We start from the raw sequence: 72,089 nt of genomic DNA on the forward strand, positions 1-72,089 counted from the left end.
TCCATATATTTGTTATGGCTTTCCTTCTGTAAACTATTGGTACATTTCACGTATTTGCTTCTCTTCTCCTAGGTGTTCAATTGCTTCCAATTTTTTTCTTTTCTAGTGCTCTTTTCTTCTTTCTGCATATGCTCTTAGCTACTTGGTGCTTCTCATTATATTCATTCAGATTTGCTCTAGTTCTTCTCTGCAATAATTTCATTTGTACTATGTTACACTCCTCAACTTTTCTCATACATTCTTCATCAAACCAATATGCCTTCCTTCGAGCTCATACATGTCCCAAAACCTCCACAGCTGCCTTGAGGATTGCACTCTTACATTGTTTTCACATTATTTCTGTATGTTCATCTGATGTGTTGGTATTGTTCTGTTTTCATCTGATATGCTCTCCATATTTCTTCTGACTTTAGTTTCTTAATGTCAAAACTCTTCTGTTTGTGACCTTTTTGTTTACACAATAGCAAGATCCTTTGCCTGTACTTAATTCCCACTAGATGATGGTCTGGACTGCAGCCAATATGAAAAGGAGGTTGTTGTTGTATAGAGATTCTTACAGACTTCAGAAAGCTGATATGGCTAAACAAAGGTACTCAAGAGCACAAAAGGAATATCACTATGCTTTAAATGAGGCCAAAAAACAACATAGCCTAGTCAGCATTGAATCATCAAAAAATAAACGCAAAAAAGCATGGACTATAATAAATTCAGCGGCCAAAAGCAAACAGAAACCTGAGGTAGAAATTTCAGCAGATGAATTTAATAACTACTGTATAAAATCTGTTAACCAAATTAGGGAAATCATTGGGAGACCGCAAGAAACTGTAGCTGATCTCATTAAATATCATAATGTAGACTACACCCTGAAAGACAGATTCCTTTTAACAGAGGTCACACCAGATGTTGTTTTAACTATTGTAAATAATTTTAGGCCCTCTTATAGTGAAGATATATATGGTATTTCTTGTAGTGTGTTAAAAAAGATAATTGGGCACATAGTACATCCTCTTACTAAATGTATAAACAGATGTCTAATTGAAGGAGTATTCCCAGATGTGTTAAAATTATCCAGAGTAGTGCCCCTTTACAAGAAAGGAGACAAAAATTGCCCATCTAGCTATCGCCCAATATCTCTGATACCTATTTTATCTAAAGTTTTGGAATCCATCATCAACTCCCAGTTGTGTGATTATTTGACATGTAATAACTTTATTACTGCGGTACAATTTGGCTTTAGGAAGGGCAAATCCACAGTTCATGCCATTGACTCCCTGATTAAAAAAGTGCTTAATGCTTATGAAGGAAAAAATTTTGCTCAGGCTACCTTTTGTGATCTTAGCAAAGCCTTCAATTGTGTGGAGCAATTTCACTCCTCAACAAACTAGTTTATTGTGGAATCTTTCCTCAGCAACTGTAAACAAATTGTTTGTATTGGTAAACAGAGATCACAGCTAGCTGAAGTTAAATGCGGTGTGCCACAAGGCTCAGTATTAGGACCTCTGCTATTTATCCTAATGACAAATGATCTACCATCTTATATAAATACTCACTCCATTCTCTATGCTGATGATACCACTTTTTTCAATGTCAGCCCAGACATGGATATGTTCCAAACTATGGCAAATGACACAATATCACATGCATCAGTCCGGTTTCGAGCTAATGGTTTCCTGCTTAATGAGAGTAAAATTCAAAAGATTTAGTTTAAGAGATCTGCCAGTAGCAGACTTCGTGGATAGCGGTAAGTTCTTAGCTATTGTTATAGATAGTAAATTGACTTGGGAGCCACATATTAAATACATTAGTGCTAGGCTGTCTAGAGTGGTGTGTTTGTTAAGGACTTTAAAAAGCCATGTACCTGCGGCCTATGTAAGATCGGCCTACTTTGCTTTTTTTCAAAGCATTATATCTTATGGGCTTTTAATATGGGGCAATAGCTTACACCTTCAGGACATTTTGGTACTTCAGAAGAAAGTAATTCAAATTATCACAAACACTGATAAACTGGCCCATTGCAAACCACTATTTATCACCTAAAAATATTAACTGTTATAAACTCGTATATTTACACTGCCCTACTGCATATAAAGAGCAACTTATCAGAATATCAGCATAGAAGAGATGTACACTCTCATGGAATCAGAAATAGTAGCCATCGTGACATACCTTCCTACATATTATCCAAGTCACTGAACAGCTACGAAGTGGTGGGTGTGAAGATGTTTAACAAACTGTCGCTAGAATGGGTAGAAGCTCCATTTGATTTATTTAAAGACAAATTATTCAGTTGGTTAGCTGCAAATCCTTGCTAATCACTTCAGGAATTTTATGACTGTAAAATATCATAGTGGTACCAGTTTGGAGAGTACAGCATAATTTCTTTAACTGAGTAATTTATGATGCAATGTTTTCATATTATTTGATTTTAAATATTGTATTTTATGGAAAACCAATAGTGACATAATGATCTTCATGCATATATGCTGTATAACTTGTATATATGTAACTTGACTTTGTCAATTGCTGTAATAGCTAAACGACAATAAAATTTCATTCAATTCAATTCACTTCAATTCAGTCAGCTCCACATTGACTCCTAACATCTCGTTATGTCTCAGCGATGCCTCCAGTCAATCAATATATTGTCTATCTGATTTCTAGTTTGTCCATCTGGTGACATCCATGTTTCTTTGTGTATCTTTTTGTGTGGAAAACGTGTACTGCTGACAGTCATGCTTTTACTTACAGCAAAATCTACAACCCTAATTCCATTGACATTTGATATTTCATGGAAGCTATGTCTTCCTATAGTTAGCTGATAAGCCTCTTCTTTTCCTATTTTTTCATTCAAGTCTCCTACTAAGATCTTAACATCATGTTTAGGAGCCTGGTCATACAGCTGTTCTACCCTCCTTTAAAACTCATCCTCTTGTTGTTCATCTGCCTCCTCTGTGAGTGCATGTACATTTATAATTGTTATGTTGAAAAATATTCCCCTTAATCTTAATATGGACATCCATTCATTGAGTGGTTCGAAGCGCATTACAGCGTGTTTCAGTCCTTTAGCGATCACAAAACCTGTACCAAAGGTATTCATCCTCCTGCCACTATAGAAGATTCTGAAATTTTCTGAGTCCCCTATGTCACTTCCCTTCCACCTAATTTCCTGGAGAGCCAATAGTTTATACCATATTGGTTACTTGTGTTAGCAGCTGCTGTAGGGCTCCAGCTTGGTATAGGCTCCACACATTCCATATTCCTGTACATATCTCTTATCCTTTTTTTGTTAGCTGGGGTCTTCATCAAAATATTTGTCCAGCTTATTCCTTTGTTAGCAATTGCAACAAGTAATATTTACAGGGAAAGACTGTTAATCTTCCACCAAACCATGTGAGGTGCTGCCCTTACAGCTCACCAGTTAGCTGGTTCCATTTTCAGGAGAACATCCTTAGCTTTTATAGATCACTCTATTGACTGCAAGGCAGCAGTTGACAGTTGGGGGCTCCTCTGCCTTTCTTCCAAGCCATTGGCTCTCATACCTGCTGGTTTTGGTCCACCCCAGGTATTTTATTTCCCTGGAACCCTCCATATCTGGAGGACGTTCCCCTATCAGCCACTTGGCGAAGTGCCTGATGGAGGACCAGCAACCCCACACGTAGTTGTTTGAACCTACTTGTAACAAATTTAGCTTCAATGTCTTCCTTCAGTGCGACCTGGTGCAGATCCCAAACACTTGAACAGTACTCAAGAATAGATTACACCAGCATCCTATATGCAATCTTCTTTACAGATGAACCACTCTTCCTCAAAATTCTCCCAATAAACCACAGTTCTCACAAGCTTGTTCCATTTCATATTGCATTGCAATGTTACACCCAGATATTTAAACAACTTGACTGTGTTAAGCAGGCCACTAATAATACTGTACCCAAACATTACAAGTTCGTTCTTCTATTCATCAATATTAGCTTACATTTTTTCCACATTTAGAGCTAGCTGCCATTCATCACACCAACTAAAAATTTTGTCTTGCATCTTCCTACAGTCACTCAACTTTGACATCTTACTGTACACCACAGCGTCATCAGCAACCAACAGCAGATTAGTGCCCACCCTGTCAGCCAAATCATTGATGTACATAGAGATCAGCAGCAGTCCTATAACACATCCCTGGGGCAGTCCTGAAGATACTGTACTGTTGTCTCTGATGACCACTCACTGTCAAGGGCAACATACTGCGTTCTATTACGGAAGAAGTCTTATTGCCACTCACATATCTATGAGCTTGTCCCACATGCTTGTACCTTCATTAACAGTCTGCAATGGGGCACCGTGTCAATTGCTTTCCAGAAATCTAGAAATATGGAATCTGTCTGTTGCCTTTCATCCATAGTACACAGTTTACCATGTGAGAAAAGAGCAATTTGAGTTTCGCATGATCGATGCTTTCTAAAATCATACTTATTCATGGACATAGGCTTCTCAGTCTCAAGAAAGTTTAATGTACTCATATTGAGAATATGTTCAAGGATTCATCAGAAAACCCAGGTTAGGAATATTGGTCTGTAATTTTGCAAGTCCATTCTTTTACCCTTCTTATATACTGGAGTCACCTGCTCTTTATTCCTGTAACTTAGGACTTTGTGCTGGGCGAGAGATTCACAATAAATGCAAGCTAGGTCAGGGACCAATGCTCTACAGTCCAAGATATATTATGCTTGTCTAGAGCACATAGGCAGTCATTAGTGTTCATGCAAGGCAAACTTGTAATCTGCATGTGCAACAGGGGGTTAAGGATATGGCGAACCTAACACATGGTCAATCCTCTTAAGATAACACAATGATTGCACTTACCCTGTGCTACATAGTGTCAGCTGAGCATCCCATTTCACTGCAAGTGTTCACTGCCCAGGCTGCAAGAGAGCATGAGCTGCTTGTGTTCACCTAAAAGCTTCCTGAACAGGCCTGATTTAGAGCTTCGCTGATGTCACTCAAAACAGGTAGTTCTGAGTTAAAAATCTCACTGGCATCAGGTGTATTCCTAGTGTTGACTTATGCCCATGTGTGTATGCTGAGACTTTTTGAAGAGGGAGCAAGATTCGAACCTAGTCATTTTTCATATAACTGTTTTGGTGAATTATGAAATGTGTCCTGCCCCAAAAACCAAATTTGGCAAGGACACAAAACTTACTCTATTTCAAAACATTGATGGAATGAGTGAGAAAATCCTGCCGGAGATAAACAAAAATGGCACAGTAATAGCCCTCTAAGTGGAGAAACAGGGAATAAACTCTTAATAAGACTTATTGAACTTTGGTGCTTTCAATACCACTTTGTTTGCTTGAAAAACTTCCTATCTATTCAAGTTAATAGATTGATTTGCATTACTTTTAGGATTTCTATTTTTTGATGTTGATTGGATTCACATTTTATTGGTTAGTTAGGTAAAGGGACAGTATATGAGAAGATGATTTCCCCTTCCTTGCAACACCCGCCACCCCCCCCCCCCCCCCCCCCCCCCCCGCCCCCCTCAAAAAAAAGAAAAAAATCCTCTCATTTGCCAGTAAAATCAACATTTGGTGGGCTAGGAGTGCACCAACTTAATCCTCGTCCGTCCAATATGTCACATTACTGTATAATTGTGCAATATGCCAATTGGAATGCGAAATTAGCAATATATGAAGATAGTAGGCCTAACTGTTCTTGAAAGAACAGATACCATTGATGACTGTGCCGCTTCTCTAGAATAAATGATAATTAATTGAAATCCTCTGCTACCAACAGGTGTTGTTGATATACCTCGATGGGGACAGCTGAAAATCGAGGTATATCAACAACACCTGTCGGCAGCTGAGGGTTTCAATTAATTAGCAAAATTAGCAGCTCTGCAACTGCACGCACAGACTTTGTAAGTTACCAATCCTGGGGAACACATTTCTTCGACCCATAAAGTTCGAGCTTTTTTTCTCACTCTCTTCTAGTGTAGAAAATGGTATTTTGTTCCTTTTGCTGATGATTTGGGTTTAAATGTAGATGTAAACACCAACAATGCGGCATGGCTGTGTTTGTCTGAATGTACTGCAACAGCTCTGTCCTGTAAAACTGAATGCAGAGTCAGCAATCCATCATGCATTTTCTTTTTCCACAGACAAATGGTAGAATAATGTTGTGCATTACAAGGAGAGGGCTTCATGAGAATTGGGGATGCATGATTGGTATGTACACTGCTGCAGTGTTTATGTGTTGAAAATCCATTACGAAATCCGCTGAGGAGAGAGAGTGGCTCTTTTCTTCAGCTCTGTAAAGATTTTGTGAGGAAGTGATAGAAGAAGATGGGGGACATTATTTTGACATGGCTTTGCAAAGGTTTGCAGCCATCTTGATTGCAGATCAGCGCTGAAACGGTAACTGCACTGAGGAATTCGCATAATTTTTCCATGAACAGAGTGGCAACTAAGAAAACCCAAGCTGTATTGGGCTAATAAAGCTACAGTATTTTTGGTCTCAGTCGGCAATGTTATATTTGCAGTTTTGTGCTAGTCACCGATGATTGCTGCTAGAAATTCGAGAAAATTCTGCAATGAATACTACACCACTACCCAGATTGCGGTAGGGAACACATATCCCCTCTAGCAGACGTCTACAGTCGTGCCTTGACTATGCAAGCTCAGTACCGTATGCAAAAATATATATGCACCGTAAACTGCGGAACTCAAGAACTTTATGTTTAGTAACCTCTAAGTGATATCTGTAACCTAAATTAATGAGCATTATAACTAAACTGTGTTGTGATCAACAAGAGGTGTGGAAGGTTATTTGCAACGAATGTTGGATGTGGTGAAACTAATAATAGACTAAATTAAATGAACTACCAGTACCGAAGTGTATACCTTTCTAATAAATTACTGTAGGACAGTGCTAAGTACAAATTGTAACGTTTTAGTGTACATGTGAAATGTGCCTTTGTGCCGCAATACAACAATTAACTATGGTACACCATTGTAGTTGTAGGGGCTGTCCTGCTGTGTGCACTTATTTTTTCTTTTGTGTCTGGTTCAGTGGGATGCTGGCGATGCATGCACAGTGGTTGGCGACTAGAGAGTGTGTATAGGTTACAACAACCAAACTCGTTGGGCTACAAGCTGACGAACGCAGCACTGCTGTGCAGCCTGTGCTTTGCCAGTTTTCAGTCAGCAAAGACGACAAAAAATGAATTGTTTGTGGTGCAATCTCGAATGAAATTTGTTTCCACGAATTCCTGAAAATGATTTTAGCTTATGCAGTACACTCGGTGTGAGATGATTCTGCATAGTTTTTCTAAGCCCGGTTATTCATTTCATTTCTTTGATGTTTTGTTTCAAATCAAAGATTGTACCAGCGAGGAAGTTCACAAATTGCTTGAAGAAGGTGATGATAAAGTCTATCCAGACTTTTCAGACTTGGAGGAAAGTAAAGGAGATTTGAGTCATGAAAACACTGAATAGGACCATGGCAGTGAATCTGAACTTGAAGGTGAGGATGGCGATGATCCCAAAGACGCAGCAGATGTACTAGGGTTCTTTATTGAAAAGGCAAAGCTTCACGTTGGTGTAAAAGTGAGTGTGCTAAAACATAAAATACCAACAGAAAAAAAAAAAATTGTACAAATTTCAACAGATCCGAAGAGAATAGTGATTTGTATAACTGATGAAATAAGTGCTTTTTTGAAGGTAATTGACCTTGACTATATTGATGAAATCAATAAAGCGACGAAATAATGCTTGTGTTCTTTTTTTATTTTTTTTTATTATTTTATTTTAAAAAGGAACAAAATGCCATCATGTTAATATACTGGAACTCTGGGAACCAGATGAAGATGAACAGGAATCTACTGCTTAGGACTCCAATGAGTTACAGTAGGTTTCTATGTATTCTAAGCTGTGTGCGGTTTAGACAATACTGGGTATCTAATGCTCCTGAGGGCAGTAAAAAGATATTTGGTGCCTTTAGAAAATTTTAACAGGAACCTTACAACTGATAACTGGTACACAAGCTACCTCCTTTCTGAATATTTACTGGAGAAGACTATCACTTTCATTGATACAATGACGAAAAACAGACATGAAATTCTTACAGAATTTCTCCCAAACAAAACAAAAGAAATTGGAAGTGCAATGTTTGGATTTCAGTGGGATAAGACCTTAATTTCATATGCTCCTTGTAAAAACTATGCTATCACACTTCTGTCTACTGTGCATGGCATGGTGACAGTGAATGAAGAAACACACAAACCTGATAGCATAATTGAGTACACCATGACAAAAGCTGGAGTTGACGTTGTAGCTAAAATGTGTGCCTGATACTCCATTTCAAAGAAATGCAAGCAGATGACCATTGCCTACTTTTTCATTTTTATGAACATTGGTGGAACTAATTTGCAAACAAATTGTCTGTGAAAGGTGTTACAAAAGTAAACACATGTCAGAAAAACTGACTAAAGTGTTATTTAAAGAACTAAAATAGCAAAACCTTTTGTTATAAATGTTCAAGATAGTGACTATAAATTGCTCTCTTCAATAAGTATAATAGTTTATTTAAGACAAGTTTGTTTTTACTGACAAAGGATCATGTTGTAAAGTTTACAATTAAATCACCTATGTAACCTAGATATTTTGCCACCAGAACTTTTCCTTCATGTTTAAAAATAGCAAAAGTAAAGCCATTGTACAGGAAAGGAAACAAAGACAATATTTACAACTACAGGCCACTGGCACTTCTGTCTGTTTTCTCAAAAATATTAGAAAGGCTCTTCAATAAGAGACTAACAGACTTCTAAGAGGATAATGGAATTCTGTCAGAATATCAACATGGATTTAGAGCCCACTGTTCAACCAAATTAGCAGTTCACTCCTTTCAACTAGAGGCGCTGATACCATTAGACAACAAAAAAACTTACCATATGCATATTTTTAGATTTGTCAAAGGCATCTGACACCATAAATCTTGACAAATTGCTACACAAGCTAGAAAATCTTGGCATTAGGGGAACAGCTAACTGGCTCAACTCTTAAGAACAGGGAACAATATGTGGAAATAGATCAGGAAAGGGATAATGTCATTAGGAAATATGATTCCAAGCTACTGACTGTTAAACATGGTGTGCCACAAGGATCAGTAATGGGTCCTGTTCTGTTCTTACTCTATGTAAATGACCTAAACATAAGCATTGACAGCAGTAAAATATTTCAGTTTGTTGATGATACAAGCTTTCTAATTACAGGACACTCAGAAGAAACGCTTGTAAAAAACATGAGATAAGCAACTGACAGGCTACCATGTTACTTTCATAATGACGACTTAATAATAAACACTGGAAAAACTGTAGCTATGGGTATACACACAGCACAAACAAAAAAATCTGGTATCGCCCAATCTAGAGCTACATGGACAGACAATTACCAGAACAGCCTGTACCAAATTTCTTGGACTTCATCTACAAGACAACTTGAAATGGAAAGCACATATTGAGCAAATGAACAAAAAATTAAGTACTACTTGTTTTGCATTGTGTACATTAAAAAATTAAACAAGCTACAACCCTCTTCAGTGTGTATATTATGCAGTCGTGCAATCTCACCTGCAGTATAGGATTATGTTCTGGGGAAATTCTTGAGATGCCATTAAAAATATAATGTATTTAAAGCAAAACTTACATTTAAAAAGACCACTCAGGTGACTCACTTGACTCCATCACCCTCCTGACCCCACCGACACCCCGCACCCCTACCTTCTACCTTCTTCCTAAAATTGACAAACCCAATCATCCCGGCCGCCCCATTGTAGCTGGTTACCAAGCCCCCACAGAACGTATCTCTGCCTACGTAGATCAACCCCTTCAACCCATTACATGCAGTCTCCCATCCTTCATCAAAGACACCAACCACTTTCTCGAACGCCTGGAATCCTTACCCAATCCGTTATCCCCGGAAACCATCCTTGTAACCATTGATGCCACTTCCTTATACACAAATATTCCTTATACACAAATATCCCGCACGTCCAGGGCCTCGCTACGATGGAGCACTTCCTTTCACGCCGATCACCTGCCACCCTACCTAAAACCTCTTTCCTCATTACCTTAGCCAGCTTCATCCTGACCCACAACTTCTTCACTTTTGAAGACCAGACATACCAACAATTAAAGGGAACAGCCATGGGTACCAGGATGGCCCCTTCGTACGCCAACCTATTCATGGGTCGCTTAGAGGAAGCCTTCTTGGTTACCCAGGTCTGCCAACCAAAAGTTTGGTACAGATTTATTGATGACATCTTCATGAACTGGACTCACAGTGAAGAAGAACTCCAGAATTTCCTCTCCAACCTCAACTCCTTTGGTTCCATCAGATTCACCTGGTCCTACTCCAAATCCCATGCCACTTTCCTTGATGTTGACCTCCACCTGTCCAATGGCCAGCTTCACACGTCCGTCCACATCAAACCCACCAACAAGCAACAGTACCTCCATTATGACAGCTGCCACCCATTCCACATCAAACGGTCCCTTCCCTACAGCCTAGGTCTTCATGGCAAACGAATCTGCTCCAGTCCGGAATCCCTGAACCATTACACCAACAACCTGAAAACAGCTTTCGCATCCTGCAACTACCCTCCCGACCTGGTACAGAAGCAAATAACCAGAGCCACTTCCTCATCCTCTCAAACCCAGAACCTCCCACAGAAGAACCACAAAAGTGCCCCACTTGTGACAGGATACTTTCCGGGACTGGATCAGACTCTGAATATGGCTCTCCAGCAGGGATACGACTTCCTCAAATCCTGCCCTGAAATGAGATCCATCCTTCATGAAATCCTCCCCACTCCACCAAGAGTGTCTTTCCGCCGTCCACCTAACCTTCGTAACCTCTTAGTTCATCCCTATGAAATCCCCAAACCACCTTCCCTACCCTCTGGCTCCTACCCTTGTAACCACCCCCGGTGTAAAACCTGTCCCATGCACCCTCCCACCACCACCTACTCCAGTCCTGCAACCCGGAAGGTGTACACGATCAAAGGCAGAGACACGTGTGAAAGCACCCACGTGATCTACCAACTGACCTGCCTACACTGTGACGCATTCTATGGGGGAATGACCAGCAACAAACTGTCCATTCGCATGAATGGACACAGGCAGACAGTGTTTGTTGGTAATGAGGATCACCCTGTGGCTAAACATGCCTTGGTGCACGGCCAGCACATCTTGGGACAGTGTTACACTGTCCGGGTTATCTGGATACTTCCCGCTAACACCAACCTATCCGAACTCCAGAGATGGGAACTTGCTCTTCAATATATCCTCTCTTCCCGTTATCCACCAGTCCTCAATCTCCGCTAATTTCAAGTTGCCGCCACTCATACCTCACCTGTCATTCAACAACATCTTTGCCACTGTACTTCCGCCTCGACTGACATCTCTGCCCAAACTCTTTGCCTCTGTATATGTCTGCTTGTGGCTATATATGTGTGGATGGATATGTGTGTGTGTGTGCAAGTGTATACCCGTCCTTTTTTCCCCCTAAGGTAAGTCTTTCCGCTCCCGGGATTGGAATGACTCCTTACCCTCTCCCTTAAAACCCAAATCCTTTCGTCTTTCCCTCTCCTTCCCTCTTTCCTGACGAGGCAACCGTTGGTTGCGAAAGCTAGAATTTTGTGTGTATGTTTGTGTTTGTTTGTGTGTCTATCGACGTGCCAGCGCTTTCGTTTGGTAAGTCACATCATTTTTGTTTTTAGATATATTTTTTCCCCACATGTAATGTTTCCTTCTATTATATTCATATCATTAATTTGAACCCAACAATTGCGTTTGTTATTGTCACTGTTGCATTTCGAAATCTTTTCTGTCGTCGTATTTTCTCTTTTTGTTTTTGCCAGTAGTTTCACTTTGTATTCACCTTCTCCTTTTTACCACACATATACAGGCACAAGCAGACATATATGTCTGCTTGTGTCTGTATATGTGTGGATGGATATATGTGTGTGTGCGAGTGTATACCCGTCCTTTTTTCCCCCTAAGGTAAGTCTTTCCGCTCCCGGGATTGGAATGACTCCTTACCCTCTCCCTTAAAACCCACATCCTTTCGTCTTTCCCTCTCCTTCCCTCTTTCCTGACGAAGCAACCGGTGGTTGCGAAAGCTAGAATTTTGTGTGTATGTTTGTGTTTGTCTGTGTGTCTATCGACCTGCCAGGGCTTTCGTTTGGTGAGTCACATCATATATATATATATATATATACTTGAAAATATAATGTATTTAAAGCAAAATTTACAGATAAAAGGACCACTCATCATTCAGAATCACCCAATACACAATTATGATACAAAACAAGAATTGGATGTACATGTTCAAAGAGCCAACACAAAGTTATTTCAAAACAATATTATCCATCCTAGTATCAAATTATACAATGCCTTACTTGATACCATTAAACACATACAAAACATTGGTCACTTCAAATCTAAATTGAAGTCGTAGTTGGTTGATCACTGCTTTTACAAAGTAGGCCCAGTTGCCTCTAGGGTTAAGTTGATTCGACTACAGCAGTGTCTTAGTAGTAAAGAATAAATGTTTTAAAACTTCATGCATGAGGTGACATTTTTTCACACATCTCAAGTGTTTTTGACTTTATATCTCTTGAACTACATCTTGTACAGTTGTGTATATGTTTAGGTAGATTCAGAGGCATATGTAGATATTGTTCGAGAAATATGTTGCGTGTAGAGTTAGTAGCAAAGAGGTAATAAATTCAAATGTCGTGCATGATGCGGCATTTTCTCACGCATCTCAGTGTTTATGACATATCTCGTGATCTGTAGGTCTGATCTATAGCTCATAGTGTGATATAATTTTGTAGATACTTTCAGTAGTATTTATGCATACTGTCTGCAAAATATGTTGCGAATAAAGTTAGTAGCATACAAGTAACAAATTTAAACCTCTTACATCACGGGCAGTTTTTTCATGCACCTCATTATGACGACATGGCATGGGTGGAAGGCTCTTACCCACACAGTGATTGTTGCTGGACAATAAGGGTGTATGTACAATGATTGAAGGAAATTGGTCCAGAGGTTTCGGAGGAGATGTGGAACACACACACACAAATCCATTTTTATAATATGTATGGGTTCCGTGACAGTGCGAATTTAATGTTTACTCGTGCGCGCTTTTTCTGAAATTTTAAAAAGAATTGCTATACCACTTGGCGAAACTGAGCAGTTTTTACAGTGAAATATTGTGGAAATACAGTTACAAAATCCTTCGTGAGCGCTAGGACCCTATGTGAGACTATTGCCGCAGGTAAGGTTTATGAAACATATTATTAATATTTATTTTACGATTTGCCCCACAACAAATTTCAGTGCATTCTTCCACTTATTGCGCATGTATTTTTGTTCCTGAGCGTCTGCGATTGCGCACGAGCAAAGGGGCATCATTGTGTATAACAGCTGGAAGAATAGAATGGGTCAATAGGAGTTTATTGTATAAAATTTCAATCCATTTATTTAATGTGCGGAGACTTATCGAAACACAACACTGGTTTACCGTTTTTCTTCTATGATTGACATAATACACTGTACTGGATACGTAATTGATATGTTTTTAATAATAAACTTAAATCCTGCTAGCCTTGAAGCTCAAAGGGCGACACCACATTAAACACGCAGATTGTGGCAGCACTGAGACGTTGCCATAGGAACGTAAACAAAATTGCATTATTTGATTGGTTGTGGTAGACTATAGGTAGGCAGTGACAGTACTGAATGTTTCGCATATTTTTGCCGAAGATGCGTTACCGGTTAACTCTATGTAGAGAGCTCTCTGTTCTATATCGAATAATATAATTAGCTTAGTTCATAGAGTATAGGTATACATACTCAATGGCGAAGTAGTTTACGTCGTATCGTTATCTGTATTTACTGAAGTGCCGCCTTTGTGGTTTTTATACAATTTTTTTTTCGTATTATTTTTTTCGTATTATTGCGAAGTATGGGAGAGAGAGTCACAGAAATGATACAGGATTTGGGCTGGAAATCATTAAAAGAAAGGAGTTTTTCGTTGCGACGGAATCTTCTCACGAAATTCCAATCACCAACTTTCTCCTCCTAATGCGAAAATATTTTGTCGACACCAACCTACATATGGCTGAATGATCACCACGATAAAATAAGGGAAACCAGAGCTCGAACGACAAGATACAGGTGTTCATTCTTTCTGCGCTATACGAGATTGGAATAATACAGAATTGTGAAGATGGTTCGATGAACCCTCTGCCAGGCACTTAAATGTGATTTGCAGAGTATCCATGTAGATGTAGAAAACCACAAAGGCGGCAAATCAGTAAATACAGATTTTTAAGTGATGCTGCTATTGAAACATATTTTTATTTTATGAAGCATTACAGGTAACTCATGCTTGGTATGATTTGTTGCTATATAACGAGACATATAACGTAGTTTGTAAATTATCTGCATCCCTTGGTCATCGTTGCCAACTTTTCCTGCCTAAGAAGGGCTATTTCAATAAATTAATATTTAGCAACAGTCATAACCACAACCTTCAACCATCACAGCCTGCAACAGTACACTTTTTATGAAAAACATTTTTAGTACTTGTACTTGACAGCTCTTCAATAATTTCCACTAATCAAACAATCCATAAAGAAGACACCGTTGTGTTTAGTATAGCAAACGCTACTGGAGCCCTCACAGTGCTTAAGTAATATTTTAGCAACGAAAAGGCGCCTCAGAAATCTTGATTCACTGACCTTTGTTAATAAAATATCTTAAGCAGAATGATTCAACCTGGTACACTGTAGTTACTGTCTTTTTTTTTTTTTTTTTTTTTTTTTTTTTTTTTTTTTTTTTTTTTTTAAGAATAACTAATAATGGAAAATTTTAAGATCACTGCAAACAAGTAAATAAAAAAAAGTCGAGATTCTGTGGGTCAGTGACTTGGTAAATTTTGTGATGCCATGAGTGTGAATACAGCTACAGATGACTTTAGTGCTTGATTAGAAAGCTGAATACTATTCAACCTTCTCAAGGGAGTGATAGATGGGTACTGGTAGGCTTTCAGTCTGGTGGAAAGTGTAGAAATAAGTGGATTGCGTTGGAGAATGTGGGTTCATATATATGGACAACACTGCAAGGTCAGAAGCGTTCTGACTGTACACTCCATGTGCTACAACGCTGAAGGTACACAGGATGTGACTAAGAAAACAGTGGAAGTTTAATAGCTGCATTGTGGTCTAAACTGATTGCATGTCTCCACAATGTCACCTGTGATTTAAAGCAATAAAGATGTGAGCGTTTGCTGCCATGTCTGTGATGTCAGAGACTGACAGATATGTGGTATGTAATGATTTATGGGTCAAGCAACAATTTGGGCTGCAACCTGAATTACATAGTTGAGGATGTGGCATCAGATATCACTTAGAATGCTCCTCGTAATACAATAAAAATCTTGCCATTAAGCTGTTCAGTGAACCAGTTCTGTAGAATATTCGAATGCAGAGAACAGAAAGCTAACTGTGAGTTAGGGATGTTCACATGTGGCTTGACGGATGCATCATCCTCTTGTTCAGTAGTATCATTCACACCATGAAGCAATTTATTCAGGTGCTTCATATTTGTGTTGCCACAGCAGTTGATATTGAAAGTAAATACAAATCTCGACTGTTGTGTAGAGGACAGATATTATGATTTTCTCTAACAGTTGCTTCATCTGAGATCATCAAATGACATGCATCTGGGACCTCATGAAGTGCTTCTCCATACATCAAAACAGTTTCAGGGCCATGTAATATTTTACTGAATAGTGATAGCTACATTTATTAATGTATAACATTGTTGTGATGTACTGAAATTTGTCTAATGAGGATCAATTAAGACAACAGGCAGTGAAAATTAAAGTAAGTTTCAAACAGAACTGAAGTAGTGATTTCTATATGCCTTAGAATTCGTTGCATGGTCGGTATCTGATTGCTCCTGGTTAAGACCTGTTTACATGATGCCTAAAGCACACAGTGCGACAGACATACTATCCAGCCAGTCTCGATGATTTCCAGTGCTTTTTCTGGCTGTTTTTAATTCTAAATTCCTCAAAAATGTTAAGCTGCAGAGTAAGTATAGTTACATTTAAAACTCCTGTGCACTGAAAATTGGATAAAAATGTGTATATGAAAGGACACAGGTCCTAGTTTTCTATGAAAACTTTATAATCCCCCCACCCCCTGTGGTCTAATTTATCTATAGAAAAGAAAGTTTTCTTCACACCAATGATATATAAAAACCACAAGTTATTGAGTTGTCAAGCAATAATAGTTCCAATATACAAATTACCGAGTAAAATTGAATTGTCAATCTGTAATAGTTCCAATTTGTTTGTAGTAAACTTGTTAATATTTTTTGCCTACAACACCCATTCTACAGTCATAATTTTATGACTGTAGAATTCACCTGTTTCTGTACTGGATTTGTGTAGTCAAATGTGCTAGATCATATAAAAAATTATTTGAATGTATCATGTGCTGTGAATATTTGAATGGGTGGAAGATGGTATTCTCAGTAAGAAGGCTGCTCTAGAAACCAAATTATGATTGATATAGAATATATTTTCTCAACAATGATCAGTCAATATTCATTGTATTACCTTGCCGTGATATGGACTGACAGACTTGCACCAGGCCAGTGAGACACACTAAATTATTATTAATCATTAATAATTGTTTAAAACTTGCAAAATATAAAATCATTTTTGAGTGCAAAAATTTTGATCAAAGTCTATTCTATATTCTACAATTTCTATACATTTTTATACATTGTGAATATGTTATATCTCATTATTAACAGCTGTCACTTACCGCTATGTTGTAAATGGTGCTAATTATGTAGGCCACTTAAATCTTCCTGGAAAAACGCCTTGTAAAAGTGATTCAAAGTGTGATTTAGTATAACACCCACACGAGGAAACAGTTTTTTAATATCAGTGCCTTGCTTTAAGTGTTGTGCACGTTTTTATTTCTTAGATATGATTTTGTTCTTGATTTCCCACAAAATTGTTGGATTACAGCAAAACCAAGAAAACATGGGGTACTGCTTTTTGTGCCTACTAATTTGTTTCTTTAGCTGAAGTAAGTGCAACAGTGTCAAGAAAATTATTTTAAAAAGTGTTTGCTATGTACATGCCATTAGATATCCTTTGGTTGTTTTATGTAGCCACTCATATTTGTTTTTCAGTCGTTGATCATGTATGTGACATATATTTTTTCTGATACTTAGGCCCTACACATATTAAGTAGCCTTAAATACATTTATACATACATAAGTGACTAGGATACTTAATATATAAAACAATGAACAATATTAATAACTGAATACAGAAATTAAGAAAGTAATAGTAATGTTGCATAATATATTCATGATCTATGGAACAAGGATTAATGTATGCATGTAATGAACTAAAAAAGTTGTCACTACATTAATTTTGAATATTGGTGCTAATTGATACCTTTGTTACACTACATTTAAATAATCATTAAACTGTTTAACAATTTTTTTGAGGAATTAAGCTTCAGTGGTTTATGAATCTATCCATTTCAGATATTTCTTTAATGTCTTGAGATAATTTGTTGCATGGTTTTAAACTCTGTTTTGCATTCTCAGTCTGTGTTTTCTCACTAGGTACAGGCATTCACTGGCTTATGTGTTGTGTTTGTATTTAGAGTTGTTTATGGGGTAGTGATGTATATTTGTACTGATATAAAGTATTGTTTGGAAAATATATTCACAGGGGTCAGTCAAGATTCCTGGCTCTTTAAATAACTTTAGGGAGTAAGCCTGCTTATTCTTTTCCGTTATTATTTTAAGAGCACTTTTGCAATTTGAAAATTTTTCTAAGTTCTGTCTGTTTGAACACCAGAAAATTATGCTGTGTATAGTAACTGAGTGAACATCGGCATTATAGGTCACTTTGAGGCAATTACTATTGCACACTGATGCTAGATAGTACCCTGCATCCAGATGAAATTCTTTTTACTGTGTTTTTTGTTTGTGCTCCCCACTTCAGTTTGTCTCTAAATTTTGTGTTAGTTACAAGCTTACTAAGTCACCATTCAAATTTAATTGAATAATGTTATTCTTTTTGTTTGTGTAGCAATTCATAATGTTCGTCTTCTTTGTGTTAAGTTACTTTATTTACCTTGGAACATTTGTGTACATCTATTAGCATGTCTTCAGCTTTGCATGGCAGTAGCTCTAGTGTCTTTATTTGTGATTATTGTGTTATTACTGTCATTGACAAACAGAATTTTGCCTCCCTGCATGACACTTTCTGGGAAGTCATTAACATATATCCAAAAGAGGACTGCCCCCCCCCCCCCCCCCCCCCCCCATGGGACTTCTATATTGGTATGTTTAGCATCTGGTGACTGTTTCTCTTTGCCATTGATTTGTCTATTGGTCTGTGCAATTTTTACTTTGTGCACTCTTTGTAACAGGTATTGCTGAAACCACCCATTTACTACACCCTAGCACCTCTAGTTTGTGGAAGACTGTTTTATGATATACCATGTCAAATGTGCTGGACATATCTGGATTTTGATTTTATTAGCAACTTTTATTTATTAAGGTCTATATCTTTCATGATCATTTATACTATCTTCAGAAAAGAAAATTATAGTACTACCGCTCTATAGTTGTGTATGATCACCCTTTTTGTGTACTGGTAACACTCTGGCTTTGCTTTTAAGTACTCACGAAAGGTACCTGAACTGAATGATTCCATTTATAGTGTCTGTTAGGGACCCGGTTATACTATGTGTGAATTTCATGAGCTCAAACATTGGAACTTCATCTAAGCCTTAGGATATTTAATTTTTTAGCCTGTGAACTATGGGGGTAGTAACACCATGGAGTTTTAAATATCTTCTGATATGCAGTGTGTAAGATTCTGGAATGTTTTGCTGCAGTTTCGTTGCAAGTGGCTGTTTATCAAATTGACCCATTTTCTTAGGTTACAGACTAAAACACATATATCTCTTATTTAGAATTTATGCCCCTCTGATTTCTTTTTCCCTTCTTCCTTTCTTACAACTGTCCAAATTGCTTTGATTTCATTGGCCAAATTGCATATGATAATGTTATTCATGGCTTGCTTTGCTGCTAGCAACATTTTCCTGTGTATTCTTTTGTGGCAATCTACACTCCTGGAAATTGAAATAAGAACACCGTGAATTCATTGTCCCAGGAAGGGGAAACTTTATTGACACATTCCTGGGGTCAGATACATCACATGATCACACTGACAGAACCACAGGCACATAGACACAGGTGACAGAGCATGCACAATGTCGGCACTAGTACAGTGTATATCCACCTTTCGCAGCAATGCAGGCTGCTATTCTCCCATGGAGACGATCGTAGAGATGCTGGATGTAGTCCTGTGGAACGGCTTGCCATGCCATTTCCACCTGGCGCCTCAGTTGGACCAGCGTTCGTGCTGGACGTGCAGACCGCGTGAGACGACGCTTCATCCAGTCCCAAACATGCTCAATGGGGGACAGATCCGGAGATCTTGCTGGCCAGGGTAGTTGACTTACACCTTCTAGAGCACGTTGGGTGGCACGGGATACATGCGAACGTGCATTGTCCTGTTGGAACAGCAAGTTCCCTTGCCGGTCTAGGAATGGTAGAACGATGGGTTCGATGACGGTTTGGATGTACCGTGCACTATTCAGTGTCCCCTCGACGGTCACCAGTGGTGTACGGCCAGTGTAGGAGATCGCTCCCCACACCATGATGCCGGGTGTTGGCCTTGTGTGCCTCGGTCGTATGCAGTCCTGATTGTGGCGCTCACCTGCACGGCGCCAAACACGCATACGACCATCATTGGCACCAAGGCAGAAGCGACTCTCATCGCTGAAGACGACACGTCTCCATTCGTCCCTCCATTCACGCCTGTCGCGACACCACTGGAGGCGGGCTGCACGATGTTGGGGCGTGAGCGGAAGACGGCCTAACGGTGTGCGGGACCGTAGGCCAGCTTCATGGAGACGGTTGCGAATGGTCCTCGCCGATACCCCAGGAGCAACAGTGTCCCTAATTTGCTGGGAAGTGGCGGTGCAGTCCCCTACGGCACTGCGTAGGATCCTACGGTCTTGGCGTGCATCCGTGCGTCGCTGCGGTCCGGTCCCAGGTCGACGGGCACGTGCACCTTCCGCCGACCACTGGCGACAACATCGATGTACTGTGGAGACCTCACGCCCCACGTGTTGAGCAATTCGGCGGTACGTCCACCCGGCCTCCCGCATGCCCACTATACGCCCTCGCTCAAAGTCCATCAACTGCACATACGGTTCACGTCCACGCTGTCGCGGCATGCTACCAGTGTTAAAGACTGCGATGGAGCTCCGTATGCCACGGCAAACTGGCTTACACTGACGGCGGCGGTGCACAAATGCTGCGCAGCTAGCGCCATTCGACGGCCAACACCACGGTTCCTGGTGTGTCCGCTGTGCCGTGCGTGTGATCATTGCTTGTACAGCCCTCTCGCAGTGTCCGGAGCAAGTATGGTGGGTCTGACACACCGGTGTCAATGTGTTCTTTTTTCCATTTCCAGGAGTGTATAAACGCTGGGCTACTTTGATTTCTTTTTAGCAAGCTAAGGTGATCCATTTATGACTGTTGGTACACCTAGTGGAACATAACACTTCTATAGCCTAAATGTTTCCTCAGAGTTTAGTGTAACCACCGATGAAAATTTACAATACATAGCCTCTACATTTCCTCCTGTTTCTGGTAATTAGTTGCTTTACAAAGTCATATATTCTTGATCTGGGGGGGAAAACCTTTTCTACTCTTGCTTCCTGTGATATTTTTCTGTTCTTGAATAAAGGTTATACTTGATGGAAATGGACAAAAAGCTCTGGATCTTTTACGATTATGTCATACTTGATTTTATCAGTATCAGTTATTACGTGATGTAATGTTGATCCTGTGGTTTTGCAGTATTGACTAATAATAGAGTACCAAACATAAGCAAAATGTTCAGGAATGTGTTTCTAAATTCATTGTTGATACTTGTCAGTATTCATATGAACACATACAAAAACATTATCCTTAAGTCATAGGCCATTTCCAGGGCTTCTGTTGATTTACTGAAGAAGACATCCAAACTGCCACTAGGTGAACTATACACATATAGTATGTTTAATTTTTTTTCTGTCCTGTCAGTTCTATTCCGTGTAAGTTATTCTACTGCATGATAGAATTCCCCATTTCCTTTTGAGTGTTCCCCCACCCTCCTCATGTTTTAATTTTGCATTAGTAATCCTGAAAATTTTGTGGTGTTTTAGTAACTTTTTTGTAAAATGTTAGTGTGCAGTTTGTAATATCAGGTCTCACATCTGTCTTGTGGGATGTGAAAAAATGTTTCCTGTTGATAACTCAAAAATGCAAGAGGTTTTTGAAAATTTTTATTTGGGCTTATTTCCTTGTTTTTGTTTGAGGCTTTTACTGCCTAATCATAGTTTAGATACTTCTAATTCTCCATATTAGGATAAATTGAGTCACAGAATTGAGGAGGCAATAAGAAGCAGAGAGGTCTAACCTATCATGCCTTAACCACTCCCTTTTCTTGAAGCATGATATTTTAATTCCTTTAATTAATCATAGCTTCTCTGATGTATTATTAACAGTTCATTTCTGCAACCCACTTCCTCCTCTCTCTTTCATCTCCTGTTCATTTCCATTCTTGTGTCTGCTAGTTACTGTCCTTCATGTGTTGCTAATTCAACTCCCATTCCCAACAAATTTCACCAGTTTGCCCCTGACGACAGTGTCAAACGTCTACTACATTTCTATATCCTGTATATTGTTTGTTGAGATTCCTTCTTCTGTCTTCATCTGTAAATGACAGCCACTTCATCTATATGTATCTGTTTCCCCCATGTGTACATTCTTTCCCAACACCCTGACTGCTGTAACTACCAATTTTGTGTGTGCACCATTTTGTAGTTCACGCATGAAGTTTGTGGTTGATTCCATGCAGCCTGCTAATACGACAACAGTTCTGTGCACAGCCTGCCTGCTGTACCTTGGCTTCATGTGTGTGTACTGTTTGAGTGATGAATTACAGTGTTCTTGGGTTAAAACAGTTTGTTTGTAAGCTATTTGACAAAAAATTTTGTCTTGAAGCTCAGTTGCTTATCAGCCTTTTGTACAGTCCTTTCTCCTTGATACAGTGATTAGCAATTTATTGTCGTGAAGGGTGTTAGAATTATTTGAACTATCATTAGGGAGTAAAACCCCAAAAGAAAAAAACAATGAAATAAGCCCATACAAACACATTTTTAAAAAGTCCTTCATTTTAGAGTTACCAATGAAAAAACATTTTTTCACAATCCACTAGTCAATATTGAATGATTTTGCATTCTTTCATGAAACTCTGATGATGCGACTCAATGTAAACAGATAATAATACAAAGAAATACATTTTGGTCTCTGGACACGCACCAAGCATAAAACACATGCTTCCTCATGTTTTCAAGGTCACATCCTTTACTAAGTCTGGAAAAGTGTTCTTAGTAAATCACACATTCAGAGTTGATATATTAATCATAAAACGTTGCTGGTGCATAAACTGAAACACACAATGTAGATTACTTCACTACAGGAGATACCCGGCAGTGAGGACTTGAAATGGAAGATTTAGAGGGGCGTGAGCTGCATCAGAGTGGACGTAATGCCAGTGAAGGCAAACCTGATCAATTGGGACCCTATTGATAAACATGACAACAGATGTGATTGTCACGAATATCTGGATATGAAACATCTCCTGACCTGTACTAACTGTCCAGTAAATGTACACTCAGTGAATTATGACAAGGAAGCAAAGAAACATTGAACTCATCCCAGTTTGGGGCTGAAAAACTTTGACCTCTAGATTCAAAAAAGTAAAGTGAAGTAAAGTATATGTTGCAATGGAGACAGATATTTCATGTTTGTGTACATTGGAGATTTGTCCGTCATTAACACATGTGGTAGTAGTAAATTCTGTTTAAAAATAGCTGGGCAATAATTTCTTGATTTATTTATTTTTTCAAGGTTTGGAAAAACCATTTGACCAAAAGTGTAGAGCAAAAAGATAGCATCAAATGAAGGAATTTCAGTATAGCAACTAGGAGTTGCAGTTATTTTTACGTGCTATGCCAGTGTGAAAATGGTGGTTAGTTTGAACATTTTCTGTGACATACTTATGTTAATAAAGTGGTGGCTAGTCTGTGTGCAAGAGCATACTCATTTTTCATTTATGCTGACCATTTTATGAGATACTGAAACATGAAAAATGGACAAGTGATAGTTTCAGACATGTGATAGTAGAAGAGCTGTGTGATAACCCAGCTAAGTTCGATACATATGTATGTGATGATTTAAGTCTGTTTTGTTTTACAACCAAGTGAATTCCATCTATTTAAACAAGAAAGGAGACCTCGCAGGATAGATGATCACCTCGGAAGAATTTTTAAATTTTTTTCTGTGCTATGATTTGTTTTTGATATATGCATGCTTTGAAGTGGCAGACACTTATTAAAATAAAAAGAAAATAATAATACATTAAAAAAAGGTTGTACCTTGGAACATGCCATAATTTACATATACCATTCTCTATAACACCCATTCATCACTGATGCTGACTGGATTATGATATATATTCTCTCTGACATGTAAATAACTCAGGAATTTACCTTAACAGAACTTATGAAGGCTATCAAGAACACTCATGGTCACCCATGATTCATCACCTATATTAGACAAAATACACTATTCAATACTTAAAATGTTATCGAACAATGTCTTGTGGATGATATTTACAGTACTTGACAAAGTTTGTTTATTGGGACATTGATTATGATAGGAAATGCAGTTTTAAAAATGAGGATAAACGTCTGCTGTATTGTTGTACAGACCAATTGTCTTGTCCTGCACAGGTAAAATTCTTGAGTGCATAATTAAAGCAGGACTGAAAGGTTAGTTAGGTAACAACTGTCCTGTGTGATCAACTTCCTTATTTAGTGTTTTATGACTAATAGTTAGATGGAATTCACAAAGTTCTTTTATTTATTATGTAATTATTTTTATTCAAAATGTAGAATCTTAAGTTCATTTATTGAGAAGATTTTAATTATTTGGGGTGTTAATACACAAGTGGTTTCATGTACTGCATCAGTATCTTGATTTCTTAGTTTTGAGTTAGAAAAAAGTAAATTTGGATTGATAGTGGCGCATTCTGCCAAATACTATTCAATGGGTGTTAGGTGGAAGCAAAGTTACATTCATTGTATTTCCTGGTATCTCGTAGCTTATGACCATGCTTCCATTTTTTTACTATTTAAGAAATGCAGATTTATTTATTTATTCTGTATCCTCCTGTGTGAAAAGGCAGCATATGTGCATGCAGGAAACTCATTAATTGTACCACATCTTTGACAGGTTTTGTTATTAGGCCACTGTTATATACAATCTGTACTTCTGACAGTGTATTAGTTTTGCCAGTGAAGACTTTTCCCTCATAAAATCTTCTTGGGTCAACAGCCGAGTCAATGTGTCATTCTCTGGCAATGTTTCAGCAAGTTTCTTACTTGCCATCTTCAGGCAAAGTGTTGGGTTCATGTCTTGTCCAGGTCTTTATAGCCGTTGGACCACAGGCTCCTCTGCATCCTCGGCACCGGTTGGACTGATAAGGTGTGATTGGAGGGGTCGCGGGGGATGGGTCATGGTGTCTCGTCTCAGTGTGGCCTGTTTATTCCATCAGCTGCCACCGCCCCGCCTCCGTCGGTGCACTCTCGTCATATTCTTGCTATTGTTGTGTTCCGCGCAGTGCTAAGTTGGAAGCCGATCCTTGTTGACCATTTTATCATTGGCTCATATCTCCACTGCCGGTTTTTCCAACGTCCTGCAAATAATTCATGTCAGTATTCTACAACTGTGATGTATTAAATTGGTGATTCACTAGTATTCACACCTGTCGGCACCTGCCTTCTGTGTAATTGAAATTCTTGAACCTTAATAGTATTTTCCTTGTGTCATATGTATTGCACACCAGGTGGAAATTTTTTTTGTGATTACTGGGTCTTCGAAGGATCTCACTAATTCTGAGGGAATGTTGTCTATTCCAGGCTCTTTTTTTCCACTTATGTCTTTTAAAGTTGTCTGTCAAATTATTCTTGCAGTACATCTCATCTTCACCTACTTCATCTCCTCTTTCTATAATATTGTTCTCAAGTTTTTTTCCCGTATACAGACCTTCTATATAATTGTTCCACCTTCTGGCTTTCCCTTCTTTGCTTAGCAGTGGCTTGCTGCCTGAGCTCTCCATATTCATACAGCTGTTTCTTTTACCACCAAAGGTCTCGTAAGTTTTCTATCTTTCTCCTAGTCATGCATGATTGTGCAGCCTTGCATTTATTCTCTAGCCATTCCTGCTTAATCATCTTGCATTTCCTGCCAGTGTCATGTTTTTATACATATGTATTCTCTTTTACTTCCTTCCTTCATTGCACTTTGCTATTTTTTCCTTTTGTCAATTAAATTCAGTATCTTGTGTGTTATCCAAGAATTTTTACTAAGACTTGGCCTATGTGATCCTCTGCTGCATTCACTATTCCATCTCTCAAAGCTATCCATTTGTCTTCCATCATATTCCTTTCCCCAGTCCAAAGTTGCCTAATACTCTGTCTGAAACACTTGTCCAGGTCCCATCACTTTTAATTCATACCTTTTTGCAATTTCTTCATATTTAATCTTAAGATCACAACCAATAAATTATGGCCAGAGTCTACATCTGTCCCTGGAAACATCCCACAATTTGAAATCTCTGTCTTTCCAGTACATATTATGAGGTGCATTCAAGTTCTAAGGCCTCCGATTTTTTTTCTAATTAACTACTCACCCGAAATCGATGAAACTGGCGTTACTTCTCGACGTAATCGCCCTGCAGACGTACACATTTTTCACAACGCTGACGCCATGATTCCATGGCAACAGCGAAGGCTTCTTTAGGAGTCTGTTTTGACCACTGGAAAGTCGCTGAGGCAATAGCAGCACGGCTGCCATGGAGAGTGTCTTTCATTGTTGGAAAAAGCCAAAAGTCACTAGGAGCCATGTCAGGTGAGTAGGGAGCATGAGGAATCACTTCAAAAGTTGCGTAACATTAGCTCGATGTGCAAGTGCATTGTCTTGGTGAGACAGCACACGCGCAGCCCTTCCCGGACGTTTTTGTTGCAGTGCAGGAAGGAATTTGTTCTTCAGAACATTTTTGTAGGATGCACCTGTTACCGTAGTGCCCTTTGGAACCAAATGGGTAAGGATTACGCCCTCGCTGTCCCAGAACATGGACACCATCATTTTTTCAGCACTGGCGGTTACCCGAAATTTTTTTGGTGGCGGTGAATCTGTGTGCTTCCATTGAGCTGACTGGCGCTTTGTTTCTGGATTGAAAAATGGCATCCACGTCTCATCCATTGTCACAACCGACGAAAAGAAAGTCCCATTCATGCTGTCGTTGCGCGTCAACATTGCTTGGCAACATGCCACACAGGCACCCATGTTGTCGTCTGTCAGCGTTCGTGGCACCCACCTGGATGACACTTTTCGCATTTTCAGGTCGTCATGCAGGATTGTGTGCACAGAACCCACAGAAATGCCAACTCTGGAGGCGATCTGTTCAACAGTCATTCGGCGATCCCCCAAAACAATTTTCTCCACATTCTCGATCATGTCGTCAGACCGGCTTGTGCGAGCCCGAGGTTGTTTTGGTTTGTGGTCACACGATGTTCTGCCTTCGTTAAACTGTCACACCCACGAACGCACTTTCGACACATCTATAACTCCATCACCACATGTCTCCTTCAACTGTCGATGAATTTCAATTGGTTTCACACCACGCAAATTCAGAAAACGAATGATTGCGCGCTGTTCAAGTAAGGGAAACATCGCCATTTTAAGTATTTAAAACAGTTCTCATTCTCGCCGCTGGCGGTAAAATTCCATCTGCCATACGGTGCTGCCATCTCTGGGACGTATTGACAATGAACGCGGCCTCATTTTAAAACAATGCGCATGTTTCTATCTCTTTCCAGTCCGGAGAAAAAAAATCGGAGGCCTTAGAACTTGAATGCACCTCGTAAGTCTGAAATAACCCAGTGCCCCAGGTCTTTTTCCCATATACAGTCTTATTTCATGGTTTTTAAGTCAGGTGCAGCGATTAAATTATAGCTGTTGCAGAATTTATTCTCCCCTCCACAGTTCATGTACTCCTAGTTCTTCCTGCTGTTCCTACTATTGAACTCCACCACCCATTACAATTACTTTTTTGTCTTGCTTAGTTATCAGAATAATTATCTTTGCCTCACCATATAACCTTTCATTCTGTTCATTGTCTGTAACCGAGTGACGTGGCACACTGTTCAGCACACTGGGCTTGCATTTGGGACAACATCAGTTCAATACCCATTCTCTGTTTCAGGTTTGGGTTTTCTATGATTTCTCGTGGCGTGGCTGATGTCCTTCCCCACCCTTCCTTAATTTGAGCTTGTGCTCTGTCAATAATGCTCCCCCGGGGGCTTACATCTCTTTTGTGAGCATGTGCTTGGTCACCACTGTGCCCCAGCCTTTGCAGCACTTCATCTACGTGGATACTCTGCAAAACACATTTAAGTGCCTGGCAAAGGGTTCATCGAGCCACCATCACAATTCTCTATTATTCCAATCCCGTATCGCACACGGAAAGAATGAACACATATCTTTCTGTACAAGGTCCGATTTCCCTTACTTTATCGTGGTGATCATTTCTTCCTATGTAGGTCAGCGTCAACAAAATATTTTCGCATTCGAAGGAGAAAGTTGGTGAATGGAATTTCATGAGAAGATTCCTCCACAACGAAAAAGCCTTTGTTTTAATGATGTGCATCCCAAATCCTGTATCATTTCAGTGACACTCTCCCCCGTTTTTCGCGACAATACAAAACATGCTGCCCTTCTTTTAACTTTTCGATGTACTCTGTTAATCCTGTCTGGTAAGGATCCCACAGCGCGCAGCAGTATTCTAAAAGAGGACGGACAAGTGTATTATAAACAGTCTCCTTAGTAGATCTGTTATATTTTCTAAGTGCCCTGCCAATGAAACGCAGTCTTTGGTTAGCCTTCCCCACAACATTTTCTATGTGTTTCTTCCAATTTAAGTGGTTCACAATTGTAATTCATAGATATTTAGTTGAATATAATAATTTAGATGTGACTGATTTATCATGTAAACGAAGTTTAACAGATTCCTTTTAGCACTCATGTGGATGACATCACATTTTTCATTATTTAGGGTTAATTGCCAATTTTCGCACCACACAGATATTTTTTCTAAGTTGTTTTCCAATTTGTTTTGATCTTCTGATGACTTTACTAGTCGATAAATGGCAGCGTCATCTGTAAACAACCTAAGCCGACTGCTCAGATTGTCTCCCAAATTGTTTATATAGATAAGGAACAGCAGATGGCCTATAACATTACCTTGGGGAATGCCAGAAATCACTTCTGTTTTACTTGATGACTTTCTGACACTTACTATGAACTGTGTCCTCTCTGACGAGAAATCATGAATCTCTTTCCGTGCTGCAAGTCTGTCATCCTGCTATTCTTTTTTCCCTCTCTGCCTGTCTTTTGGGTGGTCTTCTTGGTGCTGATTGTACTCGGATCTGGTTTGTGTTTTGGACACTCATTTTCCTACCTTATGGCCTTCTGCAACTTTCGATAATTAGTTAGACAGTGTCTTAGTTGACTCTGACTTGCCACTTCTTTTCTAAATTTTACAGAAGTGTGGATGGTGCAGGGAAGGTCAACCAGTGCAACATATATTCCACCTTCATGCTTCTTTACCTTTTCATCCTTCTTTGTTGCAGTGGTACTATGCCCAAAAACCAGCACGGTAGCCATTCCATTATGGGGGCAGGGGTGAGGGTTGTCGGGTACCTGCATCACGGTGGTGCCCTGACCACGCAGAGACCACACTGTTGGTGCCTTAGCTGGAAACTCCCTACGCAAGCCGAGGAGTGGCTGCCAATCGTGGCTGGGGCACGGGGACTCCAACCAATGGTTTACTGACCAGGTAACTATTGCCGTGATTGGGTGGTGGCCTTAGGGAGAGCCCCTGTTCAAGAGTCGGTGATGCCAGGCAGAAGATCACACATAAAGTGAATTAAACTGTCTTCTGCTGGTGGCAGTCTCTTCTGAATCTGCTAAATTACAGTGCAGATAGGTGTGATCCCAAAATGTCCCCTTCCTTGCGTATGCCATTGGAGGAACCTATGGCTCAGAGATAAGGCAAGGAATATTCCCCCCCCCCCCCCCCTCCTCCCTCCCCCCTCCCCAAATGTGATATTTTCTTGGTTGGACAGGGATTCTTATTTTACTACAATGTCATTCTTTGTTGAAAATCTCGAGGGCAGGTTTGGGGAAGTTGCAGTGATTTAAAAAGTGAAAAGTGACTCCGTTCTGTTTAAAACAGTCTGACCTGCTCAGTCACGAGCACAGCTCTCACCGGCGACGAAGGGGGTGATATTCCTGTCAGTATAAATTCGCACATAAAAGTTTGAATTTGGTACAGGGTATCATTTTCCATGAAGACCTCTTTTTACAGGCTGATGACGAGTTGGTGCTAATTGGTATCGATGAGTGGTGCATTTTATGCATTGTTTCCATTGGCAGCCAAAAGACGACAGAGTGAATACTGGAGCTTTAGTCTTGGCCTTTGAAGGTGACTCGTTACCTGAGAAGGGCAAGCCATATACTCCTCCTCCCATGGCGGTGCTACAAAGGTTTACGATTTGGATACATGTCTTCGCATTGCAACGATGGCCCTCTGTAGGCATTGTGGTTATTTAGTTGCACATGAATGCTCCACTGCTCCTTCCTTCATCTGTGTCAACTGTTTGGAACACCATTCCCCCTGTTCACCAGACTGCACTGTTTTCCAGTGTGAAAAGAACATTCCAGAATACAAGAGCCTTGACCATCTCACATATCATGTGGCCAAGAAGAAATATGATCTCCTATATTCCATGCATATGGCGATGACATTTTCCACCCTCACAACGATGACATCCTTTTTAGTGACTACGCCATTGCCCTCCCTGTCTTCTACATCTGGCCCTCGGGACCGGCCGAGTACGCCAGCTCCCCTGATGGTTTTTCAAGTCCTCCTCCTTCTGATTTCCCCTGTAGCGCTCTTTTTGGAACATCGACTCCCTGTCTGCCAGGAACGTCAGTTCCCAACAACCAGCTGGAGAAGCATGTTCTCCTCTGGCACCCTGTACCAGAAAATAGTCCCTTAAAACATTCCCTTCCCAAGTCTCTGCTGACCTGCAAGCAGATGCCAGCTGGTGGCTGAAAGAGCTATAGGTTGAGCTCCTTGGACTTCACATCCCTCCTCTGTCCCAGAATCTGGGGCAGACATTCCTTCACAGATGTCTAAATCATCTAAGGACAAGAAGAAGTCCTCCAAGGAGAGGGAGATTCTGATGGCCCCTGTGCTGCCAGACTTTGTTTGTTCTACCTTTGTATTGAGAGCAGTGTTTCTGGTAGCCCATAAGGCTGCAGGCATCCTCCCACCCTCCCACCACACACCCTGATTCTGAACAGATGTGTATTGATGGTATCTTCTAAGTGAGTGGCACCAGGCAACACTGAGGCATCATCTATCTCCTTGGTTCTTTCACGCCCCTACAGGATACTGATGGCAAGACCCTCCAGTGAAACGGTAGCAGTTTTTTCTACCACCTGGCTGAGCTATGATATCTTTTGTGTGCTTCCCCCATTATTTTTTTCATTGTCCTCCAGAAAAAAAAGAGCATCAGGTGGTGTTTGCGTATATGTTCTGGACTCTTTCTACAACAGACATATGCCACTAAACATGACTCTGGTGGCCATGGCTGTTCATATCAAGACATCTATGGAATTTACCATCTGCCATATGTATCTCCCTCCCCAACAATGAAGTGTCATCACTCGCATGAGCGTCCACCCAGATGGGCTCTCTCCAAAGCTGATTGGGATGCTTTCACAACTGCCATCGCCCCTTTGGCCCCTGCCACATGGAGGTATTGATGTGGTTGTCCACAGCACAAGGGCAGCCATTCTGCCTGCAGCTGACTCGGCAATCTCCTTTCCTTGGGATACCCCTGTTGGAAGACACTACTTGGGTACCCCCACCCCCCCTCAGCCCCCATCCCCTCTTCCCCCGAAATCACTGTGGCCATTAGAGATCACAGGCGGGTTCTCTAATGTCATAATGGCATCCTTCAATGAAGAACCTCATTGCTTTGAATGGCTCCATGCCCAGGTCCACCACCTTATAAAATGACAGAAATGATAATTCTGGGAGCAGTATGTTGCTACCATTGGGCAAAGATTTGATGCCTCTGTGGACACCAGTACCCCATGGGTGTACCTGGTATCTTTGTGAATGGTGATGTCTATCCAGACATTGTTCCTAAACATTTTCCTTTTCATTATGTCATTATGCATGAGCTTATGCAACTGAGAATAATCAGCTTGCATTTTGCATCCTCAAACTCCAGATAGAGTGACTTTGTTTACCATTCGTACACATCTTCTAGAACCTTATAACGCTATGTTCAGTGATTGGATATTCCTCAGTGTCCTAGCCTTTGCCCTGATGTGACTGCATCCACAGCCAAATGCTCAAATGCTTACCAGTGGATTGCCAACATTACATCCTTGCCATGTATCTAGAGCATGGGTGAGTTCTAGTCTCAGTGATGAAAAAGCATGATTGTCCTAGTACTGAAACCGGGTAAACACTCACTTTAGAGGGACAACTGTCTCCCTATTACCCTCGCCAATGTTCTCTGCAAGTTGCTCAAACCTATGATGAGCGGGTGGCTGTGTTGGTACCTTTATTCTCGAAGTCTTTTGGCTCCGTCGTAGGGCAGTATCACCAAAGCCATTCTATTTCTTACAGATTGATCTGCCTGGAGTCTAAATTCAGACAGCTTCTGCCTGAAGTCAATATCTTATTTCTGTCATCATTCACGTGCGTAGGGCTTATGAGAACACACAGTTTTACCACATGCTCTCTGCCGTCCGCATGTGGGGCCGCTGGGGCCAACTCCTGATTTTTCTCCGGAACTTCTTGTCTCACCATACTTTCCAGGTTCAGGTTGGTGCTTCCTGTAGTATTCTCCATTACCAGAAAATAGATTTCCACAGGGCTCTGTATGGTTGTGCCCCTTTTTCTAGTGTCTCCAAATCAACCAACTGCAACTGTGAGGGTCTACAGTGCCACCCTTCCTGTTTGCTGACGACCTTTTTTTTTTTTTTTTTTTTTCTTCTTTTTTGCTCAAATGTGGGTGTTGCTGAAAGCCAACTGCAGGGTGCCAGGGTGCTATACAAAAGGTGCAGTTGTGGTTTCTCACCCATGGCCTCCAGTTTGTGCCGCAAAGACATGTCATGCACTTCTGTTGCTGTCATATTGTCTGTCCCCGACCAGAACTCTACCTCGAGGAGCAAATGCTCCATGTAGTGGAGTCTTATTGTTTTTTGGGATTAGTCTGCTTATGTGGCTTCCCCAGCTTCGCCAGCTTAAGAAAATGTGCTGGTCACACCTTAATGATGTTTACTGTGTCAGTAACACCAGTTGAGCTGCAGACCTCTCTACTCTTTTGCATCTCTACACAGCTCTGATCCCATCATGTCATGATTATGCAAGCCTGATGTATGGCTCAGCTTTTCCTGTGGATGCTGGACTCAATACACCATTGTGGGGTCCAGCTTCCGACAGGTGTCTTTCAGGCCAGTGCTGTGAACAATCTATTCACGAAGGCTAGTGTGCCTCCCTTATATCAGGCGTCATCCACTGCTGCTCAGCTACGCAATACACATTCGCTGTTCCCCAGAGTATCCAAACTGACATGTCCTTTTTGCTGGTAGGGAGATCTACTTCCCACAACAGAGGCCAATATCTGGGGTGACGATCGCAGTTCACATACAGAGTCTCTGCTCTGTACTCCACCTTTCCTCACTGTTGCCTCTTGTCAGGTAGAAATTACATGCGCCCCCATGGTGTGTACCCCCCTCCTCGGATTCACCTTGACCACTCCTTTGGACCGAAAGACTCAATAGACCTAATTGCTTTTCACCGTCTGTCCCTAGACATCCTTGATGAATTTCCAAGCTCATATGTGGTCTACGCTGTTGGTTCTATGGTTGGCAGGTGAACCAGTTTTGCCTGCATATGCAGGATGCAGTGAACTGTCCTCCCTGGTGAACAGATGCAGTGTATTAATTGCTGAATTGGTGGCCATTGCTCAAGCCCTCGACCACCTTCATTTTTGCACTGGCAAGTTTGTTCTTAATCAACAGTGACTCCTTGTGTAGTCTTCAGACTGTCAATCAGTGCCACCCTCGATATCCATTGAGTTTGACTATCCAGGATCTCCTGTATGACCTCCTCCCCGCTGGATGGTCAGTTGTCTTTGTAAGGACTCCTCCTCACTTTGGGATCCCAGGGAATGAACATGATGACCAGATGTTCAAGTAGGCTACCAGGATGCCGACTTCAGAGATGGGTACTGGAACCAGACCTTCAGTTGGCTCTAAGCCGAAAATTGTTGATGGCTTGGAATGCAGATTGATGTGCCCTGGCTTCTCTGAATAAACTGTGAACCGTAACTATGTGGCAGTCTAAACTTCGATCTTCTCCCAGGGAATGTATTGTTACCAGGATACAGGTTGGCTGGCAGCTTTTCTAGGAGCTCTTTGCGGTGTGGGGGAGTAGCCATGTATGTGAAAAACGGTATCCCATTTGAGTCAATTGATGTTTCAAAGTACTGCACTGAAAAGGTGTTTGAATGTTGTGCAGGTGTGGTTAAATTTAGTGGAGCTAAACTTCTTACTGTTGTTATTTATAGATCCCCAGACTCCGATTTCACAACATTTTTGCTAAAGCTAGAGGAGGTTCTTGGTTCACTTTATAGGAAATACAAAAAGTTAGTTATATGTGGTGACTTCAATATTAATTGTATAAGTGATTGTGCAAGGAAAAGGATGCTGGTAGACCTCCTTAATTCATATAATCTTATGCAAACCGTATTCTTTCCAACGAGAGTGCAAGGGAACAGTAGAACAACCATAGACAATATTTTTGTTCATTCGTCATTATTAGAAGGGCATTCTGTTAGCAAAAAGGTGAATGGCCTTTCAGATCATGATGCACAAATTTTAAGTCTAAAAGATTTTTGTGCTTCAACACATGTTAAATATAGTTACCAACTTTTTAGGAAAGCTGATCCAGTTGCTGTACAGACTTTTGTAAACCTTATCAAGGAACAAGATTGGCAAGATGTTTATAGTGCTGATACAGTAGACGATAAATATAATGCTTTCCTCAAGACTTTTCTCGTGCTCTTTGAAAGTTGCTTTCCGTTAGAACGTTTAAAACAGGGTACTAGCACAAACAGGCAGCCTGGGTGGCTGACTAAAGGGATAAGAATATCTTGTAGAACAAAGTGGCAATTATATCAAAACGTTAGAAACAGTCAAAATCTAAATGCAGCAGCCCATTACAAACAGTATTGTAAGGTGCTTAAAAAAGTTATTAGGAAGGCAAAAAGTATGTGGTATGCAGATAGAATAGCTAAGTCTCAGGATAAAATTAAAACCATATGGTCAGTCGTAAAGGAAGTGGCTGGTCTGCAGAGACAGGTCGAGGATATAGAATCAGTGCGTAGTGGGGATGTCCGTGTTGCTGATAAGTCGCATATATGTACAGTACTTAATAATCACTTTCTGAATATAGCAGGTGAACTTAATAGAAACCTAGTCCCAACAGGGAATCATATAGCGCTCTTAGAAAAAAGTGTTCCGAGACTGTTACCTGAAATGCTCCTCCATGATACTGACAAGAGGGAGATTGAGTTAATAATTAAATCACTAAAGACCAAGAACTCTCATGGATATGACGGGGTATCTAGCAGAATACTGAAGTATTGTTCCACGTATATTAGCTCAGTACTTAGCCATATCTGTAACTTTTCCTTTAGCAGTGGTCGGTTTCCTGACCGATTAAAGTACTCGGTAGTGAAGCCACTTTATAAAAAGGGAGACAGGGATAATGTTGACAATTATAGACCTATTTCTATGCCATCGGTGTTTGCTAAAGTTATCGAGAGGCTTGTATATACAAGGTTACTGCAGCATTTAAATTCACATAATTTGCTGTCAAATGTACAGTTTGGTTTTAGAAATGGCTTAACAACTGAAAATGCTATATTCTCTTTTCTCTGTGAGGTTTTGGACGGATTAAATAAAAGGTTGAGAACGTTAGGTGTTTTCTTTGATTTAACGAAGGCTTTTGACTGTGTTGACCACAAAATATTACTGCAGAAGTTGGAACATTATGGAGTAAGGGGAGTAGCTTACAATTGGTTCGCCTCCTACTTTAAGAACAGAAAGCAGAAGGTAATCCTCCGCAATATTGAGAGTGGTAATGATGTTCAGTCCCAATGGGGCACTGTTAAATGGGGCGTTCCCCAAGGGTCGGTGCTGGGGCCACTGCTGTTCCTTATTTATGTAAATGATATGCCTTCTAGTATTACAGGTGATTCAAAAATATTTCTGTTTGCTGATGACACCACCTTGGTAGTGAAGGATCTTGTGTGTAATATTGAAACATTATCAAATAATGTAGTTCATGAAGTAAGTTCGTGGCTTGTGGAAAATAATTTGATGCTAAATCACAGTAAGACTCAGTTTTTACAGTTTCTAACCCACAATTCAACAAGAACTGACATTTTAATCAGACAGAATGGGCATGTTATAAGCGAGACGGAACAGTTCAAGTTCCTAGGCGTACGGATAGATAGTAAGCTGTTGTGGAAAGCCCATGTTCAGGATCTTGTTCAGAAACTAAATGCCACTTTATTTACCATTAGAACAGTATCTGAAGTAAGTGACATTTCAACACGAAAAGTAGTATACTTCGCATATTTTCATACGCTTATGTCATATGGTATTATTTTTTGGGGTAATTCTTCTGATTCAAAAAGGGTATTTTTGGCTCAAAAACGGGCTGTTCGAGCTATGTATGGTGTAAGTTCGAAAACCTCTTGTCGACCCCTATTCAATAGTCTGGGAATTTTGACATTGCCCTCACAGTATGTATTTTCTTTAATGTCGTTTGTTGTTAGCAATATTAGCTTATTCCCAAGAGTTAGCAGCTTTCACTCAGTTAATACTAGGCAGAAATCAAATCTGCATGTGGAATGCACTTCCTTGACTCTTGTGCAGAAAGGAGTGCAGTATTCTGCTGCATCCATTTTCAATAAGCTACCACAAGAACTCAAAAATCTTAGCAGTAGCCCAAACACTTTTAAGTCTAAACTGAAGAGTTTCCTCATGGCTCACTCCTTCTATTCTGTCGAGGAGCTCCTGGAAGAGATAAAAAATTAAGCAAATTCCAGTGTTACATTCTTGATTTTCTTTATTTAAACTAACGACTTGTTTCATTTTATGTGTTTCTACAATCGTGTTATAATTTCATGTATTGACTCGTTCCATGACCATGGAGACTTCTCCTAAATGTGGTCCCACGGAACAATAAATAAATAAATAAATAAATCTGTCAGCTGTGCAGTGCCCACACATGGCTGACCCACGGCCACATCCTCCTGTGTGAGGATTCTTTCCACTGTCGGTGTGCAGCCTGTCTGATGATGGTACAATCCTGCTGGACTGCCCTAATTTGCCCACCTTACAGTGAAAACTTTTTAAACTGCTTACATGTTACCTCTTAATTCTGTTGCTAGAAGACAATGCCAAAGCAACTGATTTGGTTTTATTTTGTACCCATGAAAGTAATTTTTACTAATCTCTGTGACGTGGGGCAGATTAGCCTCATCAGTCACTTGAGGGATTGGAGGAGTGCCTCCTAGAGTGCTGCAACCTGAGGGGCTCGTTGGTCTCGCCTGGCTCCTGCCCTTCCCATGTTTTTAAATCTTCTTCATTCACATCTGTTGTTGGTTGACAATCTTGTCATCATTGTTGTCTATCCTGAGATTTTATTTTGTCTGTGTAGTTAGTTCTTTTATGGTAATGGAGAGTGTGGAAGCACCGGCCGTATGCAGAGGGTGTGTGTCCAGCTGCATAACGTGTGTAAGGGGTAAGGGGCCTCCAGCTGCTTTCTAGGTGGGGCATCTCTCCCACCTTAATCTTTTACCCCCCCCCCCCCCCCCCCCCTCTCACTCTTCTACTTACTTCTTCTATCTCTTGAGTTCCATGATTCAAGGGTACAATTGAGTCCATTGGGGTTTGTCTTCTGTGTCCTTCCTCTCTAGGAACTAAAAGGATTAAGGGATCGATGACCTCATATTTTGGTTCCTTGAACGTCATCAGTCCATCCGTCTGTCTCTAATGACATCATTGTCAACAGAAGTTTTAACTTCTTTCCTTTTACATCACCTGTTGAGGTAGTTGGCACATAAACCTGTGTTACAGTGATGGGTGTTGGCTATGTATCTATCTTGGGCATGATAATACATTGACTATGCCATATTCATATTTTCTTACTCGGTATTACAGAATTTATATTTCTTTATAAGTCAACAACAGAATTTAAGTTATGAAATAATTACTGATTTCCCCCTATAACAAAAGATATTAACTAGGTGTAGTCAAAATAAATTAGGAAATTGATGACATACATAAAACTAAGCACAAAACTATATCTGGTGTTATATTCTTTAAAACTGAGGGCCAACATTTCTCTCATATGAAAATTCAGATTATACCCATGTATGTTAATGATAATTAGTCAAAAATGAAAAAAAAAATGAATTTAAGGAGTCAGATGGCAAAACAAGAGAGGAAGTAAAAATATCCTTGCTTGCTTTGTCGCATCACCTCCTCATTGGATTGACCAGGTAGATACTGCAAATAGCTAATTGGCAATTCAATTACTACAAGTGAAGCTAGAAACTGGGTTTAACAATCTACACACAAAAATATTACATAAGAAATCTTACCAAAAACAACTGTACATACGTTTTTCCAAATTTAAACTTACATGAACTGGCCATACGAAAATCCCCATACAAAATATTACCACACAGTGTATGTGGTGTTTGTAAATTAATATCGGGGTTTTAACGCTTTGTAATATTTATTACATTAAACTTACAGTTATAAATGATACATCAAATGAAAGAGAAACTCAAACAGTTGTGTTTGGCACCAGTGCACATGCGCAGCGCATAATGTTTCCACCACAATTTGCTAGGTTGGTTGAACTTCACTGTACCCAAGTACCGAATAGGCCGCAAGGGGCCCAATGACAGGACTTGCTTTGCATGGCCTCCATGTTCACCCGACCTAACACCGTGTGATTTTTTCTTTTGGGGCTTCATCGAGGATCGTCTGTACGAGCCTCCGCTACTAGCAGACCTACCTGAATTAAGAAACAGGATTGAAGCAGCTGTTACTACAATCACTGAAGACACACTTATCAACATTTGGGAAGAACTCGGCTATGGACTTGATGTGTGCCTTGTGACAAATGATGCGGTCATTGAACATTTGTAAGGTTCTTGGTAAAACTGTTTGAGTTGCTCTTTCACGTGACATATCATTTATAACTGTAAGTTTAATGTAATAAATATTATAAAGTGTTAAAACCCCAATATTCATTTATAAGCACCCTGTATTGTACAATGTCACAAAATATCAACAAGGTATACTTTTAATAAAATTTAGGCACCTTCATTGTAAATTGTGTCCTTTTTGGGTAACCAAGGATTACATTCTAAGAAACATATCACTTTATACAAGTCCTATTTTACTCAAAAAAAACATCCTCATGGGTTGTATAAAGTTAAATTATACTGCGCATTGCAGTTCACTTTTTAGTTCAGTTGCTCAGTGTTTAGTATTTTTCACAAGCACTTTCACTTTTTTAATGAGCTTTAACACACTTTCTTACCAAGTCGTCCACACCTTCAACAGATCCTAGTGGCAGTTAGTAAGGAAATGCTCTTCTATCAGTTCTCTTGGAGGTGGTTCTCCACCAACTTCATACATGAAAAAAATTAGATGATGAAACACTAATTTAGTACATTCACTTTTACTTCTAACTAAATATAAGGAAATATGTCTGCTTGTGTCTGTATGTGTGGATGGATATGTGTGTGTGTGCGAGTGTATACCTGTCCTTTTTTCCCACTAAGGTAAGTCTTTCCGCTCCCAGGATTGGAATGACTCCTTACCCTCTCCCTTAAAACCCACATCCTTTCATCTTTCCCTCTCCTTCCCTCTTTCCTGATGAGGCAACCGTTGGTTGCGAAAGCTAGAATTTTGTGTGTATGTTTGTGTTTGCTTGTGTGTCTATCGACCTGCCAGCGCTTTCGTTCGGTAAGTCACCTCATCTTTGTTTTTATATATAAATATAAGGAAAAAATGTTTCACACTAAGAATGATAGTCATTACTTCATAAATAGATACATTACACAGTTCTTGTAACATCACAATAATTAGCACTAAAATTGAGTATAGTACGAAAGGTGTGGACTAATAAAATTTTAAAATCAAGTGCACATTACACTAAAAAGCATTACTCTAAGTCATAACTCTGTCTGAAACTGGTTAAACTTGACTTTTGTTTCTTTCCCATTTGCAAAATATCATCTTAGTGTCTAAAATATGTACATTACCTCTAGCATAAACTCAAGGTGTGCACTAGCATAGATTTACTAATCATTACGTTATGAAAAAAATTGTGTTGCTATCACATAACTTAATTACTACTCAAATCAAAATTAAGGGGATTGCCCCACTTCTCTACTCAACTCTGAGCACTACTCCCATTCAACCAGAAAATTAAATCCTCACAAAATGTTACCAAATAGTTGACATGTCAGAAATAATCAGTCTAGCACCACTGTTATCAGTCAATCAGCAAAGTTACTTTTCTTCATTCCAGTATTACCGCTTTAAGCTCACAATTCCTCAGAACACGAATAGAAGCTTTCAGATAACCTATAGATTTGATAATGCAGCATTATATGACCTCACTAAAATTTTGCTTTTTCTGTTAAGTCCTCATTCCCAGCTGCAGTGTCATGGATTACACAATATACGTAGTACTCAGTGTTGTCTAGTTCAAAATTAGATCAGCAATACAGTTACACCACGTTTGTTTGTGTACAGTTACCTTTTTCATTACTCAAACATGTCTGTCAGCTACATTATTTTATTTACATTTCTTACCTAATTAGCTAGTGGAGTGATTCACAAAAAATAACCCTACTGCAGAGACAGGCACCCTAACCATTAAGACCCTAACATTATTCATTATTTTATTATTTCATTATTGCTTCGTTGTTGTTGTTGTGGTCTTCAGTCCAGAGACTGGTTTGATGCAGCTCTCCATGCTACTCTATCCTGTGCAGGCTCCTTCATCTCCCAATACTTACTGCAACCTACGTCCTTCTGAATCTGTTTAGTGTATTCATCTCTTGGTCTCCCTCTACAATTTTTACCCTCCACGCTGCCCTCCGATGCTAAATTGGTGATCCCTTGATGCCTCAGAATATGCCCTACCAACCGATCCTTTCTTCTAGTCAAGTTGTGCCACAAATTTCTCTTCTCTCCAATTCTATTTTTATTGCTTCATTATCTAATAAATAAACAACTGTTCTGCTTATCCAATGCAAAACTGATTTTACTGAAAAAACACTCCACAGTTACAGATCCTTATGCTAAGGCAAACCTAACTCTCATTACCGATCAGACAAAATTGTCACTTGGGAAAACTATTCTTTCACTGTATTCCATCAAATTGCTTGAGATTCTAGCCTGAAAGGCAATATACATACAAATATTGCTTATCCTTTTGTGTTGTAATATTAAAAAACATATAAGAAATATAGGTATGTGAGTGGAAAAAAAATTAAAGGATAGTACAATTGCATTATTTCAAATATTCTGCTTGTACGAATTTAGGCTTTCGGTCTTCCTCTCTTACATTTCAATTGTAGATGCAGGCAGCCTACTTCAAGTACACAAATGCATGTCAAAAATAAGAAAATCCTCCTTGTTTGATTCCATATCACTTCAATAAAGAATACTTAATACTGATATCAAGTCTTCTCTTATTTTGAAACCTGTGTGGTACAAAACACTCATAGCCCCATCATACTCCGAGCAGCACATCTTAACAGAACTTCTACATATGAGAGAGTGAGAAACAAAATCATGTACAAAGAAAAAATGAATGATGATTTTTTTCATTTGTCCTCACCTTACCGCATATTCATAGTTAATGTATTTGCTGACGCTTATGCTCGATCGCTGTTTAATTTTTTTTGGTTTTTAATAAATTTTCACTTTACCATATCTGGGTCGGGGGTTTCACCATGTACCTACACACTTGCCACACATTACTCCAGGCAACTATGTCTAAAGTTGTAATTTCTTAATGTCAGAAAAGGCTGTACCATGACACACTTCTATAAGTAGATAGTTATCTCCATATACTGATTGCACCAAACACAAACACTTGTATTATACCACAATTAATATTAAGATCTAGTATTCAAGATGGTTTATAGTACATGTTGCCTCTGCTGCTGCACCAAATTGTACTAATTTCACATATGAGCTGATTACTTCAGATGTTCATTATAGTTCTCACATAATCTGCACCTTCTCCTCCACGTATGCTGACACCTTTCATTTTCTGTTTACCTTACCTCTTTGTTTAACAGAAATTCTTAAACCATGATACCACTTTCTTTTATCCTCTTACTCCCTTACTTATCACTAAGATAACATAATATATACATAGATATCACTGGAGAAACCTTTTCCCTTTACTAAAGTGTCCTGCTGTACAAAATCACATTCAAGTTGAAGAAAGAATGTCTCTGATTCAGTTATAAACTACAGATAGGATAGGAGAAGAGTTTGCCTGCCTCTGGAAACATGAAAAATGAGACAGACAGCTGGGGTAAGCATTATTGCCACATAATGAATCCAGCACAGAATGGTGAATCCCCTACTTACTTGTAGGTCTTACCTCTAGGTCAATGCACATTATAGTAAGTTCCAACTCTCCTTTTACAGGATAAACATTGTTGCATGCACCATAATTCAACTTCTCACTAGAATTAGAATTTACACTTGTCTTACTAATATCATTTACATTACCCTTATCTGTGAGTACAGCACATTTATATACAAGTGGCTTTTCATCACTACCTGTTGTAGTGCGACCCAGAACTGGAGCATTATCTGTTTTAAAATTTTTGATCTAGAATTAAAATCATCTCCTCAATTTCTTTTATTTGAATTGCTCCTACCACTCTCTCTCTTAATCGAATATTGTCATCAAAATTCCTCCTACGATCTTCCATTGAGGACTTCACCCTCTCCACTTTATCAACATAATTCATGAAATCACTAATATTACCCCTAGGGGCAGGTACAAGCAATTATCTAACTTTTTGAGGCAACTTAGTTTCTAAACCATTAATGATTGATTCACTACCTAGCTCTTTGTCCATATTTCAGTTTGTTTGTCCAAAGCTGTCAGAAACCTTTCACAGTACCCTTCCTACTGTCAAATCTTTCTCCTCCCCAAAATTCACTCAAAATTGTTTGCTGCTTCTCTTTGGACCAATATTCATTTAAAAATGCTTTCTCAAAGCTTTGCCATGAAGAAGAGCTATCAGCTACCTGAGCTGCACATCCATAAGCAACCCCTTTCAAAAAACCTCTCACAAATGACATATTCTCTTTGTCATTCCATGTTTCAGGCAGATCATTAAATTCCCCAATGATATCCAGTGGATGCACTTCCCCATAAGGTTCAAAATTATTAAATTTCTTGCAAGGACTGTGGACTCTTACTTTCTACCTCCGCCTTGAAATCATTTTTAATTTGATAGGTTTGGTTCTCAAGTTTAACCCTATTTTCAGCACAAAATTTCCCGGCTGCTTTGACTTCATCTTTTCACTGTTTTTCAGAAGCCTCCACACTCCTACTGTAGTCATCACAAAGCTTCTTTCTCTCTTCTATTCATTTACTACTCATTAATGTTAATTTCTCATTGGTATTCTGTACTTCTTTCTTTATCTTTTCATCACAATCTTTCCCTACTGCCTCAACCTTCTTATTTAATTCTGAAAGACTAGAGCTAACTACCTTATTTTCCTTTCTAATTTCTTTCATCAGTTCATTTTTGAAGCTAGTCATGTCAGTTTTAATACTACTAATGTCTACTTTCATACTACTAATGTCTTGTTTTGTATACATACTACTCACAATTTGCCTTAACATTACTTTCAATTTTCCGTCTGTCATAAGCTGTTGCCCTTGCTGACTTTCGCTACTAGAGTCCTTCCTCTTAGCCTTAATGATTTCATTCACTCAGCATTGTTTCTGTCCACTTTGCTCACATCACCATACACTGTAGATGATGCTTTTATCATCCCATTTACAATAGGACTTTCGTCCTCATCATTAAAAGCTACATTCATATCTGATTTATAACCACTATCATCTACAGAACCTGTCTCCAGGTTGTCCCTCGCCTCCTCTCGCACTGTCATGTTCATTAAGGCCATTCATTATGTATCACTTAATATAAAATGGCTTTTGCTATGAAATTAAGTATTCTTATCCATTCATCTCCTCCTGCTGCTGCTGCTCCTGCTGCTGCTGCTGTGGTTGTCATCTCGATTCATTGTCTGCAAAGCTGCTGCAAGTTGTAATTCTCTCTGTGAGGCATCTTGTTATTCCCAGTCGGCTGTGCTGATTGGCTGCTGGTGTACTCAATGGCTGCTTTGAGAGAACCCACTCGCTGATTCGCTGCTGTCCAACTGTAGCCATGAAACCCATGCACTGATTGGCTGTTGCATCTCGTTCGTTTAAACTGTACTGTAAACTGCTCTTGAGTTCACTGTTCAAAGTTCGTGAGTCCTAGTTTATTGTGCCCAATTACATAGTCCTCACCTGCAAGGGCACCATATGTGACATTCGCCTGCTTTATTTCTTCATTGATTGTCCTCGGTGTCGACATAAAGCATTGCTATACTGGCTGAAAAAATAGGGGTGGAAGTTCAGCACTGACTACTTTAAATGATGTAGCAGACAAGTGCACATTTGCATTTCACAGTTCTTTACTTTCACTGTTCATAACCACCCCCCTCCCCCCTTCACCCCAATAATACACAGTTATATGGCCAGTACACTAGTCTTTAACTTTCAATAAGTCTCATTAATAAGTTGCAAGCAAACATCAACATACTGCTACAATAGTTTACTGTTGAATATCTACAAGCAGTAAAAACCTAACCACACAGTTCACTGTTCTTGTAGAATAATATGGTATGTATTGAACAGACACTGGCATTGTTTTAACACACAGCCTGTTTGTGTTACACTTATTTCACAGTTAAGTTGATGTGTTAATGTTCATCTAACCAATACAGGTTCCTCGTCTGAAACGCGGTTGTGAACTGACTGTCTCGGGACCAAAAATCGGTCCTTTATAATTCATCACAGTAATAGGTATTGAAACTATACATTGTTTGCTGTTTGATTTACAGAAATTACAATTGAAACATAACTCATTAAATTAACTGCATACATCGAAAAATTGGTTCTTTTTTAACAGTGTATTATATCATGAGGGTTAAGCCGAATTATTTTTTTAAATGACAAAATTAACAGATATAGTTATGCAAACAATCCTTTTGACAATACTGGTAATTACTTTGGAATTCATTAAGGGCTGGCTTTGCTGACATGTTTTTGAATAGAGCCACATAAATACTTAAAGAATGCTAATAGTTGTTCCACCAAATAATTATAATTATTATAGAATTTATATTTCTTTATAAGTCAACAATAGAATTTAAGTTATGAAACAGTTACTGATTTCACCCTATAACAAAAGATATTAACTAGGTATAGTCAAAATGAATTAGGAAATTGATGACATACAAAAAAACTATGCACAAAACTAGATCTGGTGTTATATTCTTTAAAACTGAGGGCCAGCCTTTCTCTTTTGTGAAAATGCAGATTATACTCATGTATGTTAAGCGATAATTAGTCAAAAATGGAAAAAAAAACAAATGAATTTAAGGTGTCAGATGGTGAAACAGGAGAGGAAGTAAAAATATCCCTGCTTGCTTCATTACACACTGAGTATTAGTACATAATTAGAGGGTTAGTAAAGAATCTCGTACTCCAAGCTACAGAATTTAACCAGGTTGTCAGAGAGTTGGGTGAAGCAAGTGACTTCTGAATAACTGGAAGAATGTAACCTTTCAGTTGCTTCAACAAAGAATATATGTAGATATTCAGCCTATAAGCTTGTGTCTGTATATGTGCGGATGGACATGTGTGTGTGTGTGTGTGCGCGAGTGTATACCTGTCCCTTTTTCCCCCCAAGGTAAGCCTTTCCGCTCCCGGGATTGGAATGACTCCTTACCCTCTCCCTTAAAACCCACATCCTTTCGTCTTTCCCTCTCCTACCCTCTTTCCTGATGAAGCAACCGTGGGTTGCGAAAGCTTGAAATTTGTGTGTGTGTTTGTGTTTGTTATTGTTTCTATCAACGTACCAACGCTTTCGTTTGGTATGTTACAGAATCTTTGTTTTTAGATATATTTTTCCCACGTGGAATGTTTCCCTCTATTATATGATTTTTCTTTAGGTGACATTCTTAATGTGAATATCAACTTCTAATCATTCCTAGTTAACTGATATTACATTACTTTGTATGTGTTGGCTTCAGTACATGACTGAATGTGTTTTACCTTCTGTTTGGTATTATGGGTGTTGTTAATGTTATTGTACAAAATATAATTCTGGAAGCATGTTGTGTGTATCATTTGTAGCTTGTTGGCAATTTGACTGAGGTAAAAAAAAATGCCTCTGTGGGCTGCAGTAATACCAAACTTTCATTAATGGCAGATAGTTTCTGCTAGAGTGAAGAGTATGGTTTAGCATATCTTTGGCAGTGGCTTATGTTGGGTATCAGAGACACAACTCACACTAAAAAAGACTACAAACTCTAAGAAAAGTGTAGAATAACTTATAATTTATTCTTTTTGTGTTAGTTTTCTAAGTTGGACTGATAAAATGTTAATTTCTGAGGGTGAATTTCTGATCAGAAATAAATACAATGAAGAAAAGAAAAACTATCACTGTTATTTGTTAACCTTTAACTGATTGTCTCAAATTAATATGATCTGAGTGTTTTGTTAATTTTTTCTCCTTCCTAATATTTTACATTTCATGGTAAAAAGACAACTGATCCCATGTAAATTTCTTTGTTATCAGCCTGTCTTATATTTCATTTAAAACCATTGTACATGTATATACACACATGGTTATATGCCAATCTGTGTTTTATGTTGTAGTAAATGTTCATTTTATGAATAAGTGACAATGTGTTTCTCATGTCCTTTAAAGAAAAGTTCAAGTTTCTCACAGATAAGGAAATCATAGCAGAGCTACTATGAACTGATGATGAACAGTCTATGTCTGAGGATAGTTAAGAAGTTGGAGGTGACACTGTTGACATAAATGAACATGTCATGAATTTAGATATGCCACCCTCTTCATTGAATGAATCTTCAAATGTGTTGCTTACTGAAGATCGCCGCCTGAGTATTCATGAATACGGGCAGACTGACATGTAGATTTCTTGGATGTCCAGTCGGGTAACTTTATAAGTTCTCATGGAGAACGTGATCCAGGTGGACACCTAAGAATTGTACAAGTTAGAAATATGCCAGGAAAACATCAGATCACATATGGGCAGACTAAATGGCAGCTAGAACAAGTTAGTGGAAGACTGAAAAGCATAACATCATTTTTCAAAAGTCAGGAACTTTAGGGATGGTTAAAGCAGAAAAGACTCAGTTTGAAATCTTTTCCTTTTATTCTAAAGAAAAATTAATGGATGGTATTGTTACATATCTTAATGCATACCTTGTAGAAGATTGTGGACAGTTTGTTGAATCTTGAGATGCTCAAGATAGAGACCAAGTAGAGATGAATCCTTCTCTGGGTCTTCAGCTAGACACAATAACTTACAAGGGTTCCCATTTCCGTTTCAAAGATCTGTGGGACATATAAGGGCCTGGTGTATTTGTAGTAGCTATGTAGAAGATGCTTTTACATTGCTATATTTGCTTTGATGGTAAAATCAGTTAAGATGATAGGAAAAATAATAACAATTTAACTACTAGACGTGGATTTATCACACACTGAAAGGGAAATATATGGAGGTGTATAATGCTTGAGACTGTAGAACAATTGATGAACAACTCATTCAGTTTCAAAAAATGTCCTTTCTGACAATATCTACCAAAAAAGTCAAAGAAATACAGCATAGAGGTTTTTGCTTTGGAAGTTTACCATATGGAAAGAGAGCAACATCTTATCATTCCTATAGCAGGCACTGCCAGTAATGTAACTTGTGTCAGCTGGTACACCAGCATGGCAACTGCAAGAATTCTTTTAAACAAATATTAACCCAAAGTTATTTGGACATTATGAAAGAATAAACTAGATAACCACCCAGAAATTTTGCCCAATAAACAAAGGAACATCTTCAAACCTGTTTGGATTCACAATAGATGTATCAGTGATGTCATATGTTTCAGAGAAATCATGATCTGTTATACTCATCTCCAAGATGCATGGTGAAGGATATTTTGATGATGACACAGGCTCTCAGGGAAACACAGAAATTATAAAGTTAGGTGGATCAATTAGTTGTGATCATTTATGTATTTATTTATTTAGCAGCTTATGATGTACATCTATGGAGTAAGTCCAAGTACATATTTGCTTTGTCAGTTTTTCAATAAAATACATTTCTTTTACTGATTCTAACTATAGTTTTGCTAAGATAACTATTAAATTTTAGCCACAACATTTCTGGAAATTTATATCATAGTTACAAAGTTTTAGATACTGTAAACTGAATGGATTTTATGAGGCATACATAATCTATGTACCTAAATTACAGAACATTTAATTGCAATAATTCTATACTATGGGTCCATCATTTTATATATGTGATATAATACAGTCATATAGCACATACATATTCTAGATCCCATTTTGTTTGCATTTATAAAAAAATTTAACAGCAATACTACTGTAGAAAACAAAATATTTAGATAAAACAATGCTGTTAAGAAGTTAACATATTTTACTTATTCTTTTTCACTGTACCTGTGTACATTTTTTAATGTACTATGCCTATTTGCTTCAGTTATTTCTGTTTGAAAGAAATTCTCTGATTGAATATAAATGGGTTTCTAATAGCAGTTGTTTGATTGACTGTTTAAACTTATCCTTCGATTTGGCATTAGTCATGTGTGGTGGTAAAGAGGCGTACGACTTTACTGCCATATAACCACTGCTTCATTCATAACAAGTTGTGTTATGCTGCAGAATTCTTAATTTCTTGGTGTCTCTGGTGAGGTGGTGGTGGACCTCTTCAATTTTGTTGAATTTATCTTTATTATCCCTAGCAAGGAGCAGAATTTTGTATATGTACAAGCTGTAGAAGGTTAGAATCTTTTTTTTTTTTTTTTTTTTTTTTTTTTTTTTTTTTGAAAAAAGGCTTGCAATTATCTTATGTTCTTTTGTTTCCTATTATTCTAATTGCTCTCTTTTGTAATTTGAATATTGTGTTTGCCTCAGTTGAGTGGGCCCAGATTTCTATACCATAGCTCTTTATAGCATTGAAGTATGAAAAATATACTATGCGCGCATCATCTTCAGTTATTAGTGGCTTAATTTGTTTCAGAGCAAAAACAGAACTGCTAAGTTTATTGCTTATATTGGAAATATGATCTTTCCATCCTAAACAACTGTCCACGGTGATCCCTAAAAATTTAGTGCTTTCAACTACCACTACATCTAGCTCTTGCAAATTTGTCAGTTCACTTGTTTTTCTTTTGTTGTCTCTAAATAGGATTGCATTACTTTTCTCATAATTTAGAATTAACCTATTCACTTCAAGCCAGTGTTTGATCATTTCAACTGTTTGATTACTTTTACTAATGGCCTCCTGTAAGTTCGGTCCCACAGTTATGCTTGTTGTGTCATCTGCGAAGAGTAGCTATTCACTGTCTACGTTACAAGGTAAATCATTTACGTATATAAGGAAAAGGAGGGGTCCTAGAATACTACCCTGTGGCACCCTATGTTTTATATCTTGTAGTTCTGATAGCTGTTTCCCTTGATTGTGTGACACTTCCACTGCTTGTTTTCTGTTCTGCAGAAATGACTTTATGATATCAAGAGCAGTTCCTCTAATTCCATTGTGGTGTAGCTTCATTATTAATATGTGGTGATTGACAACATCAAAAGCTTTAGATAAGTCACAAAAAACACCAACTGGGATTTGTCCTTGATCTAGGCCTGCAGAGATTATATTAATAAGTTCAAATGCAGCTGACACTGTAGATTTTTCCTTCTGTACAGTACAGTGTTGGCAGAACAAGAACAACATTACCATTAGCATTGTTTTTTATTTTATTTATTTATTTATTCATTTATTCAATTAACATGTCTACTCTATTTTTTTATGTTCTTAACAAAGTGAACCACATGCAGTGAAGTTACAAGTCAAGACTTTTTGAGGAATATGTTTATAGACATATTAATCGACTATGTTGGCCAGAGAATGAACACAACAAAAAATAAAGTTGCACCTGGCAGAGAGACAAGTGGTGCAAGCCTACAAGAGAGTGAATATAAGGACCAAATAGCAATGTCTATCAGAAGAAGTTGTCACTTGTGTTGGGACAGTAAATATTTCACAGTATGTGTGATTTGTTGCACACATGTACATAAAAATTACACTTTGGTGATCTACTAGTCTGTGAAGAAGACAATAGAGGATAAACGTATTTTCATGTAATGTTTTAAATATTATACTCCTTTGTCATAAAGAAAGCAATTATTTGGAAATAAGGAATTTGCATGTCAAATAGATTCAACGTGAATGTTTTCATATCAAAATATCACGTGACTACTTATGTTAATATGTATATACTGCTGTTCAGCATGTATACTGATTTCTGTTAAATTTTCAGGTTCATTTTTATGCACTCGCTGTGGACGCTCATACTCAACGAAGAGTAACCTATCCAGACATCAACGATTTGAGTGTGGTGTTGTTCGTCAGTTTATTTGCTATCTGTGTGATAAAAAGTTCATACACAGCCATAATCTGTCTAGGCATATAACATTTTATCACAAATATTATGACTGAAGCTATCAAGAAGCTAATGGAGGAAGAGATTAACAAGACAACCAATCACATGATCAGGAAACATAAATTCAAAAACATTGAACACTTCAAATTTCTGAGTGCAGTGATAGGGGAAGAAAATCAGACAAGTAGACGCGAAAATGAGACTGTAAACGATAATAGAGTGTACTACTCAACATATAAACTTCTAGGGTCTAATCTACTGATAAGGAATACCAAAATGAACCTGTACAACACAGTCATCAGACCAGTCCTAACCTATGGAGCAGAAACATGGAGAAGAACACCAGCAATGAGTTTTTTTTAGGAAAAAATGTATTTATAGTGAGATTTTATGACATAGTTCTGTGGGAAGAGAGGTTCAGATAGACTGCAGCAGCAAGGTTCTTTGGGAAATGTGGCAGGTCTTTTGGGAAAGAAGGGTACATAATTGTAGTAGGGTAAGTGGTTGATATAGAACATATGTTATTAGTGTCCATTAAAAATAAATAAATAAATAAATAAAAAGAAAACAGGAGCTTGGACATACTGAATGGTATTATTCCAGAGTGGGTTCCTGCTACTGAATGGGATCTAGAGGAGGTTCAGGAAGATCATTAAGATAGGGTAGGTAATAAGAGAACTGTCTACATTGGTCATAGAGTAAGAGAGATAGTGTGTGGAAATTACTGAGCCTGCTTGCAAGGACAGAATAGCTGTGCATATGATGGTGAAATATGATCATAAAGTTGAATGTCACAGAAATATCATATGCAGGCATTCATCATCAGCTCTGGGTGTCCGCGGCTCGTGGTCTTGCGGCAGCGTTCTCACTTCCTGCGCACGGGGTCCCGGGTTCGATTCCCGGCGGGGTCAGGGATTTTCTCTGCCTCAAGATGACTGGGTGTTGTGTGTCTTTCATCGTCATTTCATCCTCATTCACTCGCAAGTCGCCACCCCGCGAGGTGTCTCCCAGCCACCAATGCCATACGCTCATTATTATCAACTCTGAGTGACGAGCTTTCCTGATAAAGACCTCAGTTGTAACATTGCAATTTTGTGAGAGTCCCTGTTGGCCAAATGTCAGATATGTGTAAAACCATTCCCTTGCATTGTGTTACAGATTCTAACTGTTAAGTTCAGCAAGGAAAACAAGAACAAAGTCTACAATCTCAAGATTTTGCTGAAATCTAAAAAGTTTGTGATAGGTACCTCTTATCTATCCATGCCTGTCTGGTATGACTATGAAATCAGATGTTATGCTACATTGCTTGCAAGAGCATGGTTGGTATTTGTCTAGTAGGTTGTCTGATGTTAAATAGTTAGCAAGCTGATTGTAGAGTACTCCCTCTTGAATTTTCTTGTGGGTTTTCGTTAAGGGTAATGTGCTCAGTTCGCCAGTCCCTAATGCACAAACACTTATGGCATGAATACAAGTTGGTGGAGGGGCGGTGACAGAAGAGATATTGGCAAAGACCTGGAAAAAAAAAACCTTGTGACAGTTCTCCTTCTTTATTTCTTCGTTTATTGCCCTCGGTGTTGATGTACTGACTGAAAAAATTGGGGGTGGAAGTGCAGTACTGTCTACTGTAAATGATGTAGCCGACAGATACACATTTGTATTTTACAGTTGTTTACTTTCACTTTTCACAACCCCCAATATACACATTTAATGTGGCCAGTGCATTGTTGTTTAACTTTCGATAAGGCTCATTAATAGTCTTCAGGCAAACATCCACATACTGCTACAATAGGTTACTGTTGAATATCTATGAGCAGTAAAAATGTAACCACAGAGTTCACAGTTCTTGAATAATAAAAAGGTACATATGAAGCAGACACTGTCATTGTTTCAACACACAGCCTAATTGTGCAACACTTATTTCACAGTTAAGTTGAAGCATTGTTGTTGTTCTAACCAACACAGGTTTCTCATCTGGAACTTGGCTGTGGACTGACTGTCTTGGGACCAAAAATTGAGCACTTAAATATCCTCACAGGTGCTGAAACTACACACTGTTTGATGTATAATTACGGAAGTCACAATTAAAACTTGACTAATTTAATTAACTGAATACATGGAAAACATTGTTCCTTTTAACAGTTTCTTCTACTACATGGGTTAAGTTGAATTATTTGTTTAAACAATTAAATTAACATATATAGTTATGCAAACAATGCTTGTGACAAACCTGTTAATTACTTTTGAATTAATTAAGAGCTGACTTTGCTAACATGTTTTCGAATAGAGCCAAATAGATCCTTTAAGAATACTATTAGTTGTTCCTCCAAATGTTTATAAGTAGTACAGAATTTATATTTGTTTATACATCAACAATACAATTTAAGTTATGAAACTATTACTGGTTTCACCCTATAATGAAAGATTAGTAATAGTCTATAGACTGGTAATAGTCTATAGACCAATAATAGTCAAAATAAATTAGAAAACCAATTACATACATAAAACTAACCACAAAATTAGAGCTGGTGTTATATTCTTTAAAACTGAGGGCCAACCTTCCTCTTTTATGAAAATTCAGATTATACTCACATATGTTAATGGTAATTACTTAAAAGAGAAAAACTGAATTTAAAGAGGCAGATAGCAAAACAAGAGCGGAATTAAAATTATCCCAGCTTGCTTCGCAACAAACTGAGTATCAGTAATAAAAGGAGAACATGTAAAAATGTATCCATAAAGACTTCACTAGTTAAGCTAACATTTGCAACAAGTCATATAGTTGTGTTGTTGTTGTGGTCTTCAGTCCTGAGACTGGTATGATCCAGCTCTCCATGCTACTCTATCCTGTGCAAGCTTCTTCATCTCCCAGTACCTACTGCAGCCTACATCCTTCTGAATCTGCTTAGTGTATTCATCTCTTGGTCTCCCTCTACGATTTTTACCCTCCACACTGCCCTCCAATACTAGATTGGTGATCCCTTGATGTCTCAGAACATGTCCTACCAACCTTTCCCTTCTTCTAGTCAAGTTGTGCCACAAGCTCCTCTTCTCCCCAATTCTATTCAATACCTCCTCGTTAGTTATGTGATCTACCCATCTAATCTTCAGCATTCTTGTGTAGCACCACATTTCGAAAGCTTCTATTCTCTTCTTGTCTAAACTGTTAATCATCCACGTTTCACTTCCATACATGGCTACACTCCATACAAATACTTTCAGAAATGACTTCCTCACATTTAAATGTATACTCAATGTTAACACATTTTTCTTCTTCAGAAACGCTTTCCTTGCCATTGCCAGTCTGCATTTTATATCCTCTCCACTTCGACCATCATTAGTTATTTTGCCCCCCAAATAGCAAAACTCCTTTACTACTTTAAGTGTCTCATTTCCTAATCTAATTCCCTCAGCATCACCCAACTTAATTCAACTACATTCCATTATCCTCTTTTTGCTTTTGTTGATGTTCATCTTATGTGCTCCTTTCAAGACACTGTCCATTCCGTTCAACTGCTCTTCCAAGACCTTTCCTGTCTCTGACAGAATTACAATGTCATCAGCGAACCTCAAAGTTTTTATTTCTTCTTCTTGGATTTTAATGCCTACTCCGAATTTTCTTTTGTTTCCTTTACTGCTTGCTCAATATACAGCTTGAATAACATCGGGGAGAGGCTACAACCCTGTCTCACTCCCTTCCCAACCACAGCTTCCCTTTCATGCCCCTCGACTCTTATAACTGCCATCTGGTTTCTGTACAAATTGTAAATAGCCTTTCGCTCCCTGTATTTTACCCCTGCCACCTTCAGAATTTGAATGAGAGTATTCCAATCAACAATGTCAAAAGCTTTCTCTAAGTCTACAAATGCTAGAAATGTAGGTTTGCCTTTCCTTAATCTTTCTTCTAAGATAAGTCGTAGGGTCAGTATTGCCTCACGTGATCCAACATTTCTACGGAATCCAAACTGATCTTCCCCGAGGTCGGCTTCTATCAGTTTTTCCATTCCTCTGTAAAGAATTCATGCTAGTACTTTGCAGCTGTGACTTATTAAATTGATAGTTCGGTAATTTTCACATCTGTCAACACTTGCTTTCTTTGGGATTGGAATTATTGTATTCTTCTTGAAGTCTGAGGGTATTTCACCTATCTCATACATCTTGTTCACCAAATGGTAGAGTTTTGTCAGGACTGGCTCTTCCAAGGCTGTCAGTAGTTCTAATGGAATGTTGTCTACTCCGGGGGCCTTGTTTCGACTCAGGTCTTTCAGTGCTCTGTCAAACTCTTCACGCAGTATCGTATCTCCCATTTCATCTTCATCTACATCCTCTTCCATTTCCATAATATTGTCCTTAAGTACATCACCCTTGTATAGACCCTCTATATACTCCTTCCACCTTTCTGCTTTCCCTTCTTTGCTTAGAATTGGGTTTCCATCTGAGCTCTTGATATTCATACAAGTGGTTCTCTTTTCTCCAAAGGCCTCTTTAATTTTCCTGTAGGCAGTATCTATCTTACCCCTAGTGAGATAAGCCTCTACATCCTTACATTTGTCCTCTAGCCATCCCTGCTTAGCCATTTAGCACTTCCTGTTGCTCTCATTTTTGAGATGTTTGTATTCCTTTTTGCCTGCTTCATTTACTGCATTTTTATATTTTCTCCTTTCATCATTTAAATTCAATATTTCTTCTGTTACCCAAGTATTTCTACTAGCCCTCGTCTTTTTACCTATTTGATCCTCTGCTGCCTTCACTATTTCATCCTTCAAAGCTACTCATTCTTCTTCTACTGTATTTCTTTTCCCCATTGCTGTCAATTGTTCCCTTATGCTCTCCCTGAAATCCTGTACAACCTCTGGTTCTTTCAGTTTATCCAGGTCCCATCTTCTTAAATTCCCACCTTTTTGCAGTTTCTTCAGTTTTAATCTACAGTTCATAACCAATAGATTGTGGTCAGATTCCACATCTGCCCCTGGAAATGTCTTACAATTTAAAACCTGGTTCCTAAATCTCTGTCTTACTATTATATAATCTATCTGATACCTTTTAGTATCTCCAGGGTTCTTCCATGTATACAACCTTCTTTCATGATTCTTGAACCAAGTGATAGCTATGATTAAGTTATGCTCTGCGCAAAATTCTACCAGACGGCTTCCTCTTTCATTTCTTAGCCACAATCCATATTCACCTACTATGTTTCCTTCTCTCCCTTTTCCTACTCTCGAATTCCAGTCATCCATGACTATTAAATCTATTAAATTTTCATCTCCCTTCACTACCTGAATAATTTCTTTTATCTCATCCTACATTTCATCAATTTCTTCGTCATCTGCAGAGCTAGTTGGCATATAAACTTGTACTACTGTAGTGGGCGTGGGCTTCGTGTCTATCTTGGCCACAATAATGCGTTCACTATGCTGTTTGTAGTAGCTTACCCATACTCCTATTTTCCTATTCATTATTAAACCTACTCCTGCATTACCCCTATTTGATTTAGTATTTGTAACCCTGTATTCACCTGACCAAAAGTCTTGTTCCTCCTGCCACCGAACTTCACCGATTCCCACTGTATCTAACTATCCATTTCCTTTTTTAAATTTTCTAACCTACCTGCCCGATTAAGGGATCTGACATTCCACACTCCGATCCGTAGAACACCAGTTTGCTTTCTCCTGATGACGTCCTCTTGAGTAGTCGCCGCCCGAAGATCTGAATGAGGGACTATTTTACCTCCGGAATATTTTACCCGAGAGGACGCCATCATAATGTAATCGTAGAGTAAAGCTTCATGCCCTCGGGAAAAATTACGGCTGTAGTTTCCCCTTGCTTTCAGCCATTCGTAGTACCAGAACAGCAAGGCCATTTTGGTTAGTGTTACAAGGCCAGATCAGTCAATCATACAGACTGTTGCCCCTGCAACTACTGAAAAGGCTGCTGCCCCTCTTCAGGAACCACACGTATGTCTGGCCTCTCGACAGATACCCCTCCGTTATGGTTGCACCTACGGTACAGCTATCTGTATCGTTGAGGCACGCAAGCCTCCCCACCAACGGCAAGGTCCATGGTTCATGGGGGGGCATATAGTTGTATCTAGTATAATTCCTTAAAAAATAAATTTTTGTAGTCAGGGAAAGACTTTATGCTCATCCTGTATATTCTAAGGCATTGGACAGTGCTGGAAGAATACATATAGGGTGGAAAAGAGGGTGCTGTGGAAGCATCCTTCTTGGATAGCGGTTTAACTAGTCCCCGTTTCCAAACCACAATTTGCAGTCAAAAGGATGGGTGAAGACATCAGCTGTTTTCAGTATGGATCAATAATAAGCTTGATCATTTGAACTTTGATGCCATTGTGTTTAGTGGATGCTGATGGTGTGATACATATGGTGGAGTTCTTTATGTTATTAACAATAAAATGCTTAAGACAGAATTTTTCATGGCTGCCATTATTTACCCCGATGAAATAAGCTTGAAGTAATTGTTTTGCTTGTGCTTCAGGATGGCCTTTGGTAAGTAAAGTATTGGTCTTGTTCCTCAGGTGGGACAGTGCTTTTACTTTGCCTGTTTGTGGACTACACAGGTTTTTCCATAGGACACCTAGTCTTTATCTGTTAGCGTATGGGTATGGCCGAGCAGGCTTACTGTTACATTGCTCATCCATGTATGTGAGTTCTATCACATCCTTTCAGTTCCAACCTTGTTATGTAGAAGAGTGCAAAAACTAATGCACTCTTAGGCACCCTAACCATTGGTACCGTACCTACACATTTTTCATTACTTATCATTATTCATTATTTCATTGACATATCATTGTGCCTTACATCCTTGCTTCAGTACTTTACCTCATTACTCCATTAACTAAGAAATAAACACCTGCTTTGCTACTCATTTAAAAAAATCATGGGATTAATCTAATCACAGGATAGTGATATGCACATATACAGATTGCATCAGTGTCGCATAAGCAAGGTATAAAAGGGCAGTGCATTGGCAGAGTTGTCATTTGTACTTAGATGCTTCATTTGAAAAGGTTTCTGATGTGATTGTGAATGCACAACGAGAATTAACAGACTTTCAGTGCGGAATGATAGTTAAAACTAGATGCATGAGAAATTCCATTTTGGAAATAGTTAGGGAATCAGTATTCTGATATCCACAGTGTCAAGAGTATGCTGAGAGTACCAAATTTCGCGCATTACCTTGCACCATTCAATGCAGTGGCCGACAGCCTTCATTTAACAACTGATAGCAGCAGCATTTGCATAAGATTGTCAGTGCTAACAGGCAACCAATGCTGTGGGAAATAACCACAGAAATCAATGTGGAATGACCACTATGCAGAGCTTCTTGAAATATCTTCAGTGCTGAACTTAAGTAAACACACAGAAACAATAAAAATATGAACCTTGAACCATCAAAACATTGAATACTGTAACACTTTACTATAGAAGGAAACATGGACTGAAATATACAGATGTGAAAACACAGATGAGAAGTTCAGCATGCTTATGGATATATTTACACATTATTTTAACATGTCATTTCTAGCTAAAAATCAGAAAATCAAGTGTAGTAGGCTTAAAGGAAAAAATTGCTGGCTGACAACAGATATAAAAAAGCCATGTGCTGAAAAATGAAGATTATATGAAATCTCCAAGTCTTCCATAGTATCCAGTGAAGTCCTCGCATATTCCAAGAATTATAAAATGATACTTAAAAAAGTGATCAAAGAGATTAAGTAATGGCAAATGACTGCTATATAAATAAACCCAATAACAAAATGAAAGCTGTATGGAGTGTAGTAAACAGCAAACTGACAATGTTTCTCCTCAAAATTCCAATATTAAATTGAGTTGTAATGGCAAAGAAATTAATGATCCTACAGATTATTAAAAAATGTGGAGATCTCATTATTGAACCATTATCTCACCTTTGTAATGGTTCCTTTCAAACTGGAATTTTCCCATTGTGCTTAAAAACAGCTAAGCTCAAACCATTATTCAAAAAAGGATGAAGTGGCTAACTACAGACCCATTGCTCTACTATCTGTATTATCAAAAAGCATAGTAAAAAATTTTCAAAGAAGAGTAGTAGATTTTCTGGAAGAGCACAAAATACTATCCAAAGCACATGGTTTCAGGATAGGCCGATCAACTGATACAGCAATTTTTGAACTATTAAGTGAAGTACTTCATAAACTAGATAATGGTGAAAATGTCATTGGAATATGTCTAGATCTCTCTAAGGCTTTTGGTATTATAGATCACACAAAACCATTGCCTAACCTTGACAACATGGGGATTATAGGAACATATAACAACTAGATAAAGTCATACCTAAGCGGTCTAAAACAAGTGCAACATCAAAAATTTCATCTGACTCACTTAACACTGTTCTAACTATGAATCATTAAGTATGGAGTGCTACAGGGTTCAGTTCTGTGACCTCTTCTATTTCTGTTATATGTGAATAACCCAAAAAAATTCTGCGAGAACATCCAGTTTGATGGCATTACAAGTGTGCTAGTGAGTGGGAAAGAAATGGAAATGCTTCAGAAGTCTACAACAGAGACATTGAGCAAAATTGAAAACTGGTTCAGCCACAACAAATTGGTAATAAAGTAAGACAGTGGCACTAAACTTCTATAATGTGAAAAAAGGTGAGCAAACTGTTCAGATTCAGATATATGACAAAGACCTTCAGAAGGCAGACAACATTAAGTTATTGGGAGTATGGCTCCAAGATAATCTTAAATAGGAGACGCATATTGAAAAAGTCTGTAAGAAATTAAGCACTACATGCTACATAATGAGAATATTAGAGAGATGCTGCAACAAAGATTCTCTGAAAAATGTGTGTTATGCCTATATATACTCACATCATATAACTAATGAGGAGATATTGAATAGAATTGGGAAGAAGAGGAGTTTGTGGCATAACTTGACTAGAAGAAGGGATCGCCTGGTAGGGCATATTCTGAGGCATCAAGGGATCACCAATTTAGTATTGGAGGGCAGCGTGGAGGGTAAAAATCGCAGAGGGAGACCAAGAGATGAATACACTAAACAGATTCAGAAGGATATAGGTTGCAGTAGGTAATGGGAGTTGAAGAACCTTGCACGCGATAGAGTAGCATGGAGAGCTGCATCAAACCAGTCTCAGGACTGAAGACCACAACAACAACAACATACTCACAACTGAAATATGGAATTATTGTCTGGGGTAACTCTCCTCTTAGCCAAAAGTGGTTTAGGCTACAAAAAAGGATCATAAGAATAATGGAAGGTGTAAAATGGAACAAAACCTGTAGGCTACCCTTTAAAAAGCTAGAACTCCTCCCACTTCCATGTATATATGTGTATGTTTGTGAAAAATATTCAATGGAAAATCCCACACTCTTCCAGAAAAATGAAAACATCCACTCCTATAACACCAGGCAAAAAGGAAACTTCCATTTAGAGCCCACCAACACCAACCTGAATAAAAAGGAACCCTGTGTTATGGGAAAGTTATTTATAATAAATTTCCTCCATAAATTAAATCAATAAATGACCTGGCAAATTTCAAGTCGACTGCTAAGGCATCTTTGACTCATCATCGCTTCTATAGCCTGCACGAGTTCCTTCAGGAAGTTCATTAATGATTTGTGTCTTTGCCTTAGTGATGTATCATATAAATGTTACTAGAGCTTTTATTATTTACCATGTAAATGTTGCTGTAACAAATATTAATCTGCCAGTACATTACATGCTCTTTCTGATTTAAAATATCTACTCTTTATTTTTTTACAATATTTGCTCTGTATATAGTAACTCAGTGATCATTTAATGTAGAAGTAATGAAATTAATGCAAATTTAATACTATTTTTTGCTATACATTGACTTGTCCTACATCAGAATGTACTATTTGTTTACTATATGATTACCAGGACCAATAAAACTCTACTCTACTCTACTCTGATCTACTCAATGAGTGTACCCATTAGGACAGTGTGGCGAAATTTGGCATTAATGGGCTGTGACAGCAGATGATGGACATGAGTGCCTTTAGTAACTGCACAACATCGACAGCGCCTCTCCTGGGCTTGTGACCATATCAGTTGCTTGCTAGACGACTGGTCCAATGATTCACGATTTCAGTTAGTAAGAGCTGATGGTAGGCAGTGTGGCACAGACCCCACAAAGCCATGGACCCAAGTCATCAACAAGGCACTGTGCAAATTGGTGGTGGTTCCATAATGTTGTGGGCTGTGTTTACATGGAATGGACTGGGTCCCCTACTACAATTGAACCAATCATTGACTGGAAATGGTTATGTTCAGCTTCTTGGAGATCATTTGCAGCGATTCATAGACTTCATGTTGCAAACAATGATGAAATTTGTATGGCCAAAAATGTGCTATGTCACTGGGCAACAATTGTTTGCAACTGGTTTGAAGAACATTCTGGACAATTCGAGTGAGGGGATTTTGCCTCCCAGATTGCCAGACATGAATCCCAGTGAACACTTATGGGACATAATTGAGAGGTCAGTTGGTGCACAAAATCCTGCACTGGCAACAGTATTACTTTGAACTGAGGCCTGAAGAGCAATACAAATAGCGGCCTTGCTTCTACATTCCACACACATTACTGTAGGCAACCTTACTGTAACTTTGCTCCATTTTACTGACATATGAAGAGCTATAACACAACACATTTCACTAGAGATGAACTTTTCAATAAATGATTGCACTCAGCACAAAACTTCAAAATGTTACCACAAATAGTACTAAACCATGTATTCACAATCTTTCTTTAATTCTGCTGCTGCATAAAATCCTACTGCCTCCATATGTTAGCGCATTACTTAACATTTTAAATATAAGGGGCAGCAATTGAAAATGAAACAAATGGAAAGAAATAAGTAAACTGTTTATTATTTCAGAATGGGCCTACATATTACCAATGTTGTTTTGACTATGCTGCAGAAGTTTCACTGGGAAGCCCTTACACATCCTCCATGCAGTCCTGATCTCTCCCCATGCAATTTCTCTTTTTTTTTAGAGCTCCAAGGAAAGACATTCATGGTCATCGATTTGGTTGAGATGGAGAGTACACGTCTGTATGCAGTCTTGGTACCATATGCAACCACAGTTAGTTTTCCATGAAGGCATTAACCACTTTGTCTCTCACTAGGATAAATGTATTAACAATTACTGCAATTGCTTTTAAAATAACAAACAGTTCACTTACTTTTTTCCCATCTGTCTCAGTTTTCAGATACTTTCACATTTTTCTTTTTTCACAATATTCTATTTCAGATTTATATTACCTTTTGGCTGAAAGAAGTTTATTATTATTGAAACAAATTCTCAGCATTGTTACTATACTCAAAAAAAGATCAATCATAAAATTTTGTCAAATATGTTACGGAATACTGTACTAAAATACTTTACTTCTATGAACACTACCTAGAACAGATAGTTAGGAACCCCACTCATGATGGAAACATATTGGATCTAATGGCAACAAATAAACCTGACATCTTAGAGGATGTCCATATCGAAACTGGTGTCAGTGACTATGACGTGGCTGTGGCAACAATGATTATCAAAGTGCAAAGGACAGCTAAAACAAGCAGAAAGATATATACACTCAGTGACCTAGATAAAAAATCATTAGTGTCACATCTCAATGAGGAACTTGAAACTTTCTGCACAAGTCAGGAACATGTAAAGGAACTCTGGCTCAAGTTTAAAGAAAACCACACACTAGATAGATATGTACTCAGTAGAACAACTCATAATGGGAGGCAATGTCCATAGTGCACAGTCACTGTAAAGAAACTTCTAAAAAAACAGTGATTACTTTGTAATAGGTGCAAAACAAAGTGTAGGCCTATTGATAGAGAGACGCTGAATGTAACATGTTTGGCTGTCGAGAGAGCAATGCATTATATCTTCAGTGACTACTGTAGCAGAATATTGTCAAATAACATTTCACAAAATCCAAAGAAATTGTGGTCGTATGTAAAGGCTGTTAGTGGCACCAAAGTTAGTGTCCAGTTCCTAGAGAATGAGACATGAACTGAAATTGAGGGTAGCAAAGCAAAAGCTAAAATGCTTAACTTCATTTTCAGATCTTTCTTTGCAAAGGAAAACCCAGGAGAATTGCCCCAGTTTAAGCCTCCTACCACTAAAAGGATGACTGAAATAAGTATTAGTGCCAGTGATGTTGACAAACAGCTGAAATCATTAAAAATTGAACAAAGCTCCAGGCCCTGATGGGCTCCCTGTCAGATTCTTTAATGAATTTGTGGCTGAGTCAGACCCTCTTCTAACTATAATATCCCTCGAACAAAAAACCGTGCCCAGTTCTTGGAAAAAGACGCAGGTCACACCCATCTACAGGGAGGGCAGTATAAGTAATCCACAAAACTACTGTCCTCTATCTTTGACATTGATTTAGTGTAGAATCTTAGAACATATTCTAAGCTCAAACATAATGAGATATCTTGAACAGAATGACCTCCTTAATGCCAATTAGCATGGATTTTGAAAACAAATTCACATTTGTCTCGCATGATAGACTGAAAGCTTTGGATGTAGGTAACCAGGTAGATGCAGTGTTTCTTGATTTCTGAAAAGCATTTGCTTCCCCAGGATAGGTGATTCCATTTGTCCTCTTTTTCTGAGTCACTTAATCTCTCCTATTACCCTGTCAGTAGATTGTAAGTTGTAATTCACAATGAGTTTGACGCCCAGCCTTTCCATGTAGTTTGCATTAATGATCAGTGTCGAACATCTGTCTTGCAGAACATATGCCAAACCAATACAAGACACAACAAATTCTTTGAACATTTGATCCCAAATAAACACAATTAAATTGTACATTGTATTTTCAATGAAATTTATTTCTTTAGACACTTTGATTCAAAATTATTCTCATTACATTTCAATTTAAAATTGATCCCTGATTCTTATTACTACAAATTGCTTCCCGTACACTCTTACTGAAAATTGTCCTTTGCACACAAATACTGAATTCTATTTTCTGAACTGTATCCAGAGTCAATCCATTACTGTTATCATCATATATATCACCGTTTATATCAACAGTTGTATGCACTAACCCTGATCATCAGCTTAAGTAATAACTTTATCAACTATTTCTTTTAATATTGGTACACATCTGTGTCAACATCCTCTGTAACCACCTTCACCTCTTCAATACCAGTAGCATCACTTTGCATTTAATGGAGGATAATTACTGTCACTAGAACAAATTGATACTACCTCAGTTAAATCATCCCAACAAAAATCAGCAACATCCATCACCTTATTAAAAAGGTTTTCAGTTATATTTTTCTTCGATTGCCCGTCCTGAACCCAAATATCTAATTTCAATATAATGGAAGGAAACATTCCACGTGGGAAAAATTATATATAAAAACAAAGATGAGGTGACTTACCGAACAAAAGCGCTGGCAGGTCGATAGATACACAAACAAACACAAACATACACACAAAATTCAAGCTTTCGCAACAAACTGTTGCCTCATCAGGAAAGAGGGAAGGAGAGGGGAAGACGAAAGGAAGTGGGTTTTAAGGGAGAGGGTAAGGAGTCATTCCAATCCCGGGAGCGGAAAGACTTACCTTAGGGGGAAAAAAGGACAGGTATACACTAGCACACACGCACATATCCATCCACACATACAGACACCCATGTATGTGGGTGTCTGTATGTGTGGATGGATATGTGCGTGTGTGCTAGTGTATACCTGTCCTTTTTTCCCCCTAAGGTAAGTCTTTCCGCTCCCGGGATTGGAATGACTCCTTACCCTCTCCCTTAAAACCCACTTCCTTTCGTCTTCCCCTCTCCTTCCCTCTTTCCTGATGAGGCAACAGTTTGTTTCGAAAGCTTGAATTTTGTGTGTATGTTTGTGTTTGTTTGTGTATCTATCGACCTGCCAGCGCTTTTGTTCGGTAAGTCACCTCATCTTTGTTCAAATATCTAATTTCTTACTTATATTCTGTCTACTTCAATTTGCATTACGGAGGGTGCAGGGTTTTGGTATACTTCTGAATGTAAACTAGCCATTCCTCTATTATTTCTGTCCCTCTTTTACTTTAAACTGTTAAAACTTCCTTTTAAACCCAAAGATTTCTTTCAGACTTGTTTCATATTCTCTCAAAAAGTCCATCATTGTCTTCCTTTCCTCCTCATGCAAAGTATTCCTACATCAGCCTGCAATGTTGTCATCCAGGCTCTAGCAGCTTATTGACTGCTACTCAAATATTGTCAGTGGTAATGTCTCGCAGTTCTGCTAACCAATTGGTTGAAGTATCTGCGTAATGGAATATGCTTCTCATTACGTTTCACACAGTAAAATTATCATTGTTCAGAAATTGTCTGTGCACTGTCCTGTTTGCTGTCCTCTCATGATTTGAGTTTATTCATGCCACACGTTCATACCTTTCACTGTCCAATAATAACTTGATCACTTTACATAAATAATTCACTGCCCAACAAACAGTTAACTGTTAAGTCACATTTTGCCAAGTCTGTGAGTCCATACCAGGGTAGGAAAATTGTGAGAATACATCCCTATAAGAAGGACTGCAAACGGTGAAAAGTAGATGTTGTTATGAAAGCATATCTCGTTGTGATGGAGGGATAGACATGGCTGGGCTGTCATGTGTATTTTGATGGCTAAAGAAAGTGTTGAGACCATGCAGAGACTGAGATCAGAGTGCAGCACAAGTGTTGCGGTGTCAATAGATGACAGCAACATCAAGATTCGATGATTGGCAGACACTGTGAGTATGAGAATTGCCACATCCGCAGAACAGAGAGACCAGGTAAATGCATTGTATGGTGTGTGATCATAAAAACCCAGGTGTCCCATCCTGGCTGTTGGTGAGAAACATGGAGAGGGAAACCATCATGGCTGAACTGAGCACTTAGCATAAATGTTAAATAGGGCTCAGTTCAATAAAAACTGAACCTGACTAGTTACTGAGAAGCCAGTAACGTAGTTATAGAGACAAAAATAAGAGGAGAGCAGGGGTAAAAATGCACCCATGATGGGAAAAGTAGTTCTTCACTTATTTAATGTCAAACACCTTGTGTCTAAAATAAATTTAAAGCATATCTTGGCAACTCCTATTCTGATTTTCACAAACTATGGATTGGTCTCACTGAGCCTATCAGAATATCACAGCAGATTTCATAATATCTTACAAACAGTACAGATTTCAAATTACAGGCCAGAATGTGAATTTTGTGCCTTGAAACATGAATTTTCACCTAAATAGTACCACTCTGAAAATATCAGCAGCATTTTGAAATAAACACAGGCAGTGACGTGTGAATATACTTAGTTTTATTTGTTTATATTTATTAGCAACATTATAGTGTAAAGTAGCATCCCAAATTTACTGTTATTAGAATGAAGTATATGATGTAAGAGAAAAAGCAAGCACAGCAATGGGAAGATAAGGAAATTTGCATGTAAATTGAAGTATAAATATGTACAAGGAGTTTACGCTGTTTGAATGTTAATAAATGAGGAGGTATTACTGATAATCTGATCTGGTTGTGCAGTTCTAACAGTTTCAGGGACAAGAGAAGCGGTGCAAAACTGGATTGCAAATTTCACAATTCTCTTACTACAGTTGACTTACTCGAAACATTTAGATGATCCTCTTCTCTGGACATGTGGCTGCGTTGATCTCCATAACGTCTTCTCCGAAGAAATAATGCTGGTTAGAGGAACCAAAAAATTACTTTCTCTCTCACTTTAAATAACTCAGTACTCTCATACTTACAGTTCAGCTCAGGTGTATTTTCGTTTCCACAAGTTTCATATAAGCATAGAAACTCGTGCAAGACAACTACACTAATACCCATTAGATACAATTAAATATAATCACAATTGTCTGGTTTTAACAACCAAATAATTTATAGACGTCCCAGGTGTCTTGATTCCTTCAGAGCTAAGACATCAAATAAGTTAAAAGTCTATAGTCAAATGTTCTTTTATATTTTTTTTCAACAATCACATTCACTAACACAGCAGAGAATACCATTTAATTACTCAGTGTCCTCTCACACAGCATCTGTGGCTCTTGTGGCAAACAATTGCCGGCGTCGTTTGACTGCCCCACTTATCGTCTTCTCATTACAAATTTCAAACCTGCACACAGAAACCGGCGGCGCAGTAGATAAGTTTCTGCTCTCTTTCTTACTTTTAAAATATCGGGTGTTCGAGATGGTGAAAGGCCAAGTGTGTCTAGAATTTACACCAAAATTCTTGAGTCACTACATATCCCTCCCCTTAGCTCGAACATGTGATATTTTATACATATTCATTATGTACTTTAATATCCCACCCAATGCTAATTTACATTTTAATCAGTATACATTATATTTCTTTTAGTAATCGTGCTCTTCTTTTTGCGTTTTGATAATAACTATCTGAGCATTTCACCTAATGTTGGAGTTAGTACGTTTGTATCTAGGAATCATGTGGACAACATTCTTGATTTCCAATCACAAACTTCAGGTGTCATAGGCACTTATTATTTCTTTCTTCATTCTAATTCTCTGTACTATTTTTTCTTTAGTATGTAATAGTTTCATTACCTACAGTAGCTTGTAGTCTGGAGGAACTCGGGGCAAATGAATTTGTTCTTTCCGACACTCATAAACATAACATAATAATGCTATTGGAATATAGAATTCAAATTTACCAGAATAATTCCTACAAAATGTGTGACTTCTGCCACGATACTGTCCTTTTCCCTTTAGGAACAGCACCTATACCTTACACAGGGGTTGACCCTATGAGTGCACTTCCTCCTTCTGTTTCGGTAGGTAGGCAACCCCTTAATTTCTATTTTCCTATGGTACAGGTCCATCTCCTTCTTGGTGCCCCTGTCCACACAGTATAGGTCAGCCTCTCTCAGGTCTGTTTATCTGCCCTTTACATCCAATAAATGCTGGGTGCACCCACCTCTTCCCCCTTTATCCTTCCTGAGTAGGACTCATGGTTCATTTCCCAAGTATACATCTTTATGTACACTATAATTAAATATCCTCTGAAAATGAAATCAATTTCACACTTAACACTCACTTCCTAATACTTCACTTAATCTCCTAGAGTCCTCCGCTACTCTTGCACTTCTAAGCTTCCGGTAGACACCAAATTTATATACACTATTCAATATATCATACATTTACTTATGCTGTACTTGTCCCACTACGCTACAAATCATCACAACAAATGTTCGAGTGACATTCCTGAATAATTATCACAATTAGTTCCTCCTTGGCTTATGCTCTCTTTAATTACTCACACTCCCTTCTTATGTTTCCCTGATGTAGAATTATCATAGCTTTTTATGTCCTTATGGGTGTGTGTGTGTGTGTGTGTGTGTGTGTGTGTGTGTGTGTGTGTGTGTGTGTGTGTGTGTTTATATATGTAATAGAGGGAAACATTCCATGTGGGAATAATGTATCTAAAAACAAAGATGATGTAACTTACCAAATGAAAGCGTCGGTATGTTGATAGAGACACTAACAAACACAAACACACACACACAAAATTCAAGCTTTTGCAACCCACAGTTGCTTCGTCAGGAAAGAGGGAAGGAGAGGGAAAGACGAAAGGATATGGGTTTTAAGGGAGAGGGTAAGGAGTCATTCCAGTCCCGGGAGCGGAAAGACTTACCTTAGGGGGAAAAAGGGACAGGTGTACACTCGCACACACACACATATCCATCCGCACATATACAGACACAAGCAGACATATGTAAAGGTAAAGAGTTTGAGCAGAGATATCAGTCGAGGCGGAAGTACAGAGGCAAAGATGTTGTTGAATGACAGGGAGATTGTGTTGATCAGAATTTTGAGGTTTTGGGGGGAGTGAAGCTGGAAGCGGGAGATTGAGTAGATGAGAGAGACTGGGTCTGTGTGCAATGAGAGGAGGTTGAAGTTTGCTGGAAAGGTTGTGGAGGGTGAGTGAGTTGCCTTTCCGGAGGTGGGAAACCAGGAGATTGGATAGTTTTTTGAGGTGGAGGGTGGCATGCTGTTCTAATTTGCGGTTGGCCTGTAGGAGGATGCTCTGAACAGCCTTCAACAGCCATTCACGCATATTTTCATCCTACATAGTTGTGTTTATCTTTATACCTCTTTACTTCTGTATGCATCCTCTTTGGTTTGAAGCTGGCACAGTACTTAACAGTAGAATATCTTTGGCTTCCCTCTGACAACCCTGCCACCATCCTTGCTACCCTCCCAGTTTACCTTTCCCTGTTGCTTCATAACCTGGGTTGTGAGTAACTAAATCCATGTTCCCTTCTTCCCCTTTTTTTCCCCTCTCTCCTCCCTGATGAAGGAACAAGGTTCCGAAAGCTAGGAATGTAAATTTTCTGTTCTGTTTTGTGTTATCTATCGGCTGTACTGAGCTGAGGTAAGTACTGGCCAGCCCCTCTATCTCTTTGTTAGTGTATATATACAGGGTGTCCCAGCTATCTTGTCCACCCAAAATATCTCTGGAACAATAACAGCTATTGGAAAATGACTTTCACCGGTATCTGGCTGTTGGCAAGAGATCTGCTAGGATAAGGAGATTTTCAGATAGTTTTACTATTGGTGTTTGTAATAGATATGACCAACTGTCAGAGTCTAGTGGAGAGGAATCTCTAGTAGCTGTAGATGTAGGAAGTATGCAGCAGACCTCAGCAGTTACGGTGGCTAGGACAGTTGCAAAGTCTAAGAGAAAGAAGAAGGTTCTGCTGTTAGGTAGTTCTCATGGTAGGGGTGTAGGCCAGCAGTTGCAGGAAGTTTTGGGGAGTGAGTACCAGGTCACCAGCATTGTGAAGCCTAATGCAGGATTGGCTCAGGTGACTTTTAACATAGGGGGGTTATGTAGGGATTTTACTAAAGAGGATCAGGTAGTGATTGTGGGTGGGGCTGGTAATAGTATTGATAGGGATGGGGAGTATGACATAGATGGTGACCTGGAAAAGATAGCCACTCAGACTGGCAACACGAATGTGCATTTCGTGGAACTGTTTCAGCGTCACGATCGGCCTCATCTTAATACAGCCGTCAGGCGTAATAACATGAGACTTGGGGGTGCGCTGATGACGGAAGGCATGAGTCACATTTCAGTGGTGTCGGTGGAGTCTATCAGTAGGACGGGTTTCACTAGACATGGCCTGCACCTCAACAGGTATGGGAAGGGGAGGTTGGCAAAACTTATAGGTGACAGCATAGGTGGGGGTGGTGGGATCACTCATGGGAAAATTCCGGTAGTTGTGGGTGTTAGAGCTGCACCTTTTTTAGATTGAAGTCAGCTGATAGGTATTCCTGCTTAAGGGAAGTCTCTCTAACAAAGAAACCACTCTCTACAAAGCTTGGGTATCCGATTAATGAGGGAATTAGTATATTTCATCAAAATATACAAGGTATTAGAGATAAAGTTAGTGAACTGCTTATAGATGTTGACTCTGAAATTATTGGTATATCTGAACACTTCTTAAATAAGGAGATAATTCAGAGGCTTCCTTTACCAGGATACAGGTTGGCTGGCAGCTTTTCTAGGAGCTCTTTGCGGTGTGGGGGAGTAGCCATGTATGTGAAAAACGGTATCCCATTTGAGTCAATTGATGTTTCAAAGTACTGCACTGAAAAGGTGTTTGAATGTTGTGCAGGTGTGGTTAAATTTAGTGGAGCTAAACTTGTTACTGTTGTTATTTATAGATCCCCAGACTCCGATTTCACAACATTTTTGCTAAAGCTAGAGGAGGTTCTTGGTTCACTTTATAGGAAATACAAAAAGTTAGTTATATGTGGTGACTTCAATATTAATTGTATAAGTGATTGTGCAAGGAAAAGGATGCTGGTAGACCTCCTTAATTCATATAATCTTATGCAAACCGTATTCTTTCCAACGAGAGTGCAAGGGAACAGTAGAACAACCATAGACAATATTTTTGTTCATTCGTCATTATTAGAAGGGCATTCTGTTAGCAAAAAGGTGAATGGCCTTTCAGATCATGATGCACAAATTTTAAGTCTAAAAGTTTTTTGTGCTGCAACACATGTTAAATATAGTTACCAACGTTTTAGGAAAGCTGATCCAGTTGCTGTACAGACTTTTGTAAACCTTATCAAGGAACAAGAGTGGCAAGATGTTTATAGTGCTGATACAGTAGACGATAAATATAATGCTTTCCTCAAGACTTTTCTCGTGCTCTTTGAAAGTTGCTTTCCGTTAGAACGTTCAAAACAGGGTACTAGCACAAACAGGCAGCCTGGGTGGCTGACTAAAGGGATAAGAATATCCTGTAGAACAAAGTGGCAATTATATCAAAACGTTAGAATCAGTCAAAATCTAAATGCAGCAGCCCATTACAAACAGTATTGTAAGGTGCTTAAAAAAGTTATTAGGAAGGCAAAAAGTATGTGGTATGCAGATAGAATAGCTAAGTCTCAGGATAAAATTAAAACCATATGGTCAGTCGTAAAGGAAGTGGCTGGTCTGCAGAGACAGGTCGAGAATATAGAATCAGTGCGTAGTGGGGATGTCCGTGTTACTGATAAGTCGCATATATGTACAGTACTTAATAATCACTTTCTGAATATAGCAGGTGAACTAAATAGAAACCTAGTCCCAACAGGGAATCATATAGCGCTCTTAGAAAAAAGTGTTCCGAGACTGTTACCTGAAATGCTCCTCCATGATACTGACAAGAGGGAGATTGAGTTAATAATTAAATCACTAAAGACCAAGAACTCTCATGGATATGACGGGGTATCTAGCAGAATACTGAAGTATTGTTCCACGTATGTTAGCTCAGTACTTAGCCATATCTGTAACTTTTCCTTTAGGAGTGGTCGGTTTCCTGACCGATTAAAGTACTCGGTAGTGAAGCCACTTTATAAAAAGGGAGACAGGGATAATGTTGACAATTATAGACCTATTTCTATGCCATCAGTGTTTGCTAAAGTTATTGAGAGGGTTGTATATACAAGGTTACTGCAGCATTTAAATTCACATAATTTGCTGTCAAATGTACAGTTTGGTTTTAGAAACGGTTTAACAACTGAAAATGCTATATTCTCTTTTCTCTGTGAGGTTTTGGACGGATTAAATAAAAGGTTGCGAACGTTAGGTGTTTTCTTTGATTTAACGAAGGCTTTTGACTGTGTTGACCACAAAATATTACTGCAGAAGTTGGAACATTATGGAGTAAGGGGAGTAGCTTACAATTGGTTCGCCTCCTACTTTAAGAACAGAAAGCAGAAGGTAATCCTCCGCAATATTGAGAGTGGTAATGATGTTCAGTCCCAATGGGGCACTGTTAAATGGGGCGTTCCCCAAGGGTCGGTGCTGGGGCCACTGCTGTTCCTTATTTATGTAAATGATATGCCTTCTAGTATTACAGGTGATTCAAAAATATTTCTGTTTGCTGATGACACCACCTTGGTAGTGAAGGATCTTGTGTGTAATATTGAAACATTATCAAATAATGTAGTTCATGATATAAGTTCGTGGCTTGTGGAAAATAATTTGATGCTAAATCACAGTAAGACTCAGTTTTTACAGTTTCTAACCCACAATTCAACAAGAACTGACATTTTAATCAGACAGGATGGGCATGTTATAAGCGAGACGGAACAGTTCAAGTTCCTAGGCGTACAGATAGATAGTAAGCTGTTGTGGAAAGCCCATGTTCAGGATCTTGTTCAGAA

Source organism: Schistocerca americana, chromosome 3, assembly GCF_021461395.2.
Source record: "Schistocerca americana isolate TAMUIC-IGC-003095 chromosome 3, iqSchAmer2.1, whole genome shotgun sequence".
Lineage (NCBI taxonomy): Eukaryota > Metazoa > Arthropoda > Insecta > Orthoptera > Acrididae > Schistocerca > Schistocerca americana.